This window comes from Salmo trutta, chromosome 25, assembly GCF_901001165.1.
Source record: "Salmo trutta chromosome 25, fSalTru1.1, whole genome shotgun sequence".
Classification (NCBI taxonomy): Eukaryota; Metazoa; Chordata; class Actinopteri; order Salmoniformes; family Salmonidae; genus Salmo; species Salmo trutta.
Window position 1 is genome coordinate 43,007,678 of NC_042981.1, and position 72,089 is coordinate 43,079,766.

The 72,089-nt window shown below is 42.0% G+C and overlaps 1 protein-coding gene and 1 pseudogene across 2 annotated transcripts; both read right to left on the reverse strand.

Moving 5' to 3' along the window:
- Positions 1–23,144: 23,144 nt before the first annotated feature.
- Positions 23,145–53,670, reverse strand: fut9a (fucosyltransferase 9a). Of its 2 annotated transcripts, XM_029714066.1 has the most exons (3): positions 53,253–53,670; positions 25,397–25,605; positions 23,145–24,481 (listed from the first exon to the last, which is right to left on the reverse strand). In XM_029714066.1, the coding sequence occupies exon 3, from the start codon at positions 24,471–24,473 to the stop codon at positions 23,385–23,387; it is 1,089 nt and encodes a 362-aa protein (XP_029569926.1). In that variant the 5' UTR covers positions 24,474–24,481; positions 25,397–25,605; positions 53,253–53,670; the 3' UTR covers positions 23,145–23,384. The 2 variants fall into 2 exon arrangements, with proteins under 2 accessions (XP_029569926.1, XP_029569925.1); XM_029714065.1 differs by lacking the exon at positions 25,397–25,605.
- A 965-nt stretch (positions 53,671–54,635) lies between these two features.
- Positions 54,636–58,114, reverse strand: LOC115162684 (glycoprotein endo-alpha-1,2-mannosidase-like; annotated as a pseudogene).
- Between the last annotated feature and the right edge of the window lie 13,975 nt (positions 58,115–72,089).

Here is a 72,089-nt window from a genome sequence, read left to right on the forward strand (position 1 = left end):
GTTATTATCTCTCTACCTCTCGCGTTTGGTAACGGGGAGAGGTTAAGGGTTGAATGTGAGACGTCACCAAGTAAACCTGTTCCCTTGTTGGAGGGAACATCCCTTGTGCGGCGAGGGGGAAACCCCGCGCAAGGAAAGCTAAGCATTGCGCCAGATGCTAAGCTAACAAAGGGGAGAAGCCATTTTTGTTTTCCTCTTTGTTCATAGTGAATTCCCGCGTTAGACGGGAATCCTGTGTGATTTTAGCTTGTGTTAACAGTGACCTCCGGTGGTGAAGAATCACCAGTAATTAATTTTTAATAATTCAGGTTATGCTGTACGATATCTAACCAGTCTCAACTGATTGGATATCATTGTCTCGTTCAATTTAATATACATTAAATTGCTACACTACCGGTCCAGGTTGGTTATTGGAATAATACGCAAACTAATGTGTTCTAACCAATGAGACATAGTTAAACTTTTCAATGTTAACTTAGATATAGCAATTACTTCAGGTTAATTAAAGCTAATTCCTTTAGCCTATACGGGGTTGACTAATCATTCAAATTGATTAATAGATTAAAGCTGTTTTACCAGCTTAATGGTGTTTAGGTAGACTTTTTAACAGTATTGTAAAATTATATTTTCACTGGTACCCTGTCGATTTTAGCTCGTGTTAACAGTGACCTCCGGTGGTGAAGAATCACCAGTAATTATTTTTAAATAATTCAGGTTATGCTGTACGATATCTAACCAGTCTCAACTGATTGGATATCATTGTCTCGTTCAATTTAATATACATTAAATTGCTACACTACCGTCCAGGTTGGTTATTGGAATAATACGCAAACTAATGTGTACTAACCAATGAGACATAGTTAAACTTTTCAACGTTAACTTAGAGATAGCAACTCTTTCAGGTGAATTAAAATTAAAATTCCCAAATAGCCGATACAGGTTAGATTTATCATTAAAATCGATTTAATCAATTAAACCTGTTTTGGCAAGTTCAGTAATAACCAACTCACATTACTGACCCAGTCTTGATGATTCATTGACGTTTACAAACTGAGTTAAATCGTGTTTGCAGCCTCCAACTAAAAACCCCAAACATTACGTAAATTGAAATAACTGACAATCATAATAATGAGCAATCCATCAGATGGGTTTCCACCCATTTCCCCTCTAATCAGTGGACCTTCACCCACGGAAAGATTGATCGCGGACCTCAGCAGCGATGCAAATCCTAACTATGCCGAGGAGCTGAAAATGTTAGATTTCAATGCCATAAGCGAGAAAAATGCAGACATTGCGACAGACGCTCTTCAAAATAGACCATCAGGCGGAGGCCTTGTGAAGGTTCTCTCCAGTTTAGCCCTCAACTATGCCCACCAGCAGAGATGGACAGTGCACCAGTACCTCAGTGCCCAGCAGAGGCACGAGCAGGAAGCTGGGGAGTTCAAGGTACAGGTGGAGAGAACCAGGGAGCTGGCATCGAAAGCCGAAAAAGATAAGCTACTGCTAGCTGAGGAACTGTGTGTGAGAACAGATAAATTGGAAGATCTGTCTAACACTTATAACAAAGAACGCGAACAAACTCTTGACCAAGTCCGTATTCTAAAAGAACAACTCGGTTTAGCCAAAACTAAATACGATGAAGTCCACGCGAAACTAGATGAATCGGACGAGCTAGCTAGAAAACGGGGCGAGCAAATTGATGCCCTACAAACGGTTGTGAATGAAACCACTCAAAGCAATAATGCTCTATTCCAAAAGCTGCAGACCAAAGACGATCGGTTAATGAACACAATGACCAAGTTGGAGGACAAAACAGCAGAACTCATTGAAGTCGCTGATTTAATGAAGGATGAGAAAGACGGAAAATGTGACCTCTAAACAAAAGGAGGACATCGCATCACTGGATCTCTCACTCCACACTCGCGACCTCTCCCTGCAAACCATGACAGATAAGTATGAGGCCGAGCGAAAAAAGGGCGACACCTACGTGTCGAAAATAAACACCCTCAACTCCCAGGTGGACTCTGCGATGCAGCATAACACCACCCTTAGGTATCATCTGGAGGAACTCCAGAACAGTCACGCGCTATCGCGGGACAACCAAACCAAGCAACCTAGCTCACATCCGGAGCTAAGAGAACGAGGGAATGTAGATGACAGGAGATTTCAGCCTTTTCCTCTTGGCCTCTCGGCCCACAATTCTCCACGGGAGAGTGCAGATGCTCCCCGCGCACTTGGCGGGGATCGCCTTGACAAAATCGTCAAAAACTTCCGCCTCTTCGACCCCGTTCCGGGAAAGCCAAACGACACTGAGACATTCTTAGCAGACATAGAGGACGCCTTGGATGGCTACCCAAACGCTACGAATGCAGACAGGCTCTATCTTTTGAAGCGAACGTCCAGACACGTGACAAGGTTCATCCGTCTACAAGAGCAACACGTGCAAAACGACTATGCTAAACTTGCCACGGTTTTGAAAATAGAATTCAGTGGTTCTGCGACTCGCAAACACGATAGTTCGTTGGCTAACAATATCAGACAAGCTCGAAATGAACACCCACAAGCCTACTATCACCGGCTTCGTTCAGCTTACTTTGGCATGCTCACTGAAACAGGAATGGAAGACCTATTACCGTTCAAACAACTTTTTCTGTCAAACATGTCTCCCAACTTCATTAACTACTTGGGCCCTACTGCCCACGTCGGGTTGCCAATCTCGACGCTCCGAGAGCTGGCAAGCACCGCTTTTGAAGCATCAAAAGCAAGCCGGGCTAAGAGCCCGGACACCTCGACTTTTGAGCTTAGGCGGGAACCATCACTCAAATTAGAAGGGGCTGCATCAGGGACATATGCTGTAAAAGAGGACGATCAAAGGGGGTGGCTACCAAGTAACCACCACCCCGACAACCACCACCGTAACAATAGCAACGATGAACGTCCCCAATCTAACAGGTCCCGTAGAGATCAACCTAGCCGACATGCCCCTCCGCCTAACTCTCACAAAGGGTCAGGACACAAGGGTAACAAGCGTAACAAGGGCAACAAAGTGTTCAACATTGATTTAAACGCTAACCGAAATGATATAGAAGCTCTGATAAAAGATGTACTGCATCGTAAGAAATTTGAGAAAGAGGACAAGGATAAATCCTCATGACTAGGAGTAAAATCGTTGGAAACCGAAATTCATGCAATTCAAGAGGACGCAAACATTTCCATTACCCCCGCCCCCACTCAAATCCCTGTCCAGGTACCGCCCGTTCTAGACACAAGCCCGCAGGTTTTGTCTACAGACTTGGACACGGAGGTGGAGATGCACGAGATAAGCAGCTTTGCAACACATGATTCCTCTACCATTCCGATAGAGGACCCACTGGGTCACGTAGGTGACTTATCTGTCTTGGAAATCGACGCAGATTACAAACTGCTCTGTTCTCCCAACCCACTCCATTTTGTTGGGGATATGACGAGAAAAACCAACTCGAACAGGCCATACCTTAGGTCACACAGTCCTCCAGGACTGTTCTGTCACGCTCTGATAGATTCGGGTTCAACAATTTCCCTCATATCCGAAACCTTGCTGGATGAACTAAAAAGGGCAGTGGACCCAACAAAACGTTGGTTGAAAACGGAACGTTGCGATACGAATCTTCGAGGTTTCACTCAAGCTACCTCGCCCCTAACCAAACGTCTCCTACTTAAACTCAACTTCGAAAGCGTGTCACTGATACACCCCGTGTATATGACTAGCATCGAAATCGAACGAATGCTGATTGGGAGTGATTTAATTGACCGTTTGGTACCACTAATGGATTGGAAAACCAATCAAATCTGGTCACAAATACCTATGCCAACTCCGTTGACTTCGCCGCATTCTTCCAAGGCTACCTGCCATACATTGTGCAACGACGTGGGTCCGACGTCAGCATCTGACGCAAACCCTGTGAACTTGGCCATGAGCCCGCCATTTGTGGCAAAGGACAATGTGAGTTCGACTCGGAACTTGACCGAACATGTGGTTTTCTTGTGCGGCTTGGGTGATTCACCAGCCGACACTTACCGCCCTCCTCTGATAGGGGGCATGTGCCTAAACGGCACTATGGCTGAGGATACCAGGCTGGCCACCTGGTCAGAAAAATCCGCAATCAGTTTGGAAATGTTCAACGAAATTTAGAAAACGGCTAACTGCCATCCCCTTGTGCCGAAAACGTTTAGATTTCCACTGGGAACGACTCCCCAGACAACACTCACCGCAATAGGGGTGTGTGCGCTATCGATCCGCATTGGAACCAAGGAATTATCCCACTACCTACTGGTTGTATCGGACCTCCCACATACAGTCTATGTGGGAACGGACATTTTGGTAAGATTGGGTGTTAAACTTGATACCATACACCAAGTTCTTTGGTCTTTGGCGCAGCCAAACCAACATGCCTTGTCTTTCGACCCGGTGCGAATGGCTTCCGGGCAGACTATTCCTGAAGCTTGCAAGACGGTAACTGAGTCCGCCATGTTGATACCGGCGAGAACCACAGAGGTTTCTGTAAGATTGAACCTGGCGCCCGGATACCGGATGGAAGGCACCACTGCGTTCTTCCAACCCTCCCCAAAACTATTCGACTTGGGGCTAACTATCAATGGCAACCCACTGTTGGAACTAACCGCTAGATCCACTTACCTCCTGGTACAAAATCTGACTCAAGCGGATATTTCCATTCCTCGGCACACTCAGCTAGGAACATTGATCGATTACGCCTTCCATGATTTTGAACTAGTTGTTCCTGTGATTGGGCCTCTTCCGTCCTCCCTAGACCTAGATGGCGAGGGAGGTACGCTGTTTACTTGTCAGTCAAAAGCAATAGCACTAACTCCTGTATTGCCACTGGACGACACATCGGCATTCCGGCTGGATGTCGATCCTGACAGCAACCTGTTAATATACTCCATCGTCACGGAGGATGATATTGCGTCTCCTCCTGCATGCGAAGTACACTCTTGTGAGGAAACAACCGATGACTCTTCCAAAGGTGACATGCCGTCGCCACCCAATGAAGACCTGTACAATGTTGCCGAACCATATCCTGGTTTCCATGCACAGGTAATACAACTACTGTCGGAGGCTGATGCTCTTGTCAATGACACTGAACGCCATCAGTTGAGAGAATTGTTTAACAAACACAGTGAGATCTGGTCGACAGACTCGCTGGATTGCGGGGTTACGGGTATCCATGTGGTGCGTATTCCTACGCCACCCGGAGCAACTCCTACGTTCGTTAGACAATACAAAATCCCGCTCGCAGCATACGCAGCAGTACAAGAGATTATCGATTCCTTATTAGCTAAACGGATAATCAGGGAATGTAACAGTACGTACAGCGCTCCCGTGTGGCCCGTTCTGAAACCAACGGGTAAATGGCGTCTTACCATTGACTATAGACAACTCAACAAACTGTTTCCGTTGTCTCGTTGGCCAATGACACAGCTCGACCAAGAGTTGCCAAAGGTGGCAAACGCCAAGTACTTCTCCACCGTCGACGTGGCAAATGGTTTCTGGACCATGACAGTCGACCCGCGTGACCAACACAAGTTGGCTTTCTCTTTCTCGAACAAGCTCTTCACGTTCAATCGTTGCCCATTCGGGTATGCGAACTCCCCCTCAGAGTTCAACATCTTCCTGCACAAGGCGATGCCAGACGCAGCCTCTAGGGGGACGATAATTTACGTGGACGACGTTCTCATGAGAAGTGAGACTTGGTCACATCACCTCAATGAAATGGACCACGTTCTCACCCAACTCGGGACTGCAGGGGCTAAGTTGGCCATCATGAAAGGACAATGGTGCAGGACCAAGGTAAACTACGTTGGGCTTCTGGTGGGTGCCGAGGGCATCCTGCCACAGCCTAACCGAATCCAAGCAGTCCGCAACATCAAAACACCTACAAACCTTTACGAGGTGCGCAGCTTCTTGGGAGTATGTAATTACTCCCGTCAATTCATCGAAAACTACGCCGACTTGTCAAAACCGTTGACTCACCTTCTTTAGAAAGACACCCCATTCGTTTGGGATGTCACTCACAACGAAGCGGTGGCTTCCTTGAAAAACCTGCTTTGCAAGGCACCCTGCCTGGTATACCCCAACAAAGACAAGACATTATTTTTGGAAGTCGGTTTCTCAGAGCACTGCCTTAGCGCTGGGTTGTACCAAAAATACGACCAAGACAAACGTGTGGTTGCTTACGCGAGCAAAACACTCAACCCCGCCGAACACAAATACTCAGACTGCGAAAAAGCGCTGCTGTCGACAGTCTGGGCGATCAAAAGGTGATCATAGAAACATGTCACCAGCCTGTGACTTTTCTGAAAAGCCAACGAATCCGTGAGGGTGCTGTACACAACAGCAGGATAGCGGCTTGGCTCATGACGCTGCAGAGCCATGATGTAGTAATCAACTACGCAAAAGCAAAGAACCTGCCTTTGGGCAGTGCTTTGGCGGTGTGTCAACACTGTGGTGACGATGAAACCGACTCCGGACCACCCCCGCGTGACATCGCTCCGCCATTGCCTTCGAACCATCACTATTTCGAAGAGAACGTGTGTCTCGACATGCCGATGGCATTTGTAGATGGCTGTTCTTACCGCCATCTAGACCACTTGCAAGCTGGGGTGGGATTGGTATGGCACAACGACATTCCGTGCAAACCACTTCAATTTCAGCTTGGCAACAAGACCAGCCAGTTTGCAGAAGTGGCTGGCGTGCTGATCACCCTGCAAACAGCGGTGAAACACGAATTGGCAGAACTGGCGATCTGCACCGACTCTAACTACGCGAGACTCACCTTCTTATGCCACTTGCCGTTTTGGAAACAAAAGCACATGACTACTTCAAGTGGTAAAGAGGTGAAAAACAAAGAGCTCATTCTAGCTTGTGATGATCTCATCACCAAACACGACATACAGGTGTATTGGAAGAAAGTCAAGGGACACTCCAAATCACCTGGTCGTGACAAACTTGGCAACGACCATGCTGACAGCATGGTGAAATCTGGTGCAATTCACGGCACCCCTTGGGTGTTTGCTGCTCGAGACGAAAAACCCACTGAGGAAGCTATGGTGTCTGCGGTAACGCGTAGCCATGTAGCACCACGGAAAACGTCGTCGCACAAACATAATGTGTTGCTAACGCATTCATTCATGAATGGCGACCTGGTAGCAATGCAACACCAAGATGAGTCCCTCGCCACGTTGATGGCATTCCTGTCGGATCCTGTCAACCACCCAGTGTCCGAACTGGCTTTGGCAGGTTCACACGACTTGCGTTCGCTGTACGCAACTAAACAGCACCTCACACTTGTAGATGACCTATTGGTGTATGTTTCAGAAACCGACACCGCTCGAAGGTGGGTGGTTCCTGAAACACAGAGGGGGATAATGATAGCTCATGCCCACGACGAGCCATGTGGAGGCCATAGGGGGGTCAAGGCTACATGTGAAACATTGCGACAGGTGGCCCACTGGCCTCACATGGAACAAGACGTGGCACGATACGTGAGGGGGTGTCTAGTTTGCTGCCAGTTTCAACCCACCAAGCCACTTCACAGAGCACCCCTGCAACGCAAGGGTGTGTCTTACCCCTGGAGCTCGATCCAGATCGACTTCACAAAGTGGGTGGAGTGCCTGCCGGCAACCAATGACACAGCGGAAACCACTGCCGTTCTTTTGCTAAACCACGTTTTCAGTCGTCTCGGCCTGCCAGGAGAAACCGTGGACAGCGACAGAGGAACCCACTTTTCAGCAGCTGTAATGACCGAACTGTGGAAGCTCCTGGGAGTCAAAGCTAAACTCCACATCGCGTACCACCCTAGGAGCTCGGGGGGGGGGGGGGGGTAGAAAGGAGCAACCAATCAATTGTCAGAATCTTGAGGAAATATGTGGCAGCCAACCACAAAGATTGGGACCTCAAACTCCCATTGGTACTGATGGCAATCAGAGCCACACGCAACAGGTCTACGGGAATGACACCCTTTGAGATGATGACGGGCCGGCAAATGACCCTTCCACTGCATCTCCTGTACCAACCGGGAGATGTCGCCGCAGCCACCGCCTACACGGCTCATCAATACGTGACCGACTTGCGGAACCATCTCCAGACTACCTTTGCGTACACTCAAGGACAATTGGAAAGAAGTGCAGAAGGTGACAAGACCTATTACGACAAAAAAGCCTCACACCAGGTGTTCGAGGTCGGAGATAAGGTGTGGTACTACATATACACCAAACCCGCGGGCGTCGCAACAAAGTTCCTGCCCCACTGGACGGGGCCACACGAGATTGTGTTGAAGCTATCACCTGTAGCTTACCAGATCAAAATCAGCAAAGGTCGACAAAACGCCACATTAAAGTGCGTCCACCGGAACCAAATCAAGTTGTACACTCCCCCCATGGGAATAGAAGGGGTGCTAGCCAGCACCGAATAGATAAAAACCCTAGCAAAAAAAACAGAGGTACTAAGAAAATTCTTAAGTACCCTCAGCTGATCCCTTCCAGGAGACCAGTACGTTGCACCTAATCTTTTATTCTCTTCCCAGCTACCAGATATACATCTGTTGTCACTAGTGATATCGTCCTGCGCTGTACTGATTAAAAATAAGAAACAGAAAAATAGTTGTAAAAACAATTTTTGTTTACGAATACAAAAAATTGAAATAATCCAACAATCTCTGATTATGCGTTTCTGTAGGATGGAGTTCCTTTGGATGATCCTGACACTGCGCCCTGGTCAAAACCAACCCAGCAGACGTAATCACGAACGGACCCCCTACAGGAATCGTTCTCCGCGACGGTGTGGTAAATTCATTGGTAAAGCCCGGGTCCGTGCAGATTCCCGGATTATGCGACGTTCAGATTATGAGACTGTAGAGGAAATTGATTAATTTAGCGACTGTTGTAAAATCGATATTCTGATATCCTTTGAGTTAATTTGGGAAATAGAAACTCAATCAAAACAATGTTCCCATGGTGCCCCAGGTTAATGAGTTAATAATTGCTTGATTCATTGCTTAATTCATTTAATCACGCAATTATAAACCGTTAATCATTCGATGAGCAACAGTCACATTAACTAATACAACGTCACGACACCCCTTAGCAGAAAAACACCCCCAAAGCATAATGTTTCCACCTCCATGTTTGACGGTGGGGATGGTGTTCTTGGGGTCATAGGCAGCATTCCTCCTCCTCCAAACACGGTGAGTTGAGCTGATGCCAAAGAGCTCCATTTTGGTCTCATCTGACCACAACACTTTCACCCAGTTGTCCTCTGAATCATTCAGATGTTCATTGGCAAACTTCAGATGTGCATGTATATGTGCTTTCTTGAGCAGAGAGACCTTGCGGGCGCTGCAGGATTTCAGTCCTTCATGGCGTAGTGTGTCACCAATTGTTTTCTTGGTGACTATGGTCCCAGCTACCTTGAGATCATTGACAAGATCCTCCCGTGTAGTTCTGGGCTGATTCCTCACCGTTCTCATGATCATTGCAACTCTTGCATGGAGCCCGAGGCCGAGGGAGACTGACAGTTCTTTTGTGTTTCTTCCATTTGCAAATAATCGCACCAACTGTTGTCACCTTCTCACCACGCTGCTTGGTGATGGTATTGTAGCCCATTCCAGCCTTGTGTAGGTCTACAGTCTTGTCCCTGACATCCTTGGAGAGCTCTTTGGTCTTGGCCACGGTGGAAAGTTTGGAATCTGATTGATTGATTGCTTCTGTGGACAGGTGTCTTTTAAACAGGTAACAAGCTGAGATTAGGAGCACACTCTCAAAGGGAGCCAGAAATCTTTCTGATTGAGAGGGGGTCAAATACTTAATTCCCTCATTAAAACATTCTTGGCATGTGTTTTTCTGGATATTTTTGTTGTTATTCTGTCTCTCACTGTTCAAATAAACCTACCATTAAAATTATAGACTGATCATTTCTTTGTCAGTGGGCAAACGTACAAAATCAGCAGGGGATCAAATACTTTTTTCCCTCACTGTACATGGATTTGGGTGAAGGAGAAATGGGGGAGGCTTGGGCAAGTTGCTGTGGGGGGTGCAAGGCTGTTGACTAGGGTAGGGGTGGCCAGGTGGAAAGCATGGCTAGCCGTAGAAAATGCTTATTGAAATTCTCAATTATTGTGGATTTATCGGTGGTGACAGTGTTTCCTAGCCTCAGTGCAGTGGGCAGCTGGGAGGAGGTGCTCTTATTTTCCATGGACCTTAGTGTCCCAGAACTTTTTGGAGTTTGTGCTGCAGATTGCAAATTTCTGTTAGGAAAGCAAAGGCTAGCTTTTTCAAACTGCCTGTGTATATTGGTTCCTAACTTCTGTCGTGTCTTTGGCATCATTAACTTGAAGACATGTTTATCAAATAACTCTCTGTAATTATTATTACGCGATTAAACTGATTAATCGTGTAACTGTAATTAACTAGGTCGGGGCACCAAGGAAAATATTCAGATTACAAAGTTATAATTTTCCTAATATAACTTTCAGATATTATAATATCTGATCCATGAGTCCTCTGAATAATGATATGTTAGTTTACCTCATGCCAGTCTCATTCCAAACGTCGTAAATTGTTGGTTATCTGCACGAACCCAGTCTTCACTATGAGTCATCCATGCATCAATTGTCTTAAAATCATTTATTTACTAAACTAAATAATTCACAGAAAGGCATACTAACAGTAGGTATCATTACAAAGAAATGGTAGAGGAATGTGCCCTAGTGGGCTAAACCGGCATGGCGGCTTGTTAAACAAAAGGGGGGTGGGGGCAGCGGAGAAGACACTACAGAGTTGATAAATATTAACAATTGAAATGCTAATCCTTTGCACAATGAACGCTCACTCATTCGGGAACAATTGCAATCAATATATATATTTACGCTCAGTGTGTCGTCGGGATCTTTGTTGAAAAGTTCGGTTCTCTCTCTCTCTCTCTCTCTCTCTCTCTCTCTGTGTTAGAATGGATCTTTCAAAGCGACATTCATTAATGTCATTATAGAATGGATGTTTCGCCGGTCTTCGCGTTCAATGATACCGAATTCCTAGCTGCAGACTAATAATTCATATCAAAGACTTGTTCTTATTCTGTATCGATAGTCTAATAGTTTAACCTGTTAGGGTATAGGGGGCAGTATTTTCACGGCTGGATAAAAAAAATGTACCCGATTTAATCTGGTTACTAATCCTACCCAGTAACTACAATATGCATATACTTATTATATATGGATAGAAAACACCCTAAAGTTTCAAAAACTGTTTGAATGGTGTCTGTGAGTATAACAGAACTCATTTGGCAGGCAAAACCCTGAGACAGATTCTGACAGGAAGTGGATACCTGATGTGTTGAATTGACTTTAAGCCTATACCATTGAAAAACAAAGGGAAGGAGGAATATTTTGGCACTTCCTATTGCTTCCACAAGATGTCCCCAGCCTTTACAAAGTGTTTTGAGTCTTCTACAGTGAGATCTGACTGAAGAAGAGCGTTGGAACGGCGATGGCCCATTAGACACCTGGCGCTCGATTTGATGGTGGGTACTCTCATTCCGAAACGTTTTAAAAGAGAACCCAATGGTCCGCCTTGAATTTTATTCATGTTCTGGTTAAAAAAGGCCCTAATGATTTATGCGATACAACGTTTGACATGTTTGAACGAACGAAAATAAAGTGAAGTGAAGTGAAGTCCGGCTGGCTTAGATCATGTGCTACAACACGGAGGTTTTTGGACATAAATGATGAGCTTTTTTGAACAAAACTACATTCGTTATGGACCTGGGATTCTTTGGAAGTGACATCTGATGAAGAGAATCAAAGGTAATGGATTATTTACATAGTATTTTCGATTTTAGATCTCTCCAACATGGCGGTTAGTCTGTATCGCAATGCGTATTTTTCTGGCGCAGTGCTCAGATTATTGCAAAGTGTGATTTCCCAGTAAGGTTCATTTTAAATCTGGTAAGTCCATTGCGTTCAAGAGATGTAAATCTATAATTCTTTGAATGACAATATAATATTTTACCAATGTTTTCTAATATTAATTAATTATTTTGTTGTCATGACTTGACTGCCGGTATTGGAGGGAAACGATTTCCTGAACATCAACGCCATAGTAAAACGTTGTTTTTAGATATAAATATGAACTTGATAGAACTAAAAATGGATGCATTGTCTAACATAATGTCCTAGGAGTGTCATCTGATGGAGATTGTAAAAGGTTAGTGCATAATTTTAGCTGATTTTATGGTTTTGGTGACGCCTGTCTTTGAATCGACAATACACTACACACAGCTATTGTCAATGTACTCTCCTAACATAACCTAACTTTATGCTTTCCCCGTAAAACCTTTTTGAAATAGGAAAACGTGGTTAGATTAAGGAGATGTTTATCTTTCAAAGGCTGTAAGTTAGTTGTATGTTTGAGAAATTTGAATTTTGACATTTATTTGGTTTCAAATTTGCCGCTCTTGAAATGCACCTGCTGTTGATAGGGTGCGCCACGGGTGGCACGCTAACGTCCCACATAGCCCCAAGAAGTTAACCACGTGGTATGGTTAAAGTTCAGTAGAGGGATGCATGGTCAAACCTATTAGCCAACTCGTAATGGAGTGGAGGCCTGGTCTTAGGAAAGAAACCATGGGTGGGGGTTTATAGACTGAACGTAGAAAAGGCTGTCACATGATGCCAGATCCTGTCTGTGTCCCTGGGGGCGTGCTGATGACTTAGTTAAGACTTTAAACAGAAAATACAATTCTCTCACATTAACATCTTACAAGCATCCCAACATATTCAAAATAGCTTTATCCTTATTCATAGATTTTATATAACCATTTAGACGTAAGTCTCATAGTTGAGGCTAGTATATAAACATTATTATGGTAATATTGTCTCTCATGAGTTTCACAAAATTGTACCAAACGGACCAGTTCGTAGCTGGATTCTTCACCGATCTTTTATATCTTCTCCAGAACATAAATATCGTTTGGTTCTCCAATTCTGTGAGGTGGAAGAATCTTTTGTTCTCTCCATGAAAACACTCTGTCTCTTTATATTGTGGCCATGAGGTGGGACATTTTCTTAGGAATTTACGACCCCTTCTGACCACAGCAACCTGGGTGTAGGAGACCGAGGGAGATGGTGAAGAAGTGCAGGGGGAGGTGCAGGGGGAGGGGGTCAACTGTGCTCGCTGTACCCAAAGAGGGCAACGTCATGACACTTCCCTGAAAAGTTACATATCGCGGGGGTTATTCAATGCTAATGCAGAACGCCACAGGATGTTTTTGTGTTGGGTAAGGGCAGTCAGGTCTGGAGAGAACCAAGGGCAATATCTGTTCCCAGGTTCTACATTTTTTGAATGGGGCATGCTTATTTAAGATTGTGAGGAAAGCACTTTTAAAGAATAACCAGGCATCTTCTACGGATGGAATGAGGTCAATCTCCTTCCAGGATACCCGGGCCAGGTCGATTAGAAAGGCCTGCTCGCTGAAGTGTTTTAGGGAGCGTTTGACAGTATTGAGGGGTGGTCGTTTGACCGCAGACCCATTACGGACACAAGCAATGAGGCAGTTACCGCTGAGATCCTGGTTGAAGACAGCAGAGGTGTATTTGGAAGGCAGGTTGGTTAGGATGATATCTATGAGGGTGCCTGTGTTTACGGATTTGGGGTTGTACCTGGTAGGTTCATTGATAATTTGTGAGATTGAGGGCATCAAGCGAAAGGGAGTCCGATATGTTGAAGTTGGGGTTAATAAAAATATATATATATATATGCGAAGAAAAAAAAAGAGAAAGAGGAAGGTCTGTGAAAACAACAGCAGGAAAATGAGTCGGAAACAAAGTATTTTGGATGCATTTTAATAATGTAGACAATGTTAGAGCACAGTATAGAATTTGCCAAAACAAAATCTCATATAAAGCCGGTTCTACGCACAACCTACAGCGGCATATGCGACCTGTGCACCCAACTGTGAAGCTAGCTGTAGCGGAGCTTCGAGAAACTAGCGGGCCTGCTAGTGATAGTGGTGGAGCCAGCACCTCCACACGTGGAGATGTATCCACTCAGTCAAGTAGGCCTGCTCCACAACCCACAGCAACGCAGTCTTCTATGGACCAGTTAATGCCAAAGTCTATGTCTGTAGCAAAACAAGGCTAAATTGATATTGCTTTGGCTAAAATTATTTCCAGCCTTTTTCGATCGTGGAGGACAGAGGTTTTAGAAATTATAGCTATAGTCTAAATTCAATGTACACAATTCCAAGCAGGAACACCCTTTCAAAATCACTTATTCCACAACTGTACAAGAGAACATAGGCTTCAGTGCGGGACTTGATTGTAAGAGATGCTCTGAAGTTGATGAAGCCCACTGTGGACAAAGTTAAAGCAGCTGTGGAATACTTCCACAGGAGCGCAGTAGGTGCTGAAAAACTAAAGTCTACACAACGCCAGATGGGGATGCCTGAGCTGAGGCCTAAACAAGACTGCACTACAAGGTGGAATTCAACATTTTATATGTTGAAGCGTTTTTTTGAGTCAAAGGATGCCATCATCTCTACCCTGGCCATTGTCAATGCACCTGTTGATGCTCAGCCACCAGAGAGAAGCAAATGTAACCACAGGACATGTGACAGAGTTGATGGACATCCTATGTTCATCAATGGACAGAAAGTTCCACAGAATGGAATATAATCACGTGCTATCAGAAACCGCTACAATTGACCCCAGGTTTAAGAAGTTAGCCTTCAGTGATGCCAAAGTGATTGAGGCTCTTCAAAGATTAACCTCAGCAGCAAGGAGGGACAGCCCCTCCTCCAAAGATCTGCAGATCTTCTGAGCTGGTGGAAGAACAAGACCTCTGTCTACCCACGGCTTACTAAAGTCATGACAGGGAGACTCTGCATATCGGCCACATCCGTTCCCTCTGAGAGGGTCTTCTCGAAAACGGGACAAATAGTTACTGAGAAGAAACCGCATCAGCCCCTCGAAAGTGAGGCAGCTTGCATTTTTGAATGCAAATATCTCATAAAAGCAAAATATGGGCAGCATTGCTGTGTGCTGCTGGTTATAACATGGCAATAAAGAAGAGAAAGAAATGAGGGACCAGTTTAATGTTTTAAGTGGGATGCTGCAGTTTTGCTATTTATTTTTCTTTGACATGGTGCAATATTCTATTATTATGTTGTTCAGATTGAATGCGTTTTGAATTGTTACATTTATATGCACTTTGTTTATATACATTAAAAAAGTTACACTTTAAATGCACATGTGTAATAGCATCCTTCTTTTTTACATTTATTTCAATTTATGGGATGCTGCAGTTTTGCAAATTGTTAATTATTTTTCTTTGATATGGTGGAATATTCTATTATGCTGTTCAGATTGTATTCATTTTGAATGGTTAGATTTATATGCACTTTGTTTATATACATTCAAAAGTTATACTTTAAATTCAAATGTTTAACAGCATTCTTTTTCATAACAAACCAATGCATCTTTAAATACATTGTGGTTAAGGTAAAGTATAATTTAATTTGAATTGTTTTAACACCAATCATATTCAAACTATCGCAAACTGTTTGACTTGAAAAAAATACAAAACATATATTTTTTTATGAGCCGTTTGGGAGCCAAAAGAGCCGGCTACTTTTTGGTGAGCTGAGCCGAACGAGCCGGCTCACAGAAAAGAGCCAGAATGCACATCACTAATAGCAACACTACCACATATCAGTTAAATTGGTACAGCACTCTCACTAACGGGTGGCAGAAATGTAGCCCCTTATAAGGCATGCCTCCATGTATGTTAATGAGCCAGAAACAACAATACCATGTAACCAGTAATGGTCAAAAGGTTTTTGGTGTGCCAAACATACTGTATGATACTATATTCTGTGGGGTGGAATTACAGAACCATTTTGAAATACAGAAATTCTTTGCACCATAATTTACAGTATGCTGAAGTATAATGCCTCACAGAAATTTACTGTGTGCTGGAGTATAATGCTTTACAGTATTTTATTGTTGATAAATGTACACATTGTGTGAATCAGTTTTCCATTAGTGTAATAGTGTTTTAATTAATTTTGTAAATCATAAATGCTATACACACCTTGTTTGGTTGGATCACTTGTTTGAAAAGGTTGCCAGCATCCCACAACACTGTGCGGTTACAGTAATGTACTGTTAAACCAAAGTTAATTTGAAATTTAAGGAATCATTTACTGTTTACTCCTAAAATCCCAGACTGCATTGCCATTTATGGCAATTTACTCTAAATAATTAATATGGAACTTTACTGTGAGTTTTATTGTATAATACTGTAAAAACAAGATTATTTTACAGTGTACAGTATCCACACATAAGATTCATGCAAATCTTGCATTGAATTCTATCATGCTTATCTAAAGTTAGGGTTTGGCCCGCTGTGTCCAACTGACAATCAATCTGTGTCAACTCTGCATGTTCGAAGGGATGATTGTGAAAGCCAGAGTTCTGGTGAGGGTCCTGGGTAACTAACAGCCAGAGGATTGAGGCGCTACCATCATAACACTGGGCCCTTTTTTTTCAGGATCCTATTCTCAATAGGATTTTGATAGGATCCTGGTCTGAACAGATTTGTTTTACAAGATCTAAACAGGATTAGCTACAGTCTGGGATTTGGGATACTCTTCATTTAGAAGACTTTCTTATTGAAACCTTATGAACATTAAACGTAGTCAATCTGGCACATTGTCTTCCAATCAATATGTAATGTATATGAACAATTTAAAACGTATTTGCTTTTATCAATTTCTTTATTTTCTTGACACTAAAACACATCTACAGTTCAACACAACATTTGGCAAAATACAATGATTTGGCAAAAACCTTGTAATGATTGATTCAACATCTGTAAACTGGCAAAAAATGAGCATTGTTCAATTAGGATTCAGCAAAACATGAAGAATGCACTTCATGCAGAGACAATGTCCTTGACACTAACTTTGTGCTAACTTGAATAAGAAACACATCCTAAGCTGCTCTCCTAATACACTCACTCACAGACTTGAAAAGGGAGAACAGAATTTGTGCAAAGAAAAAAGAGATCAGAGAACAAACCTTTTGCGACAGATCACCACCACATTGAACCTCAGTTTCTTTTCTGTACAACAAAACAGTTTCATAATCATATTCTGGGACAGTTCATGAACTCACAATAGCTCCATTTGAGACAGCCACCAGCACAATGAGTCACACATTTACACATGAATAAAAGTTCTATATCTCTGCTGAATTTCAAAAAGATGGTTGAAATTAGGTAATGTCACAACAGGATTAGCGTCTAAGCCAAAAACTGTCTGCATTCTCCTTTGTGTAATTGTCTCACTTGAGGAAAAATGTCCTTCCCACAACAGTATTACCACTGTCTTCAACACTGGCTCTCCGGTTTAAGTGTCTCTTTTCCCCCCATTATTCATGAGCTGCTTTGAAGCACCAACATTATTCAAAGTTGAGGTCACTTGTAATATTTCAGTCTCTAACTTTCAAATACAAAATATACACTACATTATTCTAAAAGTGTTTAGAATGCCTTTTGACGGTCTTGATTGACTGCATTTTATTGCATAACTTGAAAATATGATTGGTTGATACAACTATGACATAGCCAGAAGATCGAAGCAAGGCAACGCCAGTGGCTGAGCTGAAGAATACAAATTTTTTATTAGCTATAATCTGTGGCTGTAAAAATGTAGTGGTCTGCTGACACTAATAGGCTATGTGCTGTGATTTTATTTTACTAGCAAGTTAGTTATTAATACCTACCTCTGCAAGTTGGGCTCCCGAGTGGCGCAGCTGTCTAAGGCACTGCATCTCAGTGCAAGAGGTATCACTACAGTCCCTGGTTTGAATCCATGCTGAATCACATCTGGAAGTGATTGGGAGGTGAACAATTGGGCCAGCGTTGTCCGGGTTTGGCCGGGGTAGGCTATCATTGTAAATAAGAATTTGTTCTTAACTGACTTGCCTAGTCAAATAAAAAAAGTGAATCTATTAGCCAGTAGTTGTTGGCCTACTCACTGGGCATTATTAGCTAGTGAGAATTAGTGTTAGCAATTTGCTTTCCAAACTTAAATAGCTATTAATGGACTAGCTAACTTAGTTGGAGTATAGGTCAACTCAGGGCTCCCGAGTGGTGCAGCGGTCTATGGCACTGCATCTCAGTGCTAGAGGTGTCACTACCAACCCTGGTTCAATTCCAGGGTGTATCACAACCGGCCATGATTGAGAATCCCATAGGGCGGAGCACAATTGGCCCAGCGTCGTCCGGGTTAGGGTTTGGCTGGGGTAGGCTGTCATTGTAAATAACAATTTGTTCTTGACTGACTTGCCAAGTTAAATAAAGGTAAAAATGGCACAACCAAGGCTAGCCTACATATTACTGTCAGCTGCCCACAATATCAGCTAGATTGATTGACTTTGCTGTGCAGCTCACCCTTGACTGGCAGCAGGCTATAATGCACCGCTGGCGCAGCTCTGCTTCAGCCTTTGGAACTAGGCTATGTCACAGCAGTATAAACAAATCACAGACTGGAACAGTGAAATAAAAAGCCATTCGGTGAACGGCCTTCTTAAATCTTTCTACACTTTTTAATGAAATGGTAGAACTGTGGGGTGTTTTTAAAATGAAAGTTACAGAATTCCGCTTGCCTACATACAGGCATGATCTGTGTCAGTGGACCAGTTTGTTTTAAGGATGGAACACACCATTACGAATGTCGGCCGTTCACAGTACTGTAGATCATCTTCAGGGAGTCAACAAAAGGTGATGTTTCGACATGTTGAGGCTATGATTGATTTTTTTCTTCTACATAGTCTATAAGAAAAATACTTATTTACCCTCTTTATACAAATGGTCCCACTCAGAGTAAATAAAACAAAATGAAAGCAGCCTGAAAGTTGTTTACACCGTTTGCTCTTTGAAGGTTGCATGTATAACTTGATTTAATGTGTATCGTGGAAGATGGCTCGATTGATATTTAAAGGCAATGTTCCTGTGTTTGCGGAGACTGCATTCACGGTAAACGCTGCATATGTCGGCTCAAACGGAAATTACCTTTACATTTGAATTGCGCTACACTGCAGATCTTCTGCAAAATGGATTGAATCAAGCCCTAACTTGAAACCACCACCTGTGCCATTGCATTGGTAATGTAGCTTTTTGGTAGCGCAGCTAGCTAAAGGTGTTTCAAGAGGGTACTCATGTGTTGCGGGGCAGAGGTCATTTTCTCGGTGTGAGCTGGAGGAAGTGGCACAGCTAAGCAAGCACAGTGACATCATTACTCCTACATAAAGCATTCATAACAGCATAAACATTCATAACACATCCATTAAGGTATAAGTAACATTTATAAAGACCTTCATAGTGCATTTGTAAAGCATCTACAGAAAGAACTCTGAGATGCGAAAACATTGGGAATGGTGGTAGTTCGGAGCACTGAAATGTCCTTAACTTTTAAATTCAACTTCTCAAACATTTTATTGATTGCATTTTTACATGTGTTTGCAAAACATATAGCCAGATACTGTAAATATCTGGTGAATTTTTAGAGCATGTAAGCAACAGAAGTTATATTTCCCATTCGGGTTGACCGGTCAGTCTAACTCTGAGGTCATTAGTGACATTAGTCCACAGTTAATCATTGTTCTTGACAAACAGAAACATTTTCTTAGTTCATGTTTTGGTTGATCACTAACATTTACATTACGAAATAATATATGGTAAGTAAACCTTGTGTTTTTTACATTTGGAAAGCAAAAGGAAATGGCTAAATTGCTTTTAACAATTGCCAGTGACAGTGTTCTGTTGTGGCTTTTGGTAAAAACATTAGAGACAGGATATTATTTCAGATCATTTCAAGAATATGCTTTGTGCTGGCTATGGATTTTTGGAAATTAAATTCAAAGTAAGCAAAGTATAACAATGGCAACATTCATGATTACTTTGTAGTGATGTATAATAATGCTCTAGAGGTTTTGGAAATAGTAAAAAGTATTTCAGTGAACCAATAAAGTAAAATAAGGGAAGAAAATGTTTGTTCTGCCAAAAATGTATTTGTTCATGTGACTTTTATTTTCACATTTATCCTGTCATGTGACATACTATTCAATAATGACTATATGAATGCACTCTGAAGGTCTTTAGGGTACCGATTTTCATGAACATTTTATGAATTGTTTATGTATGCAACCTTCAACGAAAGTGGTACACTGTATTTGAACTATACATCATACCAGCATCATAATATAGTCAGAAACATGACATAATGACAGGTATTATGATATACACTATCGTTCAAATGTTTGGGGTCACTTCAAAATGTCCTTGTTTTTGAAAGAACAGCACATTTTTTTTGTCCATTAAAATAACATCAAATTGATCAGAAATACAGTGTAGACATTGTTAATGTTGTAAATTACTTTTGTAGCTGGAAACGGTAGATTTGTTTTATGGAAGGAATATCTACATAGGAGTACAGAGGCCAATTATCAGCAACCATCACTCCTGTGTTCCAATGGCATGTTGTGCTAGCTAATCCAAGTTTATCATTTTAAAAGGCTAATTGATCATTAGAAAACCCTTTTGCAATTATGTTAGCACAGCTGAAAACTGTTGTTCTGATTAAAGAAGCAATAAAACTGGCCTTCTTTAGACTAATTGAGTATCTATAGCATCAGCATTTTGTTGGTTCAATTACAGGCTCAACATGGCCAAAAAAAAATAACTTTCTTCTGAAACTCGTCAGTCTATTCTTGTTCTGAGAAATGAAGGCTATTCCATGCGAGAAATTGCCAAGAAACTGAAGATCTCGTACAACGCTGTGTACTACTCCCTTCACAGTACAGCCAAACTGGCTCTAACCAGAATTGAAAGAGAGGAAAGGGAGGCCCCGGTGCACAACTGGGTCCATTATTTTAATGGACAATTATTATTTTTTTCTTTCAAAAACAAGGACATTGACATGACCCCAAAGTTTGGAACGGTAGTGTACATAATGTACATACTACCTCAGGTCATTATGTAGTGTTTAAGTTCAAGGTTGGAGGTATCTTTGGTAAAAAATAACAAATCAATAGCATTTTCAATCTTTCACAATGAAATCACAGATGTGTGGGCAGATCCAAGCTTGAATAGTTATCCTATTTTTCATGCACTGAACTCATATGGTGAAATTTGCTTAAAGGTTAAAAATATACAAGTGAATATTTAAGACAATGTGGCTAGATGGCAATAGACAAGCCCACACAGATAAGCATATGATTCATTATTCATGTCAAATGTGTGCTCTCATCCTTGTACCACAATAGGGAGTAAATATGAGAGCAAAAACATTCTAAATGAAATTGAATAATGTTCGCATTGTAAGTAAAATATTCATGGAGCATATGATATAACTGCAATGCATTTAATGTGATAATGCTCACTAAGAAACCACTATTAACATAATAGTTCTCTTTTTTATTTATCTTCCTTTCCTTCTACACTGTCTTACTGTACATATATGATTAAAGATGAGTGTCAGTGTGTTTTGCAGTGCAAATGCAACCTTCAAACAATACACAAATTTACATTTTACAGTAAATGACACAATTGAATTACTTTCATATGTGTTCAATAAACACTGCATAGATGACTGTATCACTAATACATATGAAGGTCTATCATAAAATGCCTCAATTCAATAAATAGTACATATTTTTATTGACAACTATTTCTTCAATTTCAAAAATGTATTGTATGCTGCCATATGAAAATGTCATGCCAGCCTGACTCCCACATAGCAAAACAGTTACAGTACATAATAAAAAACAAATAGCAGCAGATGTGGTCACATTCAGAGATTAAACACACCTATATACACAAAAGTATGTGGACAGCCCTTCAAATTAATGGATTCTGCTATTTCAGCCATACCCGTTGCTGACAGGTGTATAAAATCGAGTACGCAGCCATGTAATCTCCATATACAAACATTGACAGTAGAATGTCCATACGAAGAGCTCAGTGACTTTCAACGTTGCACTGTCATAGGATGCCACCTTTCCAACAAGTCAGTTTGTCGAGTTTCTGCCCTGCTAGAGCTGCACCAGTCAACTTTAAGTGCTGTATTTAGTGTTTATTAGGGATGTGGAAACGTCTAGGAGCAACAGCGGCTCAGCGGCAAAGTGGTAAGCCACACAAACTCACAGAACGGGACCGCTGAGTGCTGAAGCGCGTAGCGGGTAAAAATTGTCTGTCCTCGGTTGCAGCAGTCACTACCAAGTTCCAAACTGCCTCTGGAAGCAACGTCAGCTTAAGAACTGTTCGTCAGGAGCTTCATGAAATGGCCGAGCAGTCGCACACAAGCCTAAGATCACCATGTGCAATGCCAAGCGTCAGCTTGAGAGGTGTAAATATTACCGATATTGGACTCTAGAGCAGTGGAAACACATTCTCTGGAGTGATGAATCACGCTTCACCATCTGGCAGTCCGATGGACGAATCTGGGTTTGGCGGATGCCAGGAGAATGCTACCTGCCTGAATGAGTAGCACCAACTGTAAAGTTCGGTGGAGGAGGAATAATGGTCTGAAGCTGTTTTTCATGGTTCGGGCTAGGCCTCTTAGTTCCAGTGAAAGGAAATCTTAAGCTACAGCATACAATGACATTCTAGATGATTCTGTGTTTCCAACTTTGTAGCAAAAGTTTGGAGAAGGCCCTTTCCTGTTTCAGCATGACAATGCCCCTGTGCACTAAGTGAGGGCCATACAGAAATAGTTTGTCAATCGTTGTGGAAGAACTTGACTGGCCTGCACAGAACTCTGACCTCAACCCCATCGAACACCTTTGGGATGAATTGGAATGCCGACTGCGAGCCAGGCCTAATCGCCCAACATCAGTGCCCAACCTCACTAATGCTCTTGTGGCTGAATGGAAGCAAGTCCCTGCAGCAATGCTCCAACATCTAGTGGGAAGCCTTCCCAGAAGAGTGGAGGCTGTTATAGCAGCAAAAGGGTGGACCAACTCCATATTAATGCCCATGATTTTAGAATGAGATGTTCGACGAGCAGGTGTCCACATACTTTTGGTCATGTATAAAAGTGAGATTTTATGAATCAAATATTAAATGCATTGCAAATGACAACATAAATCATGATTGAATTGAAATGCAATAGACAAATTAAGGCTGAGCAAATCTGTCTGGCAACAAAATAAAAAAGAGAATGGCTCATTTGGGCCCCTATAACCAGTGAGAAAAACATGTTGGAACATTGTCAATGTCGAATATATTTTAAAGTAATGCCTCCAACTGCAAAACAACAATTTCATGGCCCTTCAAGGAATTCCACCCCAAAACCATTTATCAAGGTTATTGAATGCCTTGTACTCCTTGTGCCTTTTGAGATGATCACAAGCGAGGCATGTGTGTTCGGCCCAGAAGTATGCCTTTTTCACCTTAAAGTGCCGTCTCCACTCAAAGTATCTGAGATACATTTCCTCATTCCTGTCCAAGAGCAGGATATAATCAGCCAGCTCTTTGGGTGAGGTGAAGTCATCCACATGGATAAAGGCTTCCCCCTGGACAAAGTTCTCGTAGTTCTGTCTTGGTGGACCTAAAACCACAGGCACCGTTCCTACAGAGAGTGGGTTATACAGTTTCTCTGTGATGTAGTCTTTGTGAATTGAGTTCTCAAACGCCAAGTAGAATTTACAACTGGCGATGGTAGGAAAGTATTCTTGATCTGCAATGTACTCCCCAAAGGCTTGTCCATAAGCGTGAACCTCAATATGTTTATAGAGCTCGTTGTAGTACTTCACTCGCACGTGATCCTGGTTCCAGTTGCTGACAATCCAGCAGATCAACTTGCTTTTGCTCGGTGGCACGAAATCCTCGTCCCCTTGGGCTGTCACAATCGACCCATAAGGCACTTCGATATCAGCATCCTGACGATAGTTCAGAGTTAAATTGAACAAGTTTTCAATACCGGGCAGCTGAGAGGAGTGGGATGGTGACTCTAGGTTCATCCATATCCACTTTTGGAAGGAGGGACGCTGAAGGGGGGGCAGGTTGGAGAGATCAGTACAGATATCCCTGTGATGTATGACGACCCCATCTGACTTATTATATAGGTTCCGATCTGCTGTGATGAAACAGCCCTCAATGTTGAACAGAGAGCTGCAGACACCCAGGTCATAGGTCTGTCCAAAGGGCCAGAGCCAGACAAGTACAGTGGTAAGGTTTTTGTCACCCTTGGTAGAGAAGAGATTTTTAACTTGGATAGTGGATGCTGTTGACTCTACAGGACCTGATAGCCAGCTAGTTGACGGTTTGAAGTACATCAAAAACAGAGTCACAAAACAGCCCAGTAGAAAGGTGCCAAGTAGAAATGGTCGTAGAATTCTGTGGAAAGATGCAGATGGCATACTCTGTCCTATAAAGATACGTAAAAAAAAGAAAAATTACATTAAACTCAAATCAGTAAATTCCTTATCATTTAATCAAAGTTACTCTTTCCAGTGAATAAAAGGGACAACTGTGCGAAATCGGCTACATTTTTGCCCTTAGGGTCCTGATGACACATTTTCAAGATTGTTTGTAAACGGTATATCTCGTGGCATCCTTGCCTCGTACAGTATGAGAGGGCCAACCGCATTAAGATAATGGCTTTAATGTTATTTTGTCACGTCCAATTAATAGTTTGGCAAACATTTTTGTCATGGCTCGTGCAGAGTGAGGCAATTTGTGAACAGGCACACTAGATTAGCTCGCCCGGTTTACAGAGTCGGTGGAGTTTGCAACTAGGGACTAATAGAATAGTTCCAAACGTGAAACTCCGCTGGCCAGGGTAGGTCAAATGTGCCTTTCGACAACCAGCAATAACCAATGGATATAAACAAACTATGGAACGAAAGGTACAGGGCAAATTGCTGAAAGTGTACTTGCACCATGTTGTGTAGTTTGGTTTGAATAAAGACCGCAAGACGTGGAAGCTTTAACGTTCAGTGTGAGATGCTTGGGCTCGTTTGCGATTGGTAAAAATGTATTGCCTCTCCCTGGCATACATTGCAATCCTATAATCCAGATTTTCCATCTGTAGATGCTCATACTATCAACAAACTATCTGTTGATAAGTAAGTGCTTGCTAAGGTTATGGTTTAAATAAGGTTTAGGTTAAGGGTTAGTTAGTAGGTAGTTAGTTAGTTGACATGTTAATGATAGTCTGTAAAGCATCTACAGATGGACTATCCAAATAAAGTGTTACCTATAATTCTTCAATGTAACATTGAATATGCATTATATAATTTTACTATGAGTTACATAAAATAAAAAAATAACTATTCCACACCTGGTAGATCTGACTGTGTGCTGAAATCCAGGCAAGGAAAGAAGTCATGCAATTCTGAAGGTGCAGGTTCTACATTGGCTCAGCAATGAGATTGCTCTTCTCGGTGAGCGTTTGAATGAAGTGTTGCTGCACACAGTTGGAAAAAGGTCCATACTCGTCTAGTGAATTTGGTCTGATTTTGAGTTCCCAGGTCATCTCATTGATGTCTCCTTAGGAAAGAGAGAATAAGTGAGGTTACAATAGTTTGTTAAAGAGACAATCTTCAGTTCAAACAATACCTTGCTACTGTTTTTGGGATGGAGCGGGAGAAATTCATAGACGGAGCTATGGATGCGAGGACTGACCATGAGTGGATGCGAGGACTGACCATGAGATCATAATTATAGTTTTAATCATGTTTTGAGGCTATACAGTGTTTATTTACGATTACAGCGTTTACAAACAATGGAGTAAAACAAGCTTAAATTTGTAGCAATCACAGATTGCTTCTTTAACCCCCAAGAGTCGATTTGACGCACTGGTATGAAAGAAATCACCATAACAATCTGTCAATTTAAGCTAGAGATATGTTTTTGTTGCATTGAATGTGTCCACTAATGGAAAGGGGAGAGTCTCACGAACACGATGGTGTCTCCATTTTGCTCTGTGTCACAGGACGATTCTGAAGGTATCCGATACCGGGTTTAAAAAAAATGAATGGAAGTATGAAGGTAGTTTTGTGCCTACCCAAATAGGTAGAAACACTTCAAAACCTTGTTTTTTAAGTATTTTTTTGCTATAGTAGTAAAAAGCCAAATTCAATAATTTATCCAATTTTTTTTATATCCCAAATCCAAAAAATCCAAATGTGACGACCCTCCCGCTCTGTCTGCTGTATTTTCTCTCTTTGCTCTTGTTCCTTATTAGGATGCCAGTGGGCGGAGTTGGAAGGGTCGTCAGCTTGATGGGAAACACCTGGGCTCGGGTGTGTCCCAGGATAAAGACACCTCTTCCACAGTCTTTGGGGAGACTCTCTCCATGCAGACACCTTATTTTTGGTTGTGCTAGTTATGGTATCTAATAAATATATATTTTTGATACTCCTTGTCTCCACGTTGTCTCCCTTTTGTTGCGAACTCTGAGCCGGTTCGTAACAAGTGGGGGCTCGTCCGGGATTTTGAACGGATTGTGTTTGGGAGAAAACGTGGAGGTATGTTAAATTCCGTAGGTACTTTGTTTGTATATTTTGTTAGTTTGAGTTTGGTGCTCAGTACTGGTTGCCTTTGGTTGTTTGGTTTGTGTGCTGTGTTGGAGAGAGTACATTGGTTAGTTTCCAGGCCCTGCCCAGCCTGGAAACGCTTGTTCTGCTCGCTGTTGGGACATTGGTCTGAGGAGGTGAGTACAATCAGCTGTGTACCTCGGTGGGAGATTTGGATAGGGTAGTGAAACTTACTACCCGGAGCTATAGCCTTTTTCCCCTGATAGGCTTAGCGACGTGTTTCATTTTTGGAATATGTTGGGCATTGTTAATGTTTGTTATTTTTGTGTGGTGTCTGTGGACTGAGCAGTTGTCTCGGGAGCACATCCGTGGCTTGGTGGAATCTACCAGCGTGCTGGGGGGTTACTTCCTCGCCAGCGGGCTACAGTGCATAATTACCCACCGCAAATCTGCATGAAGACTAGGGTTGAGTTATTGTAGGTTTTGGGGAAGCTCCATTTCTCATCTCTTTTCTGTGGTGCCCGGTGTGATTGTATTCTCTTGTTGTGGTCTGGTGTGCTCAGCTGAATCGTTGGAGTGACTATGAATCGTTGGCGTAATCGTTGGAGTAACTATGAATCGATGGGAAATGACAACCGTTGAGAAGTGACTATGAACCGTTGGGAGATACGGTCTCTTGTGTGCCCTGTTCCTGAGTGTTATGTGACTGACCATTGTTTGGTTTTGTCATGTTCTAACTTTCCTGTCTGTTCCCTCCTGGTCTTGTGTTCTCCTTTCCTCTTAAACGTTGCTTCCTGTGCGCAAAGGTTGCTGAGGTCTGGGGAGGAGGTTGGCTGGGGCAAGTGGAAGGTGAACCTGTAACCCTCATCAATTTGGGACGCAGAGGCCTGTGTCAATTTGGGACGCAGAGGCCTGTGTCAATTTGGGACGCAGAGGCCTGTGTCAATTTGGGACGCAGAGGCCTGTGTCAATTTGGGACGCAGAGGCCTGTGTCAATTTGGGACGCAGAGGCCTGTGTCAATTTGGGACGCAGAGGCCTGTGTCAATTTGGGACGCAGAGGCTGGTACGTTGTTCCGGGGCCCTTGTTGGTCCCCGGTTTTATGGGGGGGTGTGTGACGACCCTCCCGCTCTGTCTGCTGTATTTTCTCTCTTTGCTCTTGTTCCTTATTAGGATGCCAGTGGGCGGAGTTGGAAGGGTCGTCAGCTTGATGGGAAACACCTGGGCTCGGGTGTGTCCCAGGATAAAGACACCTCTTCCACAGTCTTTGGGGAGACTCTCTCCATGCAGACACCTTGTTTTTGGTTGTGCTAGTTATGGTATCTAATAAATATATATTTTTGATACTCCTTGTCTCCACGTTGTCTCCCTTTTGTTGCGAACTCTGAGCCGGTTCGTAACACAAATCAAATAGCTAAATGATCCATAGTATGACCACCTTAAAATTGTTTTATGTCAGTTGAGACCCCCCCCACGGCTTAGAATTATAAAAATTAAATGACAATTAAGGCTATAGACTTGCACCACTGAAATAACTTGGTTATATTACTTTACATGTGTGACTGGCCTGATACAGAACTTGATTAATATCAGTGATGCAAGACAGTGTTAGCCTATTTAGTTAAAGCCTAGGTATAAGTTCCGGGAGCTAGCACAATTCTTCAGGTCTCAGGCAAGGATACTCATCACACATGCATACTGGTAGTAATACAGTATTAATATCTTAAGACATGTCACACGCATATGAGAATGATGCTAAGAGGAAAGTGGACACATGGCATATGGTGGCCCATATTTTTTATTTTATTTAACTAGGCAAGTCATTTAAGAACAAATTCTTATTTACAATGACGGCCAAACCAGAACGATGCTGTGCACCGCCCAATTGGACTCCCAATCACAGCCGGCTGTGATGCAGCCTGGATTCGAACCAGGGACTGCAGTGACATCCCTGGGGAGGTTTAAAATGTCAGTGAAGACACTTGCCAGTTGGTCCACGCATGCTCTGAGCACACGTCCTTGTAATCTGTCTGGCCATACGGCCAGAGCGTGCTCACACAGTCGTCTGGAACAGCTGGTGCTCTCATGCATGCTTCAGTGTTGCTTGCCTCGAAGCAAGCATAAAAGGCATTTAGCTCGTCTGGTAGGCTTGATTCATTGGGCAGCTTGCGGCTCGCAGTTCTGTATTTCAGCCCCTTTTCAGGTGTTCCAACTTTTCTTTCTAAAAAAAAAACTTTTGTCAGCAACACGCATCAATCGCCAAATGTCATTACACCTTTTGGTGTGTTGTAACAGTTGTCTCTTTTCATTCATCAAATGGCGTGATTGCTCTTTTTGGATGCTGGAATTATAGTGGATGAACATACGCAGGTAGCCTACTTTTTGAAGTGATTTGTTTTAAAATAAGATAAAAATGTGACGTCTGGTTGTATTCATACCCAATTAAAATGCAACAACACATATGCCATGCTGACCCTCGACACGGGGGCCCCTCAGGGTGCGTGCCTAGTCCCCTCCAGTACTCTCTATTCACCCACGACCGCGTGCTCAAGCATGACTCCAACACCAAGTTTTCTGAAGACGCAACAGTGGTTGGCCTGATGACCGACAACGATTAGACAGCCTATAGGCAGGAGGTCAGAGACTTGGCAGTGTGGTGCCAGCACAACAACCTCTCCCTCAACGTGAGCAAGACAAATGAGATGATCGTGGACTACAGGAAAAGGAGAGCCGAACACGCCCCCATTCACATCGATGGGGCTGTATTGGAGTGGGTCGAGAGTTTCAAGTTCCTTGGTGTGCACATCACCAACAAACTATCATGTTCCAAACACACCAAGACAGTTGTGAAGAGGGCACGACAACACCTTTTCCCCCTCAGGAGACTAAAAGGTTTGGCATGGGCAAAAAGTTATACAGCTGCACCATCGAGAGCATCCTGACCGGTTGCATCACCACCTGGTATGGAAACTGCTCGGCATCTGACCATAAGGCACTACAGAGGGTAATGCGTATGGCCCAGTACATCACTGGGGCCAAGCTTCCTGCCATCCAGGAACTATATACTAGGCGTGTCAGAGGAAGGCCCCAAAAGTTGTCAAAGACTCCATGTCTAGGTCCAAAAGGCTTCTACCCCCAAAAGGCTTCTACCCCCAAGCCATAACATTTACATGCTGAACAATTAATCAAATGGCCACCCCCGCTGTTTATTATCTATGCATAGTCACTTTACCCATACCTACATGTACAAATTACTTCGACTAACCTTTATCCCCACACATTGACTCGGTACCTGTACACCCTGTATATAGACTCGGTATTATTATTTTATTGTGTTACTACTTTATTTTATTTTATTTAGTAAATATTTTCTTAACCAACAATGCAGTTCAAGAAACAGTTAAGGGCTTGTAAGTAAGCATTTCAGTGTAAGGTCTACACCTGTTGTATTTGGCGCATGTGACATATACGATTTGATACAATGATTATCTACACTCGGTGCTTGTTTTGTCAGACTGGTAATTAGGTGAACTATTAACATTTTTGCAACCACGAAATGGCGTAGTGATTTCTGCATTTTGCACCTTTTATAACAAACGTGTATGTAATCTGTAAATGTGAAATCACGAAGATGTTTAGCCACGGAGAAAATTCTGAATCTTGCCTGGCCATGATTGGTTGAGATAATGAGGGGGCTGGGACATTGACGAGAAAGAGAGCCCATTCTGTCACTCAAGGCTTCTCTGTCAAATGGCACACCCTGCTCTCTGCGGATATAGAACTCACCAGTTTATAGTGCTGAAACCCAGAAATTAGTTACCTCTGGTTCGTTCAGCCATCTCTATGGGGAAAGAATAGTGTTTTGTAATTAACGCTAAAAATAAAGTCTGAGGTTAACACAGGCTTAGTAGATATTATACATTTTGTTATATAAGATAATAGCAGTCAGTTAAAACGACCTTTGAATTATGAAGCCTTTATGTGCTTTTTACAAAAAGACACCATTTCTATTTCTCTCTATTTGAAAGATCCATAGCTTGATCAAAGACAGAAATGCCTTGATCATTGGACTTACTCATATTTTCATAATGGACAACATGCAAAATGTGCTACAGCTTTTAAAAACAGTGTTGTCCTGAATTCAGCTGTAGGTATCAACACAGCTCTGTCTTCAGTGGCAAAGGCAGTCTGGTTGAAGCCCAGTGGGAAGGATTATTTTGAAAGTGTTTCAGTCTGCCGTGAATCATCATAAACCCTAACGGTACACAGGTAAGAGTCTACAGTGAAAATGGCAAGCTAGCTACATGTGCATACGTTATTGGCTCAACTGTATCAAAAAGTAGTTTTCATTGCTACGTAGTTAGCTAGACAGTTAAATACAGGTATAGTCAGCTAACATTAGCTAGCTGAGCTGGCCAGTTGCATTCCGTTGTTAATGTTGATTGTTGATGTATTCTTTGTCATGTTTAACTTACTAGCTACCAAAAATAGCCACTGTGGTGTGAATGGTAATCAAAACCCATGATAAGTGATAGGGACACATGTTACCTAAATTGACTAGTTAGCTAGCCACGATGAAATGATGGCTAAATACATTGGATTATACAGTAGATTCTGAGGTCGTTTTTTGCATGCTCAACTACTAGCTGGTTAGTTAGATGAATACCATGTACATCTGTCCAGCTGGTAATTGTGAAGATAAATGTTTGCTAAATCTAGCTAGTTAGCATTGCCATTGTTTAGCTGGAATCAGTTTGAGTGTAAACAGGGCATTTTAGTACAGATGTAGCAGTCTACAGGCAATAACAAGCTATCGGAGATGAATTAATTCATGTTTTAATCAACTTTCTGAAATGTGTCTTTCAGCATAATAACCTGCTCTCCTCCACCAGTACAAGGAGATGAACGAGAGTGAACAAGCAACACTTCAGGTATTTTGTCTTTTTACTTTGAGCTTATTGCTTGAACTTTGGGGTCAATTAATGTTTTTGCTGGTATGCAAGGTTTTAATGTCTTGTCTATTTTTGTCTGCGTTCTTCCATTACAGCTTCAATTGTCTGGAGTCTGGTGTTGTTTTGGCCAAAGAGCTTTCACTCAGAAGGAACCAGCTTCAGCTGCTATGCAGAGATGTGCAAGAATCCCCCCCGGAATAGACACAACCGGAGAAACATATTTTTGAGAAGATCAGGACATTTGCAATGAAAAGGCAATGGACAGCTCCAAATTCCTTTGTTCACATCCATGACCTGAACCAAAGATTCTCATGATATAGCGCTAAGTCTAGATAGTGTTTTTACCTGAAATATTTTTGTTTTTTTAAGCACTACCTCACTGCTTTAGCGCACATGGTCACGTGAATTCTTTAATAAGAGGTGGGTGGATCTAGAGCTTATGAGGGTGTGAACGATGCTACAATATATGACCAAAGGTATGCGGACACCTGCTCGTCGAACATCTCATTACAGAATCAAGGGCATTAATACAGAGTTGGTCCCCCCTTTGCTGCTATAACAGCCTCCACTCTTCTGGGAAGGCTTTCCACTAGATTATTGAACATTTCTGCGGGGACTTGCTTCCATTAAGCCACGAGCATTAGTGAGATCGGCCTCTGATGTTGGGCGATTAGGACTGGCTCGCAGTTGTTTTTTCAATTCATCCCAAAGGTGTCCGGTGGAGTAGAGGTCAGGGCTCTGTGTAGGCCAGTCAAGTTCTTCCGCACCGATCTCGACAAACCATTTCTGTCATGCTGAAACAGAAAACGGCCTTTCCCAAACTGTTGCCACTAAGTTTGAAGCACAGAATCGTCTAACACGTATACTAGAAAGTGTGTGGGAAGCAAAAGTTATTCCTAAGAATAGTAAAGCCCCCTTAACTGGCCCAAATAGCTGACCAATCAGCCTATTACCAACCCTTAGTAAGCTTTTGGAAAAAATTGTGTTTGATCATATACAATGCTATTTCAAACCAATCCCATGGTATTTTCAAATGAGGGGTTAGCTACTGATCATAGCATGCTTGAATTACAGGCTCCATCTGACATGAAAGCTGTGGTCTTGGATTTGTTCATGTAAATGCCAGAAATCTGATTTCAAAGATGGATTTTATTGAAACTCTGTCTTCTCAATCCACTGTGGACATTCTGGTAATTTCTGAAACTTAGTTGAATAATTCTGTGCTGGACTCTGTCTCTCTGTCTGGTTATAATGTTTACAGATTAGAAATAATTGGGGTGTTGCCATATTTACAAAGGACAATTGAAATGTTTCTCTCTCTTGCTATCTCTGTCCCTAAAATGTGGTATTGTCTCGTTCTTAATTTGGGCCTTGGTCATAATAACCAGCTGACACAGTGTATTGCCCTACCTCGGCTCTGTCATGCTCTTAACAATTTATCAGAATTACTATCCAAGTATGGTAGATCTGAGCTATTAATTGTGGCCAATTTTAATATTGATTGGAGGACACCAGTGTCAGATACATTGAAAGATATTTGCTCTGAGCTAAACCTGTTTCAGCTGATAACTGAGCCTACACGGCCGAATCCTAAAGATTCTTCTAAATCTATCTTGATTGATCCTATTTTTACGAATACTCCAAGTAAGTATGTTGCTAGTGGGGTTTTCCCACAGGAGTTTAGTGACCATTGCCCAGTTGTCTGTGTCAGATGTGAGAAGCATAAATCTAAACCTCATGTCATCACTAAGTGGAACTTTTTAGTGAACAAGCTTTTTTATATTATCTTTATTTTAGTGACATTGATTGTATCTCAACTATCCCTGAACTTGATTTATCTAAGCTTTTTTTGTAAATGCCTTCAACACTATTGTAGATAATCATGCCCCCTTCAAAACTCTGCTAGCTAAAGGTAGATCGAATGCCTGGTTGGTTCACTCCCGAATTATGTGAAGTCATTCGTATGAGAAATGTTGCCTGTGGCAATGGTAGGAACACAGGCTTAGGCCAAGATATAGGCAACTATGTATAAGACAAATCAGATTTAGCCTTTCTGATTAATGTAATCATTATTTCGGATTGCAAGGGGAATCCGGCTATATTCCTGGAAACTTTCAAATCTCTGAAGGGTTGTAATTCCTCCTCTCCGTCCCAACAAATTAATTCAGAATCTGGCCCCATTACAGACAAAAATGCCATCATTGAGCATTTAATCATACATTTCAGCGGGCTAACACTCTTGAAGAGTGGGCTTAAATGCTGATTTGGGAATTTTGCAGCTTGACTCTGAAAATTATAGTGAAGTTTTTGCATTTCGGCGATACACAGAAAAACAAGTCCTTGATGCCTTACTTGGTGTAGATGTCAATAAATCCCCAGGACCAATTGGATATGCTCAAGTGTGCTGCCCCCCTCATTGCTGGGCAATTTGTTTAAAAATTAGGAAAATGATTAAATCTATATGCGGGTGATACTATTGTGTACGCAATTGCCCCAACTGCTGACCTGGCTGTGACAAGGCAACAGTTTTACTGCATCCACCGATGTTGCACTTCTGCATCTGCGGTGAAAGGTGACAGAGCTAGAGGGGTGTTTGTCAGGCCATGAGACATCCCGAAAATCGGTCTTCTCACAAAATCGGCTATAACATCTGAACGGTTTGGCCTGCTAGTATGACCCATCTATGGAAAGATGACTCTCGAACATGTCGGTTGTTTTGCTCGAGGACACCCACAGGCATCTTTACAGCCGATCTGTCAACTTCTGTCTGTAGCATCCGAACAGCTTGGGCTACACACTAATATGACCTCTCTGTGGAAAGTTTAGACTCTCACGAACACATACATGCTTTGCTCTAGGACATTCACAGGCATCACAAGACTTGTCTGAATGTCTCCTAATACGAGTTGAAAAAATGAGTGGAAGTATATATGGAGACTGTCAAGTGGCAAAAATAAGGGGGTGAAATACTTACTTATATCTCTCAGATATAGGACAGACACTTCAGAACAAACTTCCTTTAGATATGTTTTTGGGACTATTTGTTTTTCCATGTAGTGAATTTGTTAATCAATGCGTTTGTATGGACTAATATCAGTATGGCCAAAAATAATTTTTCATAAAATAAGCTCATGTAACCCAAAATTGCAAGCTCTGAAATTGCTTAAGTTTGGAATACAAGTAGTCAGTTGTCTGCCCTACAAACAAACAACATTAGGATATCTTCATGCATGTTGGAAATATAGACCTGTAAACACACCGATGCAATAGTCGGAAATATCAACTTTGAATATTTATGATGAATGTAAACTTCACTTTTTGGTAACTGTTCAACAGACAACCTTCCAAGTCAAATGTGTTCTCATTCAGTGCTGTATGGTCCTGCCTGACAAAAATGCATACGGTTACACATTTGTTATGTTGTGGCTATTGTAATAAAGGAGAGTTGGCTCAGACACTGAACATTTTCATTTTTCCCATTCAAAAGGTTCCTCTGTGGATTTGATATGTTTAGCCCCTACTCTTGTAATTTACATTAGGGCCCCCCTTAGATTTGACTCCAAATCCTATTGTGACCAAAATCTAATATGGCTGCCACATTACCATTAAATGGTGGTTTAATCACCTGTATATGTACATGTTTTAAATGAGACATTTTTCAGATTTGTGTACTGTACTTATGACCTGTACGATTTTTGTGTATGATGGGAATCCGATATGCCTACCATATACACTGAAACTGTCTGGATATATAAAAAGGCAGCAGACTGCTTGGCATGGCAACACCAAGTATTTCAAGTTACAAGCCTCTTTGAGAATCAATGATGCAACTGGGAGGCTCCAACGAAAAGAAAGAGAATCCAACCCTGGACTCTGACAACCTCTCCCTATCTTTACGACTTGCCCCCAATTTGGCCCTCCAGGATTGGACTCTTAAGTCACCTCCTTATCATTTAGAAATTAGCTTTGATTAATTGCTTGTTCAATACGTCTGCCTGAATCCAACATGACCTTCAACTGGCTCACTGCATTTGTGATTAAGGCTGGGCAATTTATCAAATTAATTAGATTAATTCAAATGTATGTTTTTGCGCGATATTCCAAATGCCTATATCGCAGAATCAAGGCAGGTGACAAGCTTTGGTTCAAAATAAGCGCAGAGAAAACCATAAGGCTTATTGTGGACAGATTTCGGCGAGAGTAAAACCTCTCGCTTCGCCTCTCTCCCAAGCCCCTCCCCCTACCGCTCATATAAACAAAGATGAAGAGATCACTTCTCCCTCTCTGACAAACTGTTTCAACTCGCTATTCGCATTTGAGGTTTGGTCAATAGAATCGGTCGTATGGACACCGAAACACATGGAGACATTATTTTACTGTAATAGAGGGGAAGTGAACCTTTCCAACCATACTCTGTTTATGTTTCAACTCCTCAAATTGCGAGCATAGCAGACACTATTAAAACAAATGTACCAATGAACATTCATTCTGCAAAATGCATGCTCAGTTTGTCGCGCGCGTATCACGGTACCACTAGCAGCATTTTTGTTAAATAAGGATTGTTGTACTAGCTGTTTAGTCTGTTTTATAAATGTGCAAAAAGCATAAAACGATTATATAAAGAATTTGCAATTTGTTCTCATTCTGAGAAATAAGGCAGGCCACTTGATTTCAACATCTAAACAAAGTGGACAGGCTAGCACTGTTCAAACAGTTGGAGACGGACAGAAGGTTGTGTTCACAACAATTCAACTGGTTTGCCTTGTTAGCTGAATTCAAAGCTGGTGAAATTATACCTAGTTGGCTAAACTTGAAAAATAAATATTAGCTGGCTACTCACTAGCATGTGGGTTTGTGCTTGAGAGAGTGTTTACCAGACCGGTGTTAATTTTTTAAAAACATTTTGTATATAATTTTATTCAAGTTTTTGACATAATTAAAAAAGATTCTCAGACAACTCAATACAGATTCAAGATACAAAAAGTGGAGCAACAAAAACAGAAATAAGAAATTGTCAGTAAACCTTGCTTGGACTGGATAGCATTATATTGATGACTGTACATATTATGTAATGACTATTGGGAATACCTACTGGGAAACCTTAAAGCATCTTATCAGAGGGGAGCCTCTGCAAGCCATTGAAGTATGATATAAATGGTTGCCATTTTCTAACAAATGTATAATTGGAACCCCTAAGAGAATACTTAGTTTTCTCAAGCTAAGGAAGAACATTACATCGTTGAGCCATTGAGAAGTAGAGGGGGGCTGAGCAGACTTCCACTGGAGAAGAAGTCTACGTCGAGCTAGTAAGGATGTAAGAGCAACAATATCGGCGTGTTTGGGGTCCAAGGAGAACAGGTATTCTGGAATACCAAAAACAGCTATCAAGGGACATGGCTGCAGGTTGATTAAGTACCTCAGATAAAATAAAATAAATAGAATCCCAGTAATTTTGTAGTTTAGAGCATTAAATGACTAAGGTCACATGGTGAAACATGACATCTATCACACTCATCATTCACATTTGGATGTAGTTCAGACAATCTAGATTTGGAAAAATGCACTCTATGTAAAACCTTAAATTGTATGAGACCAAGACGAGCACAAGATGTAGTGGAGCGTACCCTATCAATCACCTCATCCCACCACTCCTTGGTAAATTCAATACACATTTCCCGTTCCCAAGCAGTTTTAGTTTTGTTGGTGGAGTGTTTGTCCAATGACATAATACACAGATCTGAGAAATGACTGCTTTCTGTTGAGGTTAAAGAGTCATTGCCATCCCGGGGTTGGCAAGGGGGTGGAGCAGGGAAGCCAGAAAATTGGGAGGAGACACAATGCCTAATTTGAAGGTAATGGAAAAAGTGAGATGGAGGCAAAGAATATTTAGAGGCCAGGTTGGGAAAACTAGAAAGAAAAAAAAATGTGAATGTAAGTCTTACTGGACAAGGAAAGGTATTATCTATTAGGGAAGCGGGGAATAAGTGATTCTTATCAATAGGACCCATAGTAGATGCAGAGGAGAATTTAAAATGCTGTCAACTGGTACCAAATCTTTAAGTGTGGAAAGCACTACAGGATTCCCAGTATAGCGAGAGGGGAATGCTGGGAGAGAAGAGCAGAGTAAAGCAGGAAGAGAAGCAGAAATACTAAAATGTGCCTCGAGATGGTACCGTAGGGTATCTGGAGCATGTAACCAGAATGGCAATTTCTGAAAGTTGGCTGCCCAGTAATAGTATAAAAAGTTAGGTAGTGCAAGCCCTCCACTAAACTTGCATCTCTGAAGTAAAGATCTACTGACTCTGGGTACCTTGCCTCCCCAAATAAATGTGATTAACTGACTTAAAAAAACACTTTGGTAAAAACAATGGAATAGATTAAAATAGATAAAGGAATGTGGGTAAACTGTTCATTTTTACAGCATTAATCCTTCCTATAAGTGAAAGTCGTAAGCTACCCGATCTCTGAAAATCAGTTTAGTTTGCGCAAGGAAGGGAGAAAGGTTTGCAGAAAAAAGAGCATGTAATGAACAAGTTACTTTCACTCCAAGGTATTTCAAACCAGAGTGACTAAGCTAAAAAGGCAAGTCTGTCTGCTGGAGCTGTTGCGCTGCTGGATTGATTGGGAAGCACTCACTTTTCTGGAGATTCAGCTTGTAACCGGAGGAGCCAAAGTTCTCCAGAATAGAAGGTAAACAGGTTACAGGGTTATTTACATAGGTTATCATTTATATGCAGAGGATTTGTTACTCTGTTATAATGATGACCTAACTCCTTCCCGTGTTACACTTTGGAAAGAGGAGGATGCCTGCAAAGCTACTGAAAGGGGTTCAATGGCGACGGCGAATAATAAAGGGGACAGTGGGCAGCCTTTGCGTGTCCCACATTCCAGGGCAAAATAATCAGAACGGGTGTCATTGGTACAGACACTGGCCTGGGGGGGGATGTATAAAAGAGTCGGATCCATGAGCTAAATTTGTCCCCAAATACACATTTAACTACAGCAAATAGGTTCTCCATTCAATTCTGTCATACTTTCTCTGCGTCTAAGGGAGATTACCACCTCAGGGGAGTTGGAGAATTGTTTAGAATAAATTGTTAAACAGCATCCAAATATTAAAAAAAATGTATATCTGTCCGTTATAAAGCCGGTTTGTTCCTGTGATATGAGTCCTGGTAAGACTACTTTCAGATGCCTCACTATCATCTTCGCCAGCACCTTTACATCCACATTAAGGAGGCTTAGGGCCCTAAAGTAGAAGCGCTATTCAAGCCTGTGTTAGGGTAGGTGGCAGTGAGCCACGTTCAAGTGACTCATTTTACATAGATAAAAGTAAGGGGGCTAACTTGGTATGGAATTTCTTAAAGAACACAGTTGGAAACCCATCAGGCCCTGGAGCTTTGCTGCTCTGCATTGACTTGATAGACTTAACTTCTTCAAGACTGAGAGGAGAATCAAAATCATCTGCAGTTTCAGCCTCAACTGTGGGAGTCTCCAGTTCACCCAAAAATGTAGTCAAATTGGCAGTATCTGATGGAAATTCAGATGTATACAGGGAGGAATAGAAAGATTTGAAGGTGTCAATGATCCCTGTAGGGTCAGAAATCAGGCTGAGAGGAATCTTTAATTTGGGGAATCAGACGTTGCATTTTAATTGGTGTGCAAGCAGACGACTTGCCCTGTCGCCATCTTCGTAGTAGGTAACACGTGACTGCAATAGTAACCGTTCTGTATCTGTAGCGGACAAGAGATTGAATTCGGATTGTAAGTTCAAGTGTTGCTTAAATAGCTCTGGAGATGGCATCAAGGCATATTGATGGTCTAAGTCAAGGATGGCTTTAGAGAGTTCTTCTAGTTTAGCTTCCAAATGTTGTACTTCTTATGGCTTGGGGGCAGTATTTCGACATCTGGATGAGAAGCGTGCCCAAAGTAAATTGCCTGTTACTCAGGCCCAGAAGCTAGGATATGCATATAATTGGTAGATTTGGATTGAAAATAAAAGTTTCCAAAACTGTTAAAATAATGTCTGAGTATAACAGAACTGATATGGCAGATGAAAACCTGAGGAAAATCCATCCATGAAGTGGGATTTTTTTGATGTGGGTATTTTCAATTGAATGCCTATAGAGTATCTAATGGGTAAGGACCCAGCTTGCAGTTCCTATGGCCTCCACTAGATGTCAAGTCTTTAGACATTGTTTCAGGCTTGTTTTCTGAAAAATGAAGAAGAAAGACCTTTTTGTCAGTGGACTGAGGAAGAATGCAGAGCTGGTTTGCGCGCGTGACCGATTGCGCACCCTTCGCTGTTTTTCCTTTCTATTGAATACGCTATTGTCCAGTTTAAATATTAGCGATTATTTAGACAATTGACAACCTGAGGATTAATTCTAAACATCGTTTGACATGTTTCGATAAACTTTACCGGTACTATTAGGTTGTATTCGTCTGCATGTTTTGACCGCCTTGGAGCCAGTGGATTATTGAACAAAACGCGCCAACAAAACAGAGTTTTTGTTATATAAAGAGGGACTTTATCGAACAAAACAAACATTTATTGTGTAGCTGGGACGACTCTAATGACTGCAGCCATATGAAGATCTTCAAAGGTAAGTGATTAATTTTATCGCTATTTCTGACTTTTGTAAGCGGGGTGCTGTCCTCAGATAATCGCATGGTATGCTTTCGTGTAAAGCCTTTTTGAAATCTGACAAAGCAGCTGTATTAACAAGAAGTTAATCTTTAAGCCAATGTATAACACTTGTATTTTTTATGAATGTTTATTATGACTTTCTGTATTTTGAATTTGGAGCTCTGCAATTTCACCGGATGTTGTCGAGGTGGGTCGCTAGCGGAACGCCTGCGTCAGAAAGGTTAAATGAGAAGAATAAGAAATAATTAATCCTCTAAGGTAGGCCTTAAGTGATTCCCATAAGAGAGAATGAGAGGAGTACGAGTTTGTCCTGATAGTCCTATGTCGAGGGATAAAGGTCCATGGTCAGAAATTACAATGGGTAAATATTCAGAAGAGGTGACATTTGGAAGTAACTTATGATCAATAAAGAAATAGTCAATACAAGAAAAAGAATGGTGTACATGTGAAAATAAATAATATTCTCTTGCCTGGGGATTCTGAAATCTCCAGGGATCTGTACACCCATTCTGAACCATAAAATCAGAAGGACTTTGACATAACAGAAGGGGACATAGTTCTGGGGTTGGAGCGGTCTGAAGCTGGGCTAATAACACAATTCAGATCCCGCCAAATATCAAAAGATGGGTGTTAAGAGAACGGATTTTCCCGAGCAACCCATTGGCAAATTCAACATCATCAAAATTGGGAGCATATACATTGACTAATACCATAAGATTGTGCCAAATGGTGCCAGTTATGATTAAATATCTGCCATTACTGTCTGAAATAACAGTAGTAGAGAAATGTATTATTTTACTAACCAAAATTGCAACCCCTCTGGCTTTGGAGTTAAAGTCTGAATGGAAAACCTGAAGTTTTTTAGCCTTGAGTGATCTGTAAATGGGTCTCTTGTAAAAATACCACATCTGCTTTTAGCTTTTTCAAATGGGAGAAGCCCCGAGACTTCTTGACAGGGTTATTCATTGTCTTCGTTAAGATAAAAACTTAATAGGATTAGGCCTACCTATTCCCATATTACTATTATTAGTGTTGTTAGCCATCTAAAATAGGGATGCACGACAAATCGGTGAGCATATCAGAATCAGACGATATTAGCTAAAAATGCCAACATCGGCATCGGCCCAATGTCCAGTTTAACGTAAGTAGATGACGTAATGATGCCACAAAAAATACAGCGCTACACAGAACAAAAGCAGAAAAATTCTAAACGCACACTTCCAACAACTAAAAAAGTTCAAGTAGAGCAGTCATTTGAAAGAGTAAGAAAGTCAGAGACAACTAAAAGGCAAAATCCATTAATGCCAAAATAATGGAATTCATTATGCTACTTGCTATGGGCGTCACGACTGACATTTGGCCCAGCGATGTCAGACCCATGAGTCTGACAGCACAGTGGGTCGACGAGGATTTAGTACTGAGGAAAGCCGTATTGCATGCTCAGGAATGTGGTGGTTCTCATACCGCTGCTGCCATTTCAATGGAATTTGAGAACATGTTTGAAACATAAACACACTCCTAGCGCCATTTGAACAACTGACTGGAGAAATAAGCTTATCAACTGCGTTTTCAGCAGACGTGATACCCTCTGTCATGGCATTGAAACGCCTGCTCAACAAAACTGTCGACACAGACCGTGGGGTAACTTACAAAAGTACTCGAGGCCGTGAACAAGTGATTCGGTGGTATTCTCTGAGCCTCTACTGTGTCGCCGCCATCCTCGATGCTAGGTACAAGGACCGCTACTTTGATGCAGACAAGAACCAGGGTTTACATGAAATGTTACATACACAGCTGGACAAGATAGAAATGGACATAGGGACAATGCGCACAGAAGAAGAGAGGCCACGTACAGACAGCTGAAACTTCACTGCTTGACATGTATGATGAGATCCTGGTTGAGAATGAAATGACTGAACAAATGAACAACGAAAGAGCACCGCAAGTAAGTGAAAGAAATAGGTTTTGATTATGTTTTACTGGTAATGGGGACATACGTAAATGCCAACAAAATAACTTCTTGGTCAGTGGTGTGTGTTTGTAACCTTTATTTAACTAGTCAAGTCAGTTAAGAACAAATTTCTTTTACAATGATGGCCAAGCCCGGACAACGCTGGCCCAATTGTGCGCCGCCCTATGGGACTCCCAATCACGGCCGGATGTGATACAGCCTGGAATCGAACCAGGGACTGTAGTGCCTTAGACCACTGCATCCGTGTGTGTGTGTTTGTGTAACTATTTAACTGTCCTAGAATGCTTAAGGCTGCTCAAATTTAAAATATTGGTTGTCGGTATCGGTTTTTATATTTGGCAAGGAAAATATTGGATATTGGTATCAGCCAAAAATGTCATATCGGTGCATCACTAATCTAAAATATTGAAAGGAAAAATGTGTGAAAACAGACCAAGTGTTGGCAAAGCCTGCTACATTATTAGTGAATGTGCATGGTTCTGGTTTAATTTGTTATGAAAAGGTAATTTTTATAGACAGAACTGAAAGCCAGATCAGTGATTCATGTGCTTGAAAGCAGAATCCAGATGCATCGCATGTAGTAACTATATCTAAGGGCCTAATATAGTATATACGTTTTGTAGTGATTCCCATGTTATTGACATAAAGAATATTTGTGACCGAACGGGTAAAATCGGTCCTATGTAGCAACATTTGAAATTGTGTTTTTTACATTGGATAGAAGTAGAGACTCAGAGCTCGAAAATGGTATATCATACACTTCAGTTGAGGAACAATGGGAAAGTAATTCTGCTTTGAAAGTTGATCAACTTGTAACCTCACTTCTGAGAAAATGTCCCTTGAATGTTTTTGGTACCTACTGGAGAGCTCTTCTTTGTCTACACCCATTCAGTGTCGTTCACACCCTCTTAAGCTTTATCCCCACCCGACTCTTTAAGGATTCACATGTGAGGCTATGTACTAAACAACCAAAGACTAAAGGCTGGCTTATCCTACGGGTGTCTTCGTAAATTTAATCTGGAGTGCCAGAGTGTGCTCTGGGCATTCGTAAACTCAGTGTTGTCAGATTGTCCGTTCGTAAATTCAGAGCGTTTCTCTCTCCAAGAGGGTGCAAAGATGTCATCAAGGCAAAGGGTGGCTACTTTGAAGAATCTAAAACATATATTTTGATTTAACACTTTTGGTTAGTACATGATTCCATATGCGTTATTTCATAGTGTGTCTTCACTACTATTCTGCAATAGTAGTGAAAGGTGCAACTCAACATTAGGAAGCTGTTCCTAATGATTGGTATACTCAGTGTAGTTTAATGTAAACTTCAACTAGTTTACAATTTTTTATGATTTATGGACAAACTACAGCAACACTTTTCTTTTTAATAAAACAATGTCCCGAGAATTTAATCCGGATGCATTTCGGTAATGAGAATTTTGGGTGAAAAATTGTAAAATGTACTATAAAAAGTAGACACTTTCCCAAAAAGTAGACACTTTCCCAAAAAGTAGACACTTTCCCAAAAAGTAGACACTTTCCCAAAAAGTAGACACTTTCCCAAAAAGTAGACACTTTCCCAAAAAGTAGACATCTTATTCCTCAGAATCATAGTTGATTTTTATAGATCATGGTTTTTGTAACTCAATTTGCTACATACATTTACATAAAACTGGTTTCATGATTATCATACACTTGCATAGAAGCATCACTCCAGCATATAATGCCTGTAAGGAAAGACGTCACATAGACACAGCTGTTATTTTGAGAATATACAAGAACCCAATGCAAATGGGTCTTACGTAAATTCATGGTTTGTGATCACGGATGCTTATGAAATAAGTATTTTTTGATAGGGCGAAATAATTTCTCAGCTGTCAGGATGCAATCTTCCTACATGTTTATGGACCAAGTAAACTGTAGGTCAGCACACGTGTGTCTGTGTGCGCATTCTTACTTCTCAAACTATTGGCAGATTTGAGTCATTCATACAGAATGTATCACGTTTTAGGAAAGACCGAGATGCAGACAGTGTCGAAGTAATAAATTATTAGAACAGGGAGCAGGCAAAACAACAGGTCAAGGGCAGGCAGAGGACAGTAATCCAGTGTGGTGGGACAAGGTACAGCACAGCAGGCAGGGTCAGGGCAGGCAGAATGTTCAAAACCGGGAAAACTATAAAACCAGAACATTAGAAAAGACAGGAGCAAGGGGAAAAATGCTGGTAGGCTTGACGAACAAAAACTGGCAATAGACAAACACAGGTATAAATACACAGGGGATAATGAGGGGAGATGGGAGACACCTGGTGGGGGGTGGAGACAAGCACAAAGACAGGTTAAACAGATCAGGGTGTCACAGTACCCCCTCTAGGGGCCCCACCTGGGCGCATACCTGGTTGACCGGGGTGATCGTTTGACCGTTGGAAATTCGTGATGAGGCCTGGGTCCAGGATGTCCCTAGCGGGGACCCAGCACCTCTCCTCCGGGCCATAACCCTCCCAGTCAACCAGGTACTGGAATCCCCTGCCCCGAGGTATAATCTTCAGGAGACACCTCACCGTGTACGCCGGTTGGCCGTCGATGAGACGTGAGAGGGGTGGGCCTGGAAACAGGAGACAAAGAGCTGAGAGACATGGGTTTGATTTTAGAAACATGGAAAGTGGGATGTATACGGAGGGTATGGGGCAACAGAAGACGAAAATGACCTTGGAGATGGGGAAAGGGACGATAAACTGGGGGGGAAAGTTTGCAGGACTCCATCTGGAGGGGCAGATCTCAGGTGGACAGCCATACCTTCTGCCCGGGGATCCGGGGTCTGGTGGCGGTCTGCTTGTCGCCGATACCTGGAGGTGGTCTTAACTTCTTGGGGCTATGTGGGACGTTAGCGTGCCACCCGTGGCGCACCCTATCAACAGCAGGTGCATTTCAAGAGCGGCAAATTTGAAACCAAATAAATGTCAAAATTCTAGTTTTTCAAACATACAACTATCTGGCACCCTTTGAAAGATAAACATCTCCTTAATCTAACCACGTTTTCCGATTTCAAAAAGGTTTTACGGCGAAAGCATAAAGTTAGGTTATGTTAGGAGAGTACATTGACAATAGCTGTGTGTATTGTATTGTCAATTCAAAGACAGGCGTCACCAAAACCATAAAATCAGCTAAAATTATGCACTAACCTTTTACAATCTCCATCAGATGACACTCCTAGGACATTATGTTAGACAATGCATGCATTTTTAGTTCTATCAAGTTCATATTTATATCTAAAAACAGTGTTTTACTATGGCGTTGATGTTCAGGAAATCGTTTCCCTCCAATACCGGCAGTCAAGTCATGACAACAAAATAATTAATTAATATTAGAAAACATTGGTAAAATATTATATTGTCATTCAAAGAATTATAGATTTACATCTCTTGAACGCAATGGACTTGCCAGATTTAAAATTAACCTTACTGGGAAATCACACTTTGCAATAATCTGAGCACTGCGCCCAGAAAAATATGCATTGCGATACAGACTAACCGCCATGTTGGAAAGATCTAAAATCGAAAATACTATGTAAATAATCCATTACCTTTGATTCTCTTCATCAGATGTCACTTCCAAAGAATCCCAGGTCCATAACGAATGTAGTTTTGTTCAAAAAAGCTCATCATTTATGTCCAAAAACCTCCGTGTTGTAGCACATGATCTAAGCCAGCCGGACTTCACTTCACTTCAAGAACGGAAAAAATATATTTTCGTTCGTTCAAACATGTCAAACGTTGTATCGCATAAATCATTAGGGCCTTTTTTAACCAGAACATGAATAAAATTCAAGGCGGACCATTGGGTTCTCTTTTAAAACGTTTCGGAATGAGAGTACCCACCATCAACTCGCTCGCCAGGTGTCTAATGGGCCATCGCCGTTCCAACGCTCTTCTTCAGTCAGATCTCACTGTAGAAGACTCAAAACACTTTGTAAAGGCTGGGGACATCTTGTGGAAGCAATAGGAAGTGCCAAAATATTCCTCCTTCCCTTTGTTTTTCAATGGTATAGGCTTAAAGTCAATTCAACACATCAGGTATCCACTTCCTGTCAGAATCTGTCTCAGGGTTTTGCCTGCCAAATGAGTTCTGTTCTGTTCAAATGAGCCCACACCAGGACCAAGGAGCGGACAGTATCAGGCACAAACATCCGGTTATCTGGGCCCCCCCTGGGGTTCGGCTGGGAACGCCGTGCCTCATGGACCTGCTTCCTATTCCCCAGCTGAGTGTCATCGCCAAACACAAGGTAGGAAGGAGGATCTCGGGGTTCGAGTGTGTAGCCACGGGGCTATAGCGGCATGACAGCGCATCTGGCTTGATGTTCTTGGATCCTAGTCAGTAGGTGAGGGAGAAGTTGAACCGGGTGAAGAACAGGGCCCACCTAGCTTGCCTGGAATTGAGACGCTTGGCGGTGCGGAAATGGAATCCAGATGGAATTCGCACTTCTCAGTTTTCACAAAAAGCTGTTTCTACAGGAGGCATTGGTGAACCTGTCGGACATGGAGCACATGTTCTTGGGAGGAGCGGGAGAAGACGAGGATGTCATCGAGGATGAACCGGTTCAACATGTCGGAGAACATCAACCAGAGACTGGAACACAAGCTGGGGTGTTAGTAAGGCCAAATGGCATGACCAGATATTCGTAGGGACCTCTGGCCGTGTTGAAGGCATTCTTCCAATCGTCCCCTTCCCGTATCTGCACCAGGAGGTAGGCGTTCCGTAGGTCCAGCTTGGAGAACACAGTGGCCCCCTGGAGCGGCTCGAAGGCCGAGGAGATGAGTGGTAGCAGGTAGCGGTTCTTCACCATGATGTCGTTGAGGCACCGGTAGTCGATGCACGGGCGCAGGGTTTTGTCCAGCTCCACAAAGAATAACCCTGCGCCGGTGGGGGAGGCAGAAGGACGGATGAACCCTGCAGCTAGGGAGTCCTCAGTGTAGGTCTCCGGACTCGACAGAGTATAGTTGTCCCCGGGGCAGATTGGTGCCTGGACGAAGGTCAATCCTGCAGTCATAGGGTTGGTGCCACAGAAGCGAAGTGGCCCGGGCCTTACTGAAGACCTGCCGGAGGTCCTGGTACTCCGCGGGAATGGCGGAGAGGTCCAGGGCAACTTTCGAGCCCACGGGAAGATGTCCCGGGGCAGGCTGCGCTGACTTCAGACAATGGGCATGGCAGGATGGGCTGCAGCCCATAATGACACCAGCAGTCCAGTCTATGATGGGATTGTCGCTGGAGCCAAGAGAATCCCAATACCACTGGGAACCTGAGGAAACATTAATCAGCATAAATTGGATTGCCTCGCTGTGGTTCCCTGACACTCGTAGGTTGATGGGAGTGGTATTGTGAGTGACCCGGGCCTATAGAGCACCCTTCCAGCGCTCTAACGTCCATGGGAATGGAGAGGGGCTGCCCAGCTCGGACGCCAGGGTAGTGTCCAAAAAACATCGGCCCCAGTGTCAATGAGTACCCGGAGAGATTTCAACTGGTTCCCCTACAGCAGGATGGCATGGAAAGGGGTGTGAGTAAGGGGAGAGGAAAAGGTCTCCATAAGGCACACCAGAGTACTTGCCCCTTCTTGATGAGCTCCCCAATATACACAGCTCTGGGTGTGGAGTCGGCGTAAGCGCTCAGCCGGAGTCAATCTAGCCCTGCCCAGATGCCTGGCCTCTGAAGGAGGAGAGTCGGCAGCCCTCACTGATTCCGAAGATAACTAGGGTGAGGTCAGGTTCACTCGGACATGTAGACTTCGGGGGTCTCCAGGATTCTTCGGAGGCAAGATGGGAATCGAGGGCGAACAAGGGGGACAGGGCACAGATTCCCTCTCCCTCCAACATTCTCGAAGCCGCCCATCGATCTGGATGGTCAAGGCCATGAGGGAGTCAAGGTCCATGGGCAGCTCCTGGACTGCAAGCTCATGTTTGACCACCTCCGATAATCCATAAAGGAACATTTCGAACATTGCTTCCGGGTTACAGGCACTCTCAGCCGCCAACATGTGAAAATCCACCACGCAGTCTGCCACACTATGAGAGTCTTGACGCAGCCTGTCTCCCAGGCAACAGAGAATCAAACACCTTCCGAACTTCTGCCATGAACTCCTCTAGTCTGAGGCGGACGGTGGACTGTTGCTCCTACAGCACCATAGCCCAGGCGAGTGCCCTCCCGGACATTAGCATTATGATGTATGCTATCCTTGAGGGGAACGAAAAAGGCTGCAGCTCGAAAATGAGGGAGCACTGGGAGAAAAAAGCCTGGCAGGTTCCGGAATCTCCAGCGTAGCGCTCCAGAGGAGGTAAGCGGGGTTCTCGAGACACTGGGGTAGGCTGGGAGATTAGGGGTGTGACCCGCTGCCCAGTGGGGAATGCGCGGAATTGCTCCAGCAAAGTCTCGAAGTCTGGTCATGGCATTCTGCCAGGGTATGGAGTCCCTCCATAAGACATTGCAGTAACTCCTCGTGTCGTCCAATGGTGGCTCCTTGCAGGGAGATTGTGGAGCTAATCTGAGTCTGCTGGGTCAGCCATGGCCAGTTCGTATTATCACATTTTAGGAAAGACCCAGATGCAGACAGTGTCGAAGTGATAAAAGTTAATAATTAGCACAGGGGGCAGGCAAAACGATTGCTCAAGGGCAGGCAGAGTTAAGGAAGGTACAGAACGGCAAGCAGGGTCAGGAGAGGCAGAGGTCAATAATCCAGTGTGGTGGGACAAGGTACAGGATGGCAGGCAGGCTCAGGGCAGGCAGAATGGTCAAAATCGGAAAAACTAGAAGACAGGAACTTTGGCAAAGACATGAGCAAGGGGAATAACGCTGGTAGGCTTGACGAACAAAACGAACTGAGAACACAGGTATAAATACAAAGGGATAATGAGGGGAGATGGGAGACACCTGGTGGGGGGTGGAGACAAGCATAAAGACAGGTGAAACAGATCAGGGTGTGACAGAACGTGCATCGTCGTTTCATCTTTTTTTCCTACCCTCACTCTCCTTGTTAGATATTATGCACATTAATGCCAAATTATAAACAACTCAATTGGCTATTTCAGCTATCTGTCAAGCAATGGGCAGGTTGTAACTTGATCCTACTGCTATTATTGGATAGAGCGAGGCTAACTCTGCTCCCTTTCATATCTCCTCATATCACTTGCTGCTGTTTACTGCCACTATGAGAAATAGTTCAATGGTGATGACATTTTCTACCCAGACATAAATGTGCATAATATCTAACAAAGAGAGCTAGGGTTGTAAAAAAGCTTAAATGACAATGCACGTTCTGTCTGAATGACTCAAATCTGCCCATAGTTTGAGAAGTGAGAACGTATACACGTGCGCTGATCTACAGCTTTCTTGGTCCATAAACATGAAGGAAAATGTGTAGGTAGCTAAACCTATTATCAACTTTTTATTTAGGCATTTTACAACGCTTCCTTCTTTCCCTATAACGACAATAATCTAATCTGACTGCTTCTGGTCAGATCAGCACACCAGTAAATAGCTAACATTACACTGCAAGTAACATGACTCGTTGCCGAAAATGGTGCATGTTCAAAATGATAACCAGCTAACGTTAACTAGCTACATTGGCTATTAGCACCTGATATCTTAGCACCATGTTTATCTAGCCAGCTAGCTAGCATAGAAACTAATATACAGTTGAAGTCAAAAGTTTACATACACTTATGTTGGAGTCATTAAAACTTGTTTTTCAACCTCTCCACAAATTTCTTGTTAACAAACTATAGATTTGGCAAGTCAGTTAGGACATCTACTTTGCGATTGACAAGTAATTTTTTCCAACAATTGTTTACAGACAGATTATTTCACTTATAATTCACTGTATCACAATTCCAGTGGGTCAGAAGTTTACATTCACTGAGTTGACTGTGCCTTTAAACAGCTTGGAAAATTCCAGAAAAGTATGTCATGGCTTTAGAAGCTTCTGATACGCTAATTGACATGATTTGAGTCAATTGGAGGTGTACCTGTGGATGTATTTCAAGGCCTACCTTCAAACCCAGTGTATCTTTGCTTGACATCATGGGAAAATCAAAAGAAATCAGCCAAGACCTCAGAAAAAAATTTAGACCGAAGAAGACACCAACACCATCCCAACCGTGAAGCACGGGGGTGGCAGCATCATGTTGTGGGGGTGCTTTTCTGCGGGAGGGACTGGTGCACTTCACAAAATAGATGGCATCATGAGAAGGAAAATTATGTGGATATATTGAAGCAACATCTCAAGACATCAGTCAGGAAGTTAAAGCTTGGTCGCAAATGGGTCATCCAAATGGACAATGACCCCAAGCATACTTCCAAGGTTGTGGCAAAATGGCTTAAGGACAACAAAGTCAAGGTATTTGAGTGGACATCACTATTCCCTGACCTCAATCCTATAGAAAATTTGTGGGCAGAACTGAAAAAACGTGTACGAGCAAGGATGCCTACAAACCTGACTTAGTTACACCAGTTCTGTCGGGTGAATTTTGGCAGATTCCTCCTAACCTATTGTGGGAAGCTTGTGGAAGGCTACCCGAAACGTTTGACCCAAGTTAAACAATTTAAAGGCAATGCTACCAAATACTAATTGAGTGTATGTAAACTTCTGACCCACTGGGAATGTGATGAAAGAAATAAAAGCTGAAATAAATCATTCTCTCTATTATTCTGACATTTCACATTCTTAAAATAAAGTGGTGATCCTAACTGACCTAAGACAGGGAATTTTTACTAGGATTAAATGTCAGGAATTGTGAAAAACTGAGTTTAAATCTATTTGGCTAAGTTGTTTGTAAACTTCCGACTTCAATTGTATGTTATATTTGAGGTTCTTCAAAGTAACCACCCTTTGCCTTGATGAGAGCTTTGCATGCCCTTGGCATTCTCTCAACCAGCTTAATGAGGTTGTGACCTGGAATGCATTTCAATTAATATGTGTGCCTTGTTAAAAATATATTTGTGGAATTTCTTTCCGTCTTAATGCATTTGTGCCAAGCAGTTGTGTTGTGACAAGGTAGGGGTGGTATAAAGAAGATTGCCCTATTTGGTAAAAGACCATGTCCATATTATGGCAAGAACAGCTCAAATAAAGAGAAATGAGAGTCCATTACTTTAAGACGTGAAGGTCAGTCAATACGCAAAATCTCAAGAACTTTGAAAGTTTCTTCAAGTGCAGTCGCAAAAACCATCAAACGCTATGATGAAACTGGCTCTCATGAGGACCGCCACAGGAAAGGTAGACCCAGAGTTACTGTACCTCTGCTGCAGAGGATAAGCGCATTAGTGTTAACTGCACCTCAAATTGCAGCCCAAATAAATGCTTCACAGACTGTTGCCAATTTAAAAAACATTTATTTAATCAATTTTAGAATAAGGCTGTAACACAACAAAATGTGGAAAAAGTTAATGGACCGAATACATTCCGAAGGCACTCTATGCAGTTTAAGGTGTGAGTGTAATCATATTGGATTCAGAATAAAATTGATTCATACCAACAGTCTTTATAGGCATGAGTGTTGCAAATCTCTGAACAAATGCCTCATTTACAAAATGCATATTTACAGGTGATTTATACTGCATCAATGTTATTTTGGCAGCCATATTTTATTTTATTTTGGAGGCCATATTGGATTTGAGGCAAAATATAAAGATCTGTGATTGCCCCTTTGATTTAATTGCAAGACTAGGGGCTAAAGATCCAAAAACGTTTATGGAACCTTGCACTCCCAAAACTTTAATTTTGATGTCTGTTCCCACTTGTTTTTCTTTGGAGCCACAACATCAAAAAACTTGTAACTATATGCCTTTCTTTCAGGCACGGCCATACAGCACCGAATGAGAGCAAAGTTGCCTATTGAACAGCTACGAACTATTGTGTCTGTGTTTAAGGTCTATATTTCCAAGATTAATTTAGATTTCCTAATGCTGTTTGTTTGTGTAAGAAGACAGCTGACTACTTGTAATCCACATTTGAGCAACATCAGAGCTTGCAATATTGGGTTACATGAGTTTGTGGCCCAACCCCCTCCAGCCAGTTTAGGGTTGTTTTCTGTAGAGCAGATTACAATGGCCACAACATTAAAAACGTGTTACTGTATGTATTTTTGTCAGGCAGGACCCTACATCACTGATTGAGAGCAAATTTGACTTGGAAAGTTGTCTATTGAACAGCTACCAAAAAGTGAAGTCATCATAAATATTAATAGTTGATATTTCCGCCTATTGTATCTGTGTGTTTACTGGTTTATATTTCCAACTTGCTTTAAGATATCCTAATGTTGTTTGTTTCTGTATGTAGGGCAGACTATTGACTACTTGTACTCTCCATTTTAGCAATATCATAGCTTGCAATATTAGGTTACGTGAGCTTATTCTGCACTGTTTGAGTTAAAACAGTGCAGAATAAAATCATAGGTAGGTAAATGCTTTAGTGGGGTGCATGCAATGGTCTTGTGCAGGCTATTGCATTTTCCCGAGGGCAGAATAAAACGGGTCCATTTGCAGGCTAGCTATTAGAATAATTTCCTAAACCATTTATCTTTTGCTTTATAGGCTACACTAGCAGAAGCTGGTATAAGAGCTGTATCCAAATTGAGAATGGATTTTTAGCCAGTGCAACTGAAGGTCATTTAAAAACCTGATGTAGCCTACACACACTTGCAATGAGTGTCTTTCGTCATGATGCAGCGTTGTGTTTAATTGTTTAAAATAAAAGCAATTGTTAAAATGTAGCCTTATTCGATAGGCTACCTATTCTCTCTGGTTATTAACAAACGCCCTTTTACGCACCAACACAGGTTCATATCGCTGTTGGCCGTAAGCATATTTGAGAATACTACTCATTATCCTCATGCATCAAGAGGAAGGATAACGTCAATGACCCTAATACACATGTGTACTTTTCTCAATGCATCATTTTAACCCAAAATTGTGACTTGAACGATGACGAGATATACGCATTTCGTAGATTTTTTTTGACGTTTTATTTTTAATTAGCTAGAACAGAATGTCTTGCGATACCAGGTACCACTGTTCTGACATGGAGCGGAGAAAAATACATTTTACTCACCATCTCGACAAGCGTGTGTTAAAATATGCATAACTTCCCATTGGCTTGCCAGGTAGTTCCCTCATACCATCCTACAGCCGAAAACGTTAAGGATGTAAATACACTGCGCCGGTGGCAATATTTGCAGGAATTGGCAAAGATTCATGGGAGCCGAAACCCATATCGTTTCCACGATCTTGCAACGGAGGGCTATATAAATACCCATCTAATGCGACCTGATTGCCAAGGTTACCAGAATTCGAAAATGACTGTTAGGCTATTGTTAATTCACAAAATATTATCAAATGCAACGTTTCGTTAATATAAGGACGCAATGTACGGCATGTGATGCGATGTGGAATAATTCCCCACCGGCTGCCCATGCGCTACCTTGCCCCCATTTACGGATAATGCAGCTGTATGCTGAAAGCGTTTTCGCAAAACCGAATGTAGGTAGACTAGCAGAGATTCTAGTCGGGCGTGCATGCTAAAAATGCATTAGGCTATTGATTAAATTTAATGTGATTCATGCGTTCCCAATCTGAATTAGGAATGATTGTGCAATATTCCCGCTGCTCATACAATTAGCCTATTTGTTCGCAGGTGATGTGGTTTTCCATGTAAATGTTTAAAATTACAAATACAACATAGGCATTGCCTATATCCAAACCCACATTCACATATTTGACAAGATTCGTGCTTTATTTGGTAGACAATTTTGAATAGTCTAATCCTCTATCTAAATTGTCTTGGAGATACAGTAGTCTACAGTGCACATCACCAGAGATTATGTTGATGTATCCAGGTTGATTTTAATGACAATGTTTGCCCCTTTTGTTCCATTTCCTATATTTAAAGAAAGCTTATGGAGGAGAAGGATAACCCTGAAATGACACATCACATAAGAGTAGCCTAGATGTTCTCAATGTTGATTTAATGGTATGTTCATAAATATTAACAAACTTCAAACTAGAATCCTTAGTTGATACATATATTTCTGGACATACATAAATGATATACCCATTGATTCTTAAACGTATAACTTGCCTCATTAACTTAGTTCAACTGTTGTACCCCATCAGAATCCAAAATATGAGCTTGTTTTACTCTGTTTGTAAACAATGTAAATGTAAGAAAAGGTATCATTTTGGTATCATGGATGATAGCTCTTTCAATTAAGGACTCAAGCTTTAAACTGCGTAGTCATTGGTATGTATATGACCATTTGATTTATGGGGTACATTCACATTATTAAACATTCTCAGTGCCCTGTTAAATAGTGATGTGATCGAAAAGTAAGTTTCTAATGCTCTGACGTAAGAACTGTCACATCGTGGTGGGTTGCACAGAACAAGGTTAAGCATTCCCTGGACTAAGAAGCATATTCAATTCAGACCCTCCATTAAAAGTGCTTTTTAGTCAGGAAGGGGTTTATTCAGGGTAGGCCCTGGGTAGGCAACTGCCCAAATAATTTAAGTAAACAGTTATACATTAAAGTGCAAATCATCATAATCATATGAAGCAGGAGAAAGATCACATAGTTCTATACTTCTGTACATAAGGCTGCCTTTTTATTTGTTAGCATGTTAATGTTACCACACAGGATAAAAAGGGAACATAGGTTTCTGTCACACTATTGTTGTCAAATTCTACAATCTATACTGTGTATACCTGGCTGATTAATGCAATATGTGTGAAGTCAATTTCTGTCCAGATTAAACAATGTTAGACAGTCATTCTGGCCATCTCTTCCTCTCAATGCTAAATATTGCTGCTTATTTGCGAGTTATCTCAAAATAGACAACAGGCTTGTTGAGTAAGCAATCTAGGTACACAGTCAGGCTTGTTTTTGTAATTGCCATCTCAGTCTGGGCTCCCTCATGCCATTCATTAAATTACGTTATAGAGATAATATCAGCACCTGCAACTAGGGCTACACGCAGTGCCTTTTCATAGTACTTCCCGTTAATGCGGTTTGCATGTATTCTGGAAATTCCAAGGCCTAATACTGGTGTCAATATAACCTGGCCCCACACTTGGAATGAACAACAGGTTGTTGTCTTCACAGAATGGAGTCCCAACTGCGGTAAGTGGAGCCATAGGAAAACCCATTAGTGGCAAAGTATGTGTAAACTCCGTCGAAACCTGAGGTGACTATATCCCTCTTGTTTCTCTTCAACGAGGAGTCCTATGAAGATGCCCTCCTAGGGAGTATCTCTAATGCTACTGCTTTCAGGTGTTTCAGATGTTTTTCCCACTCTTCTGAGTTGAGTAGATATGAAACGTACATGTAGAATAGTGGAAGAAACTTTCCAGTGTTTGTTCTATGCCTGTAGAATGCAGAGTGCTCACCATCTCTTAAGATAGAATGACACTATTACAAATTAAGTACAATTTTACAAATGGGGTCTACTTAAAAAGGTGAAGAAATAGACATCTGCTTGAGTTAGGCATTGGACTTCAATCATAGACAAATCCATGAAGCTGAGGTCGTATTTTAAACATCACCAATATAAGGTATTACTGAACAAATACACGAATTAAGCTTTGGTAAAACCTATGTTGAGTAGTAATAGAAGTGGAACTCCATTGATACTGAAGGCTGAAGGCCAAATTAAAAATATATAATAAGGAACGGCATACTATTTACTATGATGTACAGTTGAAGTCGGAAGTTTACATACACCATAGCCAAATACATTTAAACTCAGTTTTTCACAATTCCTGACATTTAATCCTAGTAGAAATTCCCTGTCTTAGGTCAGTTAGGATCACCACTATATTTTACGAATGTGAAATGTCAGAATAATAGTAGAGAATTATTTATTTCAGGATTTTATTTCTTTCATCACATTCCCAGTGGGTCAGAAGTTCTCGTACACTCAATTAGCATTTGGTAGCATTGCCTTTAAATTGTTTAACTCGGGTCAAACGTTTTGGGTAGCCTTCCACAAGCTTCCCATAATAAGTTGGGGGAATTTTGGCCTATTCCTCCTGACAGAACTGGTGTAACTGAGTCAGGTTTGTAGGCCTCCTTGCTCGCACACGCTTTTTCAGTTCTGCCCACAAATTGTCTATAGGATTGAGGTCAGGGCTTTGTGATGGCCACTCCAATACCTTGACTTTGTTGTCCTTAAGCAATTTTGCCACAACTTTGGAAGTTTGCTTCGAGTCATTGTTCATTTGGAAGACCCATTTGCAACCAAGCTTTTAACTTCCTGACTGATGTCTTGAGATGTTGCTTCAATATATCCACATAATCTTCCTTTCCGCATGATGCCATCTATTTTTGTTTCATCAGACCAGAGGACATTTCTCCAAAAAGTACGATTTTTGTCCCCATGTGCAGTTGCAAACCGTAGTCTGGCTTTTTTATGGCGGTTTTGGAGCGGTGGCTTCTTCTTTGCTGAGCGGCATTCCAGGTTATGTCGATATAGGACTCGTTTTACCGTGGAAATAGATACTTTTGTACCTATTTCCTCCAGCATCTTCACTAGGTCCTTTGCTGTTGTTCTGGGATTGATTTTCACTTTTGCACCAAAGTACGTTCATCTCTAGGAGACAGAACGCGTCTTCTTCCTGAGCGTTATGACGGATGAAAAGACTTGTGGAGGTCTAAACTTTTTTTCTGAGGTCTTGGCTGATTTCGTTTGATTTTCCCATGATGTCAAGCCAAGAGGCACTGAGTTTGAAGGTAGGCCTTGAAATACATCCACAGGTATACATCTGATTAACTCAAATTATGTCAATTTGACTATCAGAAGCTTCTAAAGCCATGACATTATTTTCTGGAATTTTCCAAGCTGTTTAAAGGCACAGTCAACTTAGTGTATGTAAACTTCTGACCCACTGGAATTGTGATAGTGAATTACAAGTTAAATAATCTGTCTGTAAACAATTGTTGGAAAAATGACTTGTGTCATGCACAAAGTAGATGTCCTAACTGACTTGCCAAAACTATAGTTTGTTAACAGGGAATGTGTGGAGTGGTTGAAAACGAGTTTTAATGACTCCTACCTAAGTGTATGTAAACTTCCGACTTCAACTGTATTTGACATTGGAAACATACTTGTTTGATCTCTTCCTTTGTATGGTTCAATATGAAAAGCAACCTGTGTAGTAGACACAAATCAATGGCAATAGGGACAAAAGAGGCATTACATTTGAGTAAACAAAAAAATGACTTCGGACACATTTTTCTTTGCTTTGTTTTATGATATTGGTCAAAGAATAAATATATATGAGCCATGCTTGCTTTTTTGCATAATCATATGCACCTGTTTTCATCCTTAATGCCGGGTGGATACCAGGAAACAGCAAGAACACACAAATGCACAGACTCAGTTATCCAACTGATGATGAATGAGGTTACAAACTTGGGTCTTGTCCACAGAGGGGTGAATTGTTGAGGGGTAATTTTACTCACATGTAACGTAATAAAAAAAGAGGTTCCATTACCAACATCAGAGATGCCAATAGCTGCCATTCACAGTTGCTTAATGTGAGCTTCAATAACAGAGAGGTCCCATGAACTATAAGCTCCTGAAGTAGGCTCCAATGTCATCTGGTGGGCTGTCTCCCCCTCTTGGCTATCTTGCTGCCACCTTTGAGTCCCAGTGTGGCAGAATAGGGTGGTGCCAGTGAATGTACTTTCCTTCAAAATGTGTGTTGCCATGCCATGTGTAGTAAAAGGCATGCACATCAAATCAAAGTTTATTTGTCACGTGCGCCGAATACAACAGTTATTCACCTTACAGTGAAATGCTTACTTACAGGCCCTAACCAAAAGTGCGATTTTTAAGTAAATGCACATTGTAGTTTAAAGCAGGGAATTGCCTGAGAGCAGCCTCCATGTTCTTGACCCTCTCGGTGGTCTGTGTCATTCATTTTGATTAGTGCTGCTTCAGTGATGACAATGTCAATGTTACTATGCATTTGAATGTTATTTTTTCCAGGTCCCTTGATATTAAGGAACAATTTGAGACCAAATGGACTTCCAAATGAAGAATCTTGTGGTGTAAAGGGCTTTAAAACAACTGTTAATAATATGAATATGAGCACCACCAAATCAATAAATGTCTAAACCTTGCCATGCTTGTTGTGATCCACTGTCCATTATTGTGAGAACTGTTTGATGTTTTTGGGCTTATTGTTGTCTTTGAAATTTGGCTGCTGATTGTTGGTTCACCCTACAGATTGAAATTACAAAAAAAAAAAAACGTTGGCTACTTATCCATTTATGATCGGTCAGGAGTAGCCTACTGACAACTGAAATGCAAGTGACAGAATTGATACCCCCAAGTGAAGCTCATTTCTGAAATTGTAGTTTGTTACATTATTATTAACTTGTTATGGCTTGTGGGCAGTATTTCAACATCTGGATGAGAAGCGTACCCAAACTAAACTGCCTGTTACTCAGGCCCAGAAGCTAGGATATGCATCTAAAGCTTCCAAAACTGTTAAAATAATGTCTGTGAGTATAACATAACTGATATGGCAGGCGAAAACCTGAGGAAAATCCATCCAGGAAGTGGGATATTTTTGATGTGTGTAGTTTTCAATTGAATGCTTATAGAGTATCTAAATGGTTAGGACCCAGATTGCAGTTCCTATGGCTTCCACAAGATGTCAGTCATTAGACATTGTTTCAGGCTTGTTTTCTGAAAAATTAGGAAGAATGAGACCATATTGTAAGTGGCATGCAGAATGAAGCAGAGCTCCTTTGCGCACATGACCGATTGCGCACCCTTCGTTCTTTTTCCTTTATATTGAATACGCTATTGTCCAGTTGAAATATTATCGATTATTTAGACAATTGACAAACTGAGGATTAATTATAAACATCGTTTGACATGTTTAGACGAACTTTACGAACTTTACTGGTACTATTAGGATGTATTCGTCTGCATGTTTTGACCGCCTTTGAGCCAGTGGATTACTGAACAAAACGCGCCAACAAAACAGAGTTTTTGTGATATAAAGAGGGACTTTATCGAACAAAACAAATATTTATTGTGTAGCTGGGACTCGTGACTGCAACCATATGAAGATCTTCAAAGGTAAGTGATTAATTTTATCGCCATTTCTGACTTTTGTAATTCCTTTACTTGGTTGTAAAATGTTTGTATGCTTTTGTAAGCGGGGCGCTGTCCTCAGATAATCGCATGGTATGCTTTCGCCGTAAAGTCTTTTTGAAATCTGACAAAGCAGCTGTATTAACAAGAAGTTAATCTTTAAGCTAATGTATAACACTTGTATTTTTTATGAATGTTTATTATGACTATTTCTGTATTTTGAATTTGGAGCTCTGCAATTTCACCGGATGTTGTCAAGGTGGGTTGCTAGCGGAACGCCTGCGCCAGAAAGGTTAATTCTGGTAAAGATTCCCTATCTTAGGTCAATTACGATCACCACTTTATTTTAAGAATGTGAAATGTCAGAATAATAGTAGAGATATTTACTTATTTCAGATTTTATTTCCTTCATCACATTCCCAGTGGGTCAGAAGTTTACATACACTCAATTTGATAGCATTGCCTTTAATACACTGCTCAAAAAAATAAAGGGAACACTAAAATAACACTTCCTAGATCTGAATGAATGAAATAATCTTATTAAATACTTTTTTCTTTACATAATTGAATGTGCTGACAACAAAATCACAAAAATAATCAATGGAAATCCAATTTATCAACCCATGGAGGTCTGGATTTGGAGTCACACTCAAAATTAAAGTGGAAAACCACACTACAGGCTGATCCAACTTTGATGTAATGTCCTTAAAACAAGTCAAAATGAGGCTCAGTAGTGTGTGTGGCCTCCACGTTCCTGTATGACCTCCCTACAACGCCTGGGCATGCTCCTGATGAGGTGGCGGATGGTCTCCTGAGGGATCTCCTCCCAGACCTGGACTAAAGCATCCGCCAACTCCTGGACAGTCTGAGGTGCAATGTGGCGTTGGTGGATGGAGCAAGACATGATGTCCCAGATGTGCTCAATTGGATTCAGGTCTGGGGAACGGGTGGGCCAGTCCATAGCATCAATGCCTTCCTCTTGCAGGAACTGCTGACACACTCCAGCCACATGAGGTCTAGCATTGTCTTGCATTAGGATGAACCCAGGGCCAACCGCACCAGCATATGGTCTCACAAGGGGTCTGAGGATCTCATCTCGGTACCTAATGGCAGTCAGGCTACCTCTGGCGAGCACATGGAGGGCTGTGCGGCCCCCAAAAGAAATGCCACCCCACACCATGACTGACCCACCGCCAAACCGGTCATGCTGGAGGATGTTGCAGGCAGCAGAACATTCTCCACGGCGTCTCCAGACTCTGTCACATCTGTCACATGTGCTCAGTGTGAACCTGCTTTCATCTGTGAAGAGCACAGGGCGCCAGTGGCGAATTTGCCAATCTTGGTGTTCTCTGGCAAATGCCAAACGTCCCCAACCTGTGGACGTCGGGCCCTCATACCACCCTCATGGAGTCTGTTTCTGACCGCTTGAGCAGACACATGCACATTTGTGGCCTGCTGGAGGTCATTTTGCAGGGCTCTGGCAGTGCTCCTCCTGCTCCTCCTTGCACAAAGGCAGAGGTAGCGGTCCTGCTGCTGGGTTGTTGCCCTCCTACGGCCTCCTCCACGTCTCCTGATGTACTGGCCTGTCTCCTGGTAGCGCCTCCATGCACTGGACATTACGCTGACAGACACAGCAAACCTTCTTGCCACAGCTCGCATTGATGTGCCATCCTGGATGAGCTGCACTACCTGAGCCACTTGTGTGGGTTGTAGACTCCGTCTCATGCTACCACTAGAGTGAAAGCACCGCCAGCATTCAAAAGTGACCAAAACATCAGCCAGGAAGCATAGGAACTGAGAAGTGGTCTGTGGTCACCACCTGCAGAACCAGTCCTTTATTGGGGGTGTCTTGGTAATTACCTATAATTTCCACCTGTTGTCTATTCCATTTGCACAACAGCATGTGAAATTTATTGTCAATCAGTGTTGCTTCCTAAGTGGACAGTTTGATTTCACAGAAGTGTGATTGACTTGGAGTTACATTGTGTTGTTTAAGTGTCCCCTTTATTTTTTTGAGCAATGTAAATTGTTTAACTTGGGTCAAACGTTTCAGGTAGCCTTCCACAAGCTTCCCACAATAAGTTGGAGGCATTTTGGCCCATTCCTCCTGGCAGAGCTGGTGTATCTGAGTTAGGTTTGTAGGCCTCCTTGCTCGCACTAGCTTTTTCAGTTTTCCCCACAAATGTTCTATAGGATTGAGGTCAGGGCTTTGTGATGTCCACTCCAATACCTTGACTTTGTTGTCCTTAAGCCATTTTGCCACCACTTTGGAAGTATACTTGGGGTCATTGTCCATTTGGAAGACCCATTTGCGATCAAGCTTTAACCTTTCTGGAAGGGGGTTCCGCTAGCGGAACACCTGGCCTACAGCCAGTGAAATTGTAGGGTGCCAAATTCAAACAGAAATCTCACGAAAATTCCTCAAAAATAGAAGTATTATACACCATTTTAAAGATAAACATCTTGTTAATCCAACCACAGTGTCCGATTTCAAAAAGGCTTTACGGCGAAAGCACACCATGCGATTTATATTAGGACAGCGCGTAGCCACAAAAAACCATAGACATTTTCCAGCCAAATTTTCCAGCCAAAGTCAGAAATAGCGTTAAAATTAATCATTAACCTTTGATCTTCATCTGTTGGCACTCCCAGGACTCCATGTTACACAAATGTTTGTTTTGTTCGATAAAGTGAATCTTTATGTCCAAAAACCTCATTTGAAATTGGCGCGTTATGTTCAGAAATGCATTGTCTCAAACAAACATCCGGTGAAAATGCAGAGAGCCACATCAAATTACAGAAATAGTCATCATAAACATTGATGAAAGATACAAGTGTTATATATACGATTAAAGATACACTTGTTAATCCAGCCGCTGTGTCCGATTTCAAAAAGGCTTTACGGCGAAAGCACACCATGCGATTACGTTAGGTAAGGCAATAAATAGGCCATAGTGGCAAAATAATTACAATATAGCAATTAAATACTGAAGTGATAGATGTGCAGAAGATGAGTGTGCAAGTAGAGATACTGGTTTGCAAAATAAATAAAATAAATAATAGTATGAGGATGAGGTAGTTGGATGGGCTATTTACAGATGGGCTACGTACAGGCGCAGTGATCTGTGAGCTGCTCTGACAGCTGGTGCTTAAAGCTAGTGAAGGAGATATGAGTACACAGCTTCAGTGATTTTTGCAGTTCGTTCCAGTCATTGGCAGCAGAGAACTGGAAGGAAAGGCAGCAGAAGGAGGAATTGGCTTTGGGGGTGACCAGTGAAATATACCTGCTGGAGCGCGTGCTACGGGTGGTGACCAGTGAGCTGAGATAAGGTGGGGCTTTACTTAGCAAAGACTTACAGATGACCTGGAGCCAGTGGGTTTGGCGACAAATATGAAGCGAGGGCCAGCCAACGAGAGCATACAGGTCGCAGTGGTGGGTATTATATGGGGCTTTGGTGACAATGAATGCCACTGTGATAGACTGCATCCAATTTGCTGAGTAGTGTGTTGGAGGCCATTTTGTAAATGACATCACCGAAGTCAAGTATCGTCAGGATAGTCAGTTTTACGAGGGTATGTTTGGCAGCATGAGCGATGGATGCTTTGTTGCGAAGTAGGAAGCCGATTCTAGATAGAACTTTGGATTGGAGATGTTTAATGTGAGTCTGGAAGGAGAGTTTACAGTCTAACCAGACACCTAGGTATTTGTAGTTGTCCACATATTCTAAGTCAGAGCCGTCCAGAGTAGTGATGCTGGACAGGCGGGTAGGTTTGGGCAGTGACTGTTTGAAGAGCATGCATTTGGTTTTGCTTGCATTTAAGATCATTTGGAGGCCACGGAAGGAGAGTTGTATGGCATTGAAGCTCGTCTGGAGGTTAGTTAACAGTGTCCAAAGATGGGCCAGAAGTATACAGAATGGTGTTGTTTGCGTAGAGGTGGATCAGAGAATCACCTGCAGCAAGAGTGACATCATTGATGTATACAGATAGAGACTGCCAGAGACCAGGACAACATGCCCTCTGATTTGACACACTGAACTCTGTCTGAGAAGTAGTTGGTGAACCAGGCGAGGCAGTCATTTGAGAAACCAAGGCTGTTGAGTCTGCCGATAAGAATGCGGTGATTGACACAGTCGAAAGCCTTGGCCAGGTCGATGAATACAGCTGCACAGTATTGTCTCTTATTGATGGCGGTTATGATATCGTTTAGGACCTTGAGCGTGGCTGAGATGCACCCATGACCAGCTCGGAAACCAGATTGCATTGCGGAGAAGATACGGTGGGATTCAAAATGGTCGGTGATCTGTTTGTTAACTTGGCTTTCGAAGACCTTAGAAAGGCAGGGTAGGATAGATATAGGTCTGTAGCAGTTTGGGTCTAGAGTGTCTCCCCCTTTGAAGAGGGGGATGACCGTGGCAGCTTTCCATTCTTTGGGGATCTCAGACGATAGGAAAGAGAGGTTGAACAGGCTAGTAATAGGGGTTGCAACAATTTCGGCGGATCATTTTAGAAAGAGAGGGTCCAGATTGTCTAGTCCGGCTGATTTGTGGGGGTCCAGATTTTGCAGCTGTTTCAGAACATCAGCTATCTGGATTTGGGTGAAGGAGAAATGGAGGAGGCTTGGGCAAGTTGCTGTGGGGGTGCAGGGCTGTGGACCGGGGTTGGGGTGGCCAGGTGGAAAGCATGGCCAGCCGTAGAAAAATGCTTATTGAAATTCTCAATTACAGTGGATTTATCGGAGGTGACAGAGTTTCCTATCCTCAGTGCAGTGGGTAGCTGGGAGGAGGTGCTCTTTTTCTCCATGGACTTTACTGTGTCCCAGAACTTTTTGGAGTTTGTGCTAGGGGATGCAAATTTCTGCTTGAAAAAGCTAGCCTTTGCTTTCCTAACTACCGGTGTCCATTGGTTCCTATCTTCCCTGAAAAGTTGCATATCGTGGTGGCTATTCAATGCTAATGCAGTACGCCACAGGATGTTTTTGTGCTGGTCAAGGGCAGTCAGGTCTGGAGTGAACCAAGGGCTGTATCTATTCCTGGTTAAAACATTTTTTTGAATGGGCATGCTTATTTAAGATGGTGAGGAAAGCACTTTTAAAGAATAACCAGGCATCCTCTACAGACGGAATGAGATCAATATCCTTCCAGGATACCTGGGCCAGGTCAATTAGAAAGGCCTGCTCGCTGAAGTGTTTTAGGGAGCGTTTGACAGTGATGAGGGGTGGTTGTTTGACCGCAGACCCATTACGGACGCAGGCAATGAGGCAGTGATCTCTGAGATCCTGGTTGAAGACAGCAGAGGTGTATTTGGAGGCAGGTTGGTTAGGATGATATCTATGAGGGTGCCCGTGTTTACGGATTTGGGGTTGAACCTGGTAGGTTCATTGATAATTTGTGTGAGATTGAGGGCATCAAGCTTAGGTTGTAGGATGGCCTGGGTGTTAAGCATGTCCCAGTTTAGGTCACCTAACAGCACGAGCTCTGAAGATGGATGGGGGGCAATCAGTTCACATATGGTGTCCAGGGCACAGCTGGGGGCAGAAGGTGGTCTATAGCAAGCAGCAACGATGAGAGACTTGTTTCTGGAAAGGTGGATTTTTAAAAGTAGAAGCTCAAATTGTTTGGGCACAGACCTGGATAGTAAGACAAAACTCTGCAGGCTCTCTCTGCAGTAGATTGCATCTCCGCCCCCTTTGGCAGTTCTATCTTGTCGGTGGTCTTCCTAAACCAGGATTCAGACATGGCTAGGACATCCGGGTTGGCAGAGTGTGCCAAGGCAGTGAATAAAACAAACTTTGGGAGGAGGCTTCAAATGTTAACATGCATGAAACCAAGGCTTTTATGCTTACAGAAGTCAAGAAATGAGAGTGCCTGGGGAATGGGAGTGGAGCTAGACACTGCAGGGCCTGGATTAACCTCTACATCACCAGAGGAATAGATGAGGAGTAGGATAAGGGTACGGGTAAAGGCTATAAGAACTGGTCGTTTAGTACGTTCGGAACAGAGAGTAAAAGGAGCAGGTTTCTGGGCGCGGTAGAATAGATTCAAGGCATAATGTATAGACAAAGGTATGGTAGGATGTGAATACAGTGGAGGTAAACCAATGCATCGAGTGACGATGAGAGAGATATTGTCTATAGAAACTTTTAAACCAGGTGAGGTCACGGCATGTGTGGGAGGTGGAGTTAAAGGGTTAACTAAGGCATATTGAGCAGTGCTAGAGGCTCTACTGTGAAAATAGGCAATAATTAGTAACCAAAACAGTAATGGACAAGGCATATTGACATTAGGTAGAGGCATGCGTAGCCGAGTGATCATAGGGGTCCAGTGAGTGGCTCCACGGGCCGGAGACAGGGCGATTCAGGCAGCTAGCGGGCCGGGGCTAGCAAGCTAGCAGAAGGGCCTTAGAGGGACGTCGCGACGGAAGAAGTCTATTGTAGCCCCCTTTGTCGTCATGGATCAGCAGGGCCCCGTGTGGTAAAAAGGGGTCCAGGCCAATATGCAAAATAGGTATAGTGGCCAAAGAATTTGTACGATGGGCCTGTTAAGCTAACAGTCCGATATGCTCTAGACAGCTAGTGGTCCGCGGCTAGCAGGCTAGCAGATGGGCATTCAGTGGACGTCGCAATGGGGGAACCAGTTGAAAAAAAAAAACTGGCAAATTACGTCGGTAGTCTAGCCGTGATGGGTCGGCGGGGGTCCAGGCTGATGGGTGACACCTGGAGGAGGTGGAGACAAGCACAAGAACAGGTGAAACAGATCAGGTTGGGACACTGAGACTGTATGCCCCACATGTATAGCATTCAGTTGGTGGCAAGAATGTTGTATAATTTAAACTGAGTGTTTAATCAAGTGTTGTTGCTGTTTTTTGTACAGTCGTGGCCAAAAGTTTTGAGAATGACACAAATATTAATTTTCACAAAGTCTGCTGTCTGTTTGTATGATTGTAATTTGCATATACTCCAGAATGTTAGGAAGAGTGATCAGATGAAATGCAATTAATTTCAAAGTCCCTCTTTGCCATGCAAATGAACTGAATCCCAAAAGAACATTTCCACTGCATTTCAGCCCTGCCACAAAATGACCAGCTGACATCATGTCAGTGATTCTCTCATTAACACATGTGTGAATGTTGACAAGGCTGGCAATCACTTTGTCATGCTGATTGAGTTCGAATAACAGACTGGAAGCTTCAAAAGGAGGGTGGTCTGGTGTCAAGAAGGGCAGCAAAGAAGCCACCTCTCTCCAGGAAAAACATCAGGGACAGACTGATATTCTGCAAAAGGTACAGGGATTGGACTGCTGAGGACTGAGGTAAAGTCATTTTCTCTGATGAATCCCCTTTCCGATTGTTTGGGAATCCGGAAAATAGCTTGTCAAGAGAAGACAAGGTGAGACAAGGGCTACCATCAGTCCTGACAAGCCCTACCATCAGTCCTGTGTCATGCCAACAGTAAAGCATCCTGAGACCATTCATGTGTGGGGTTGCTTCTCAGCCAAGGGAGTGGGCTCACTCAAAATGTTGCCTAAGAACACAGCCATGAATAAAGAATGGTACCAACACATCCTCCGAGAGCAACTTCTCCCAACCATCCAGGAACAGTTTGGTGACGAACAATGCCTTTTCCAGCATGATGGAGCACCTTGTCATAAGACAAAAGTGACAACTAAGTGGCTCGGGGAACAAAACATCGATATTTTGGGTCCATGGCCAGGAAACTCCCTAGACCTTAATCCCATTGAGAACTTGTGGTCAATCCTCAAGAGGCGGGTGGACAAACAAAAACCCACAAATTCTGACAAACTCCAAGCATTGATTAGGCAAGAATGGGCTGCCATCAGTCAGGATGTGGCCCAAAAGTTAATTGACAGCATTCCAGGGCGGATTGCACAAGTCTTGAAAAAGAAGGGTCAACACTGAATGTCACGACTTCCGCCAAAGTCGGCTCCTCGGCGTTCAGCGGTCAACGGCTTTCTAACCATCGCCGCTCCATTTTTCATTTATCCATTTGTTTTGTCTTGTTCTCTGCACACCTGGTTTTCATTCCCCAATCACACTACATGTATTTATTCCTCTGTTCCCCCTCATGTCTTTGTGTGTTGTTGTTTGTGTTACGTGTCAATTTTGACGCACTAGACTGGTGTTCGTTTGTTCTGTGTTTTATTCACGAGGTATGTTTGCGCGTGTTGCACTTTTGCCAATTGGCTGGAGGATTCAACGCATTGGTGTCCGTCTGTTGGTTTCTCCTGCCTTAATAAAGTGTGCGCCTGTTCCCAACTCTCTGCTCTCCTGCACCTGACTGAGACTCTACATCAAAAATCTCTTCCCATTTATTTTGCAACCTGTATGGCACAGCTGTCAACATTTTTATCCTCAATTTAAACTTATACTTTTCTATTTATGCCAATTCCTTGCATCTTCAATATATGGCAGGAAAACAAGTTCCCTACCTTCTCCCTTTGGCACTTGCCTCCTCCATTTTTGTGGTAATGCTGCAATCAGTTGGTTGTAAGTTTGGATTGAGCAGATTTTCCCATATATTTTCAATAGCTACATAACTCATCTGTCTCTAGTCTCAATATCATTAATAAATAACTTTTTTATCCATAAATAATACTTTTTATTAGTGTTTAACCATAACATTTGTTCTATCTTTTCTGGAGGATAAAACTGAAATTGTAACCAGCTTTGTATGGCTTGTTTAATAAAGGGCGAGACTTTAAATTAAATGTAATTTTCAATTACTCGGAAATGAGAAGTTGTAATCTGTATAAAGGCAAAAAGGCCATTTTGAACAAAGGATGAGCCTTTCTTAATAATCTCCAGGAGAACCATTTTAGGTTTAAGTATACTTTATGTATGAGTGAAGCTATTAGTGAGAGGTTTAAAGCTTTAATATAATAATAATTTTAGCCCCCAAACTCATATTCATTATATAAATAGGCACCTTGTTATTTCTAATGTACAATCTTCAAATTAAATAAATAAACAATAAAAAATAAATAAAGGTCAGCCTTACCTTTCTCCTAAATCAAAACCTGATTTTAAGTCCAAATACACTACCATTCAAAAGTTTGGGGTCACTTAGAAATGTACTTGTTTTTCATGAAAACAGTCCATTAGACAGAATACCAGCTGACTGCTTCTTCCCTAAATAGTTATTGCATAGTTTGGAGGTGTGCTTTGGGTCATTGTCCTGTTGTAGGAGGAAATTGCCTCCAATTAAGCGCTGTCCACAGGGTAAGGCATGTCGTTGCAAAATGGAGCGATAGCCTTCCTTCTTCAAGATCCCTTTTACCCTGTACAAATTTCCCACTTTACCACCACCAAAGCACCCCCAGACCACCACATTTCCTCCACCATGCTTGACAGATGGCGTCAAGCATTCCTCCAGCATCTTTCAATTTTTTTTTGCGTCTCACTAATGTTCTTCGTTGTGATCCGAACACATCAAACTTATATTTGTCTGTCCATAACACTTGTTTTCCCAATCTTCCTCTGTCCAGTGTCTGTGTTCTTTTGCCCAACTTAATCTTATTTTTTTATAGGCCAGTCTGAGACACTTTTTCTTTGCAATTCTGCCTAGAATGCCAGCATCCCGGAATCGCCTCTTCGCTGTTGACGTTGAGACTGATGTTTTGTGGGTACTATTTAATGAAACTGCCAGTTGAGGACTTGTGAGGCGTCTGTTCAATCAAGTTCATATTTATATCAAAAACCAGCTTTTTACATTAGCATGTGACCTTCAGAACTAGCATTCCCACCGAACCCTTCCGGTGAATTTACTAAGTGACTCACGATAAACGTTCACAAAAAACATAACAATTATTTTAAGAATTATAGATACAGAACTCCTTTATGCAATCGCGGTGTCTGATTTTAAAATAGCTTTTCGGTGAAAGCACATTTTGCAATATTCTGAGTAGATAGCTCGCCATCACGGGCTAGCTATTTTGACACCCACCAAGTTTGGTACTCACCAAACTCAGATTTACTATAAGAAAAATTGGATTACCTTTGCTGTTCTTCGTCAAAATGCACTCCCAGGACTTCTATGTCACGGTTGTCGTCGGTAATGGAGGACCAAAACGCAGCAGGTATGTGTATGCTCATTTTGCTGATTATTTATTTTCAAAATGAATACAAAAATAACAAAACACGAGAATGAACGAACAACCAACAGTCTGGTAAGGCACAAGGCTAAACACAGAACAATCACCCACAAATAACAAACACACCCTAATATATGGGACTCTCAATCAAAGGCAGATAGACAACACCTGCCTTCAACTGAGAGTCCCAACCCCAATTAACCAAACATAGAAAACGACACTCTAGACTCAACATAGAATTCATGAAACTCACCCAGTGCCCAAAACCCCGGAATACTAAATCAAATGCCCTCCTAACTCATACAACACCCAGAACCACATAAAACAAATACCCTCTGCCACGTCCTGACCAAACTACAATACTAATTAACCCTTATACTGGCCAGGACGTGACATTCTACTTCAACAACAAATGTTGGTTTGGTTCCAAATAATCCATAGTTATATCCAAATAGCGGCGTTTTGTTCGTGCGTTCAAGACACTATCCGAAGGGTAACGAAGGGTGACGCGCGGACTCATATCGTGACAAAACATTTCAAAATATTCCATTATCGTATTTCGAAGCATGTCAAACGCTGTTTAAAATAAATTTTTAGGCGATTTTTCTCGTAAAATAGCGATAATATTCTGGCCGGGAGTCTTTGTTTTTGTTCAAAGACTGATAATCTAAAATGGACTCTTCACGTGCATGCGCGAGCCTGTCTCATTGTTCTCAGATTGACCACTTACCAAATGCGCTACTGTTTTTCAGCCATGGGCTGCAAAGTCATCATTCAACGTTCTGGCGCCTTCTGAGAGCCTATGGGAGCCTTAGAAAATGTCACGTTACAGCAGAGATCCTTTGTTTTGGATAGAGATGACAAAGAAGGCCAAGAAATTGTCAGACAGGGTACTTCCTGTACAGAATCTTCTCAGGTTTTGGTCTGCCATTTGAGTTCTGTTATACTCACAGACACCATTCAAACAGTTTTAGAAACTTTGGAGTGTTTTCTATCCAAAGCTACTAATTATATGCTTATTCTAGTTTCTGGGCAGGAGTAATAACCAGATTAAATCGGGTACGTTTTTTATCCGGCCGTGAAAATACTGCCCCCTATCCATAAGTTAAACCTTTGGATGCCATCTTCCATAGTGCCCTTCGTTTTGTTACAGGTGACGGTTTTGATTCTTGTCACTGCATCCTGTTTCAAAAGGTTGGCTGGACTTTGCTAAAGACCCGTAGACCTCTATATTACTCCCTTTTTGTTTACAAGGCTCTACTTCATAAAATGCTGTCTTATCTAACTTTTCTGTTGAAGTATAGACACCTGAGTTGCCAACCCCACTCACAGGATTGGTTAACTTTTGAGGTTCCTTGGGTCTGCACTGAGTAAGGTAAATCTGATTTTAGTGTTAATTCACCATATTGCACAAACAAAATACCTGGCATCTTGATGTTCTGGTGTCATTTGGGCAATTCAAAGTATTGATTGTGTGCTTATTTGTGGAGAAATTTAACAGTTTTTCTGGGTGATGTGATTTTATTTGCATCACATAACTGTGTTTTTGTATTATAATATATATGTATACTGTGTGTGTGTGTGTGTGATATATATATAGATAGATAGATAGAGATAGAGATTTATATATAGATATAGATAGATATATAGATAAAGTTGACTAGATGTTTAGGAGTCTTATGGCTTGGGGGTAGAAGTTGTTTAGAAGCCCCTTTGACCTAGACTTGGTGTTCCGGTACCGCTTGCTGTGTGGTAGCAGAGAGAACAGTCTATTACCCTGCAGTTTACCTATAAAATGGGCTGATGGTGAAGTAGACATAGTTGGTATTCATATCACAAAAGATAAACATAAATAAACTCTCCACAATGAATTTCAATAGAAAACTTGTAAAAATAGACAAGATCCTGCAACCATGGAGAGGTAAATACCTGTCTATTTATGGAAAAATTGCCCTGATTAACTCCTTAGTAATATCTCAGTTTACTCACTCCTGATGATTCGTTTTTCAAATCATATGACAAAAAAATATTGATCTTTATCTGGGACTCTAAACCAGACAAAATAAAGCATGCCTATCTATATAATGAAAATGAATTGGGTGGGTTGAGATTATTAAATATAAAGCACTAAACCTCTCTCTTAAAGCTTCACTTATTCAAAAGTTGTACTTGAACCCTAAATGGTCCTCAAGTAGATTACTAAGAAAAGATCATCCTTTGTTTAAAAATGGCCTTTTTGCCTTTGTGCAGATTGCAATGTCTCATTTTGAATTAATTGAACATAATACTTTTTTCAAAGTCTCTCTTTTTCAAACAAGCATTGCAGAGCTGGTTACAATTTCAATTTCATCCCCCTGAAAAGGTATGATTGGCTGAACTCAAATGTGCTGGTTGATAAAATACCTGTATTTTTGTTTTTAAATTATATTGTAAATTGGAAAGGTAGAGTTATGTCCTTCATGGAGTTATCAGAATTGTATGGGAAGGTCTGCTCAATCCAAGAGTACAACCAATTGATTACAGCATTACCCCAAAAATGGAGGAGGCAGTTGGCAGGAGGAAGGGAACTGGTCTTTCTGCCCGCCCAATATAAAGCATCAAAATTGGAGGTGGAATAAAAATATCATAAATAGGAAAGTATACCAGTTTCATTTCAGAACCAGGATTTTGACAAC

What these genes read in the sequence shown, in the direction of transcription:
- fut9a (XM_029714065.1), bottom strand. Translation starts at nt 53,283, where the DNA reads ATGCATATTTTAACACACGCTTGTCGAGATG. An exon ending in AACACACGCTTGTCGAGATG is followed by an intron (nt 24,482 to 53,252) that starts GTGAGTAAAATG and finishes GTATCTTTATAG; the next exon opens with GACAGAGTATGCCATCTGCA.